The sequence below is a fragment of the Citrus sinensis genome, chromosome 1 (assembly GCF_022201045.2).
Source record: "Citrus sinensis cultivar Valencia sweet orange chromosome 1, DVS_A1.0, whole genome shotgun sequence".
Classification (NCBI taxonomy): domain Eukaryota; kingdom Viridiplantae; phylum Streptophyta; class Magnoliopsida; order Sapindales; family Rutaceae; genus Citrus; species Citrus sinensis.
Window position 1 is genome coordinate 12,456,792 of NC_068556.1, and position 72,089 is coordinate 12,528,880.

At 36.7% G+C, this 72,089-nt stretch overlaps 3 protein-coding genes, 1 long non-coding RNA gene and 1 other non-coding gene across 6 annotated transcripts; 2 read left to right on the forward strand and 3 right to left on the reverse strand.

The window, feature by feature from the left end:
• The first annotated feature begins 7,117 nt into the window (after positions 1-7,117).
• LOC102611437 (replication protein A 70 kDa DNA-binding subunit A) lies at positions 7,118-9,996 on the forward strand. 2 transcript variants are annotated; one of them, XM_006490755.4, is made up of 2 exons: positions 7,118-7,535; positions 8,076-9,996. In XM_006490755.4, the coding sequence occupies exons 1-2, from the start codon at positions 7,276-7,278 to the stop codon at positions 9,775-9,777; spliced, it is 1,962 nt and encodes a 653-aa protein (XP_006490818.1). In that variant the 5' UTR covers positions 7,118-7,275; the 3' UTR covers positions 9,778-9,996. The 2 variants fall into 2 exon arrangements, with proteins under 2 accessions (XP_006490818.1, XP_006490819.1); XM_006490756.4 differs by having other exon boundaries at positions 7,387-7,535; positions 7,734-9,996.
• A 154-nt stretch (positions 9,997-10,150) lies between these two features.
• On the reverse strand, positions 10,151-10,871 carry LOC102611151 (uncharacterized). Its single transcript, XM_006490754.3, has one exon. It carries the CDS (start codon positions 10,691-10,693, stop codon positions 10,322-10,324), a length of 372 nt encoding a protein of 123 aa, XP_006490817.1. The 5' UTR covers positions 10,694-10,871; the 3' UTR covers positions 10,151-10,321.
• A 2,355-nt stretch (positions 10,872-13,226) lies between these two features.
• LOC127903828 (uncharacterized) lies at positions 13,227-16,594 on the forward strand. Its single transcript, XR_008056703.1, has 2 exons — positions 13,227-13,431; positions 13,675-16,594. It is a non-coding gene; the product is annotated as an uncharacterized LOC127903828 (long non-coding RNA).
• Positions 16,595-29,960: 13,366 nt separating this feature from the next.
• On the reverse strand, positions 29,961-30,064 carry LOC127903833 (small nucleolar RNA R71). Its single transcript, XR_008056709.1, has one exon. It is a non-coding gene; the product is annotated as a small nucleolar RNA R71 (small nucleolar RNA).
• Positions 30,065-61,574: 31,510 nt separating this feature from the next.
• On the reverse strand, positions 61,575-62,882 carry LOC127903123 (uncharacterized). The gene is made up of 2 exons (XM_052443794.1): positions 62,355-62,882; positions 61,575-62,225 (listed from the first exon to the last, which is right to left on the reverse strand). The coding sequence occupies exons 1-2, from the start codon at positions 62,880-62,882 to the stop codon at positions 61,575-61,577; spliced, it is 1,179 nt and encodes a 392-aa protein (XP_052299754.1).
• Positions 62,883-72,089: the final 9,207 nt, after the last annotated feature.

Here is a 72,089-nt window from a genome sequence, read left to right on the forward strand (position 1 = left end):
CTAAATCTAGAACTAGGGCTGAGTCGATAAAAGCTCCTGGATTATATCCATAATTTACTTAAAAAGTACTTAAACTAGTATTATGCTAAGTATAACAATTATAAGTAAACTTGACTTGGTATAACTTTTGATCCCATGTCTTAAAGTTATCGCCAACTAGACTATATATAGATGGTTTCCTAAAGAGCAATTGACATCTTTAGTTTGACTATCTGTCTGTGGGTGATAAGCACTTTTGAAATTCAGGTGAATATTAGTCAACTTCCATAATGTCCTTTAAAAGTGGCTAAGAAATCATGTACCTCGTCGGATATTATAGAACTCGGTTAACTATTTAATCTATATACTTCCTTGAAGAATAGGCGAGCAACAATTAAGATGTTTGTTCTCTTATTGCATGCAAGAAAGTGAGCCATTTTCGAGAACCAATCAACTACTATAAGTATGGGATAGTCCTAAAACAAAGTCCATGCTAATGTTAGCTCAAGGCTGTGTTGGAATTGACAAGGGCATACATATTCTTATGTTAGTTGCAAAGATAACATATTCTTATTCTTATCTCTCTCTTTCCTTTATTTCCTAGAAAAGATAACAGACTCTCATAATAGTTCACTTTAATCTCTTTTAACGAGTATGCTATGCACTCGCCTCTTTGTAGGATCTTGTGCATCAGAAAGTTTTTGGTTTTGAGATCAATCGTACCAACCACAGTTCATCCTGAATTATAGCCAAGGTGTGGCTTCCTCATTGGGTGGTAGTGGTTGTCCGAGTGGTCTCAGAGCAGAAGAGTCAGAAATCCCACATCGCCCGCAGGCGGGTTCCTGGCATCACTTATAAGTGTTGGGCAGTCCTCACCTCTCAAGACGTCTTTTGGGGCTGAGTTAGGCTTCGACCCAAGTTGATATCAGAGCCTTGCCCAGGGGGCCCAAGAAGGGGAGAGTATGAGGAGTTAGAAATCCCACATCGCCCACAGGAGGGTTCCTGACATCACTTATAAGTGCTGGGCAATCCTCACCTCTCAACACGTCTTTTGGGTTGAGTTAGGCTTCGGCCCAAGTTGGTATCAGAGCCAAAGAGTTATTTTAGAAAATTTATTTGGCTTCGATCCTAACAAACTGGTATCAAAGCTAGGTTCTATAGCTCATACTAAGTTGGAAATTGAGAAGTTTGACGGGAAGAATGACTTCAACCTTTGGAAGGTCAAGATGGAAGCAATGTTAGTACATCAAGGGTTGGATGTTATTCTAGAGAAAAATCCAAGTGGGAATGATCTTTTAATGATCAGGAACTTAAATAGAAGATGAGAAAGGCATGAAGTACTATTGTTTTAAGCCTTGGAGATCAAGTATTAGAAAAGTTTCGAGAAAAAAGACTGCTTTAGGTATTTGGGAAAAGCCAGAGAAGATTTACCTGGCAAAGTCTTTAGCAAATAGACTTTATGTAAAGAAAACGTTTTACACACTTTCAATAGAGGAAGGTTCTTCATTTATGTAGCATATTCATAACTTCAACAAGCTGATCATAGATATTAAGGCTATTGATGTGAATATCGAGGATGAGAACAACGCAATCATATTGTTGAATTCTTTATTATACTCTTATAAGCACTTCATGAATACTTTGCTGTACGGAAAATAGAGTTTAATTACAGAAGATTTCAAGTCTACTCTCAACTCGAAAGAAATACAGAAAAAATTCTAAAGGTACCTTATGTTTGGAAGAAGGTTTAGCAATAACAAGGGGTAGATTTGAGAAGAAGGGTTTGGATAAAGAATTGCAGTAGAACTAAGTCTAAGAAAGCTATAAAAGCAAAACTTAAAGAGAATCAAGGTGGTGCTATAGTATTTGCATCAGAGGACCCTAGCTACTTTTACAACTAAGTACAATAGATCTGATGAGGGCAACTATGACTCTAGAGGTATGCTACTCACAGTAGATGTGAAAATGATGTTAGTGGATTCGAGACTCAGGCTATTCTTTTCAAATGGGTCGTAATTAAAACTTATTTTTAGATTACCAAGTAATTGATAATGGCAAGGTGTTGATGGGAAATAATATGACTCGTATGGTTACTAGTATAGAAAACATTAGGATTAAAATGTTTGATAGAGTAATTAAGGAACTTAAATAGGTTAGATTTGTTCAGGACTTGAAGATGAATCTCATCTCCTTAGGTATGCTTGAGAATATAGGGTATAGCTTTAGGAGTAAAAGTGGATCTTTAAAGGTGATTAAAGGTTCATTAGTTGTAATCAAAGGAGAGAGGAAGAATGGTATTTGTGTTGAAGGGTACCTCAATGACAGGCAATGCATTTGTACATGTCGGGTTGACCTCTAATAAGACTAGGCTTTGGCACTTAAGGCTTAGTCACATTAGCAAGAAAGGTTTAAAAGAATTTAGCATGCATGATGTTTCGGGTGATGACAAAATTGAATGGCTAGGTGGCGTTTGATAATGCTGAATATAGAACTAGGTGGCGTTTGATTTTAAGAAATGGGAGGAGAGGAAAAGAGTGGAATGGAGGGGAAAAGAGAAGAAAAAAGTAGAAGAAAATAGTGAAATTAAATTTCATTGTTTGGTTTGACATAAAATTTGATAGGGAAAGGAATTGCAATTTTTTTTTGGACAAATTTATCTTGTCTTAAATACTAAATTATCTATATTAGTAATAAAATATAATTTAATATTAATACCAAACTTTTTTAATTTCAAAAAGTTCTAAAACAATTCATGATTTATATTTAATATAAAATAAAAAATAATTTAATATACTAAACTATTTAATATAGTTTAATATAAATAAAAGCCGGTCAACAGTAGCGGTCAACATAAGTCAACGCTGGTCAACCGTGGCTTGTGACTTTCCAGTGAAATTTTGGCAGCTTTCGGCGATGTCTAAGGGTTTGGCGGAGCTCCGGCGACGCTTTGGCAGAGCTCCGACGATTGTTCGGCAGAGCTCCGATGACTTTTTGGCGAAGTTCCAGCGGAGGTCCAGTGATAGTCAATTTATATTTATATATTTGTATATTAAATAAATAAATAAGTTTATTTATTTTATTAAATTTCTTAAATCATTCATTAAATATAATTAATATTAAATTATTTATAATATTAAATTAATAAAATAATAATTATTAATAGTATTAAACAAGTAAAAATATTGAAGGGTAATTTTGGAAGCTTGGGTTTTCAACATAAGAGGAATTTGAATTCTTCACTATTTGGTGTGGAGTTCAAATTCTACATTATAAAGGATATTCAATTCTAATGGAAATTAAATTGTTATATATTTTGTGCAACCAAACAATGAAAATTAAACAATGGAATATAAATACTTTCTCTTCCTCATTCTCTCTTCCCAACCAAACATCACCTAAGGGTATCCTGGATTACATCCATTTGGACTTGTGAGTGCCTACTCTTGTTAACTTACATGGAGGTGCCGGGAACTTTCTTTCATTGGTCGATGATTACTCAAGGAAACTCTAGATTTGTGTGCTAAAGTCTAAAGAGCAAGTATTCAATAGTTTTAGGACTTGGCAAGCAATGATTGAGAAACAAATCATGAAGAATATTAAAAGGCTAACGATAGACAATAGGCTAGAGTTTTACAACATAGAATTTGATAAGTTTCACCGAAAGCATGAAATAACTAGGCAAAGAATGGTAGCTAGGACACCAGTAGAATGGGCTTGTAGAAAGGATAAAGAGAATGCTGCTGAACAAGGTTAGGTGTATACTAATTCAAGCAAACCAACTGTGTAATGATAATAACATATTTGTTTAATAGGAGTCATTTAGTTGCCATAGGTTATTTGATACCAAAAGAAAAGTGGTGCAGACATTTTATAAACTATGCGAAACTAAGGATCTTCAAGTGTTTAATGTTAAGGAAAGCTAGAACTAGGAGCCTTAAAGAGAGTCTTTATAGGCTATCCTAAAGGTGTAAAATTCTACAACTCTGGTGCTTTAACTTTAGACCTCTATAGTATCTTAAGTAGGGACATCACATTCCATGAAACAATTATGATTAAAGGTGCTACTAATCATGATAAGAAGAATCATGAGGTAACTGATATAGTGAAAATTATAGAGTTTTAGGTAGAGCTTTCTGAAGAAGTTGATCATGGGGTTAGACTACCCTAAAAGCACCTCAGAAGATCAACAACTAAACTCTCATATTAATAGTTAATAAGAGATAGCTAGAAAAGGTCAACAAATTAAACTACCTAAGAGATATAGTTTTGTTGAGATGATCTTGTATTTCTTGTCTATTGCAGAGGAAGTAAATCAGGATCAACCAAATACATTTGCAAAAGCAATGTTGAGTAGTAACAAGAAACAGTGGAGCCGGGCTGTGCAAGAGGAAATGGATTGTGGAATACAAGTGGATCTTTAAATACTTGTTCAAAAAATATTTTTATGGCTGAAGCAATCTTGAAGATAGTGGTTTGATATGTTTATGCTCAAGCATGAGTTCATAAGAGGCAAGTTTGATAGTTGCGTGTACCTAACGAACACTAAGCAAGATAAAGCTATTTATCTATTTCTCTATGTAAATGATATGCTGGTGAGAGGTTCATAGCGAATCTGGGAAAAAAACACTAAAAAGTTATTAAATGGTTGTTGAGGTACTTTTGAGTGAACCTCAAACAAAGATTTAGTATACAAAAAGCAGAGGATTCTACAATCAACATTGAGGGATATATTGATTTAGATTATACTGGTGACTGAGATTGAAAAAGGTCAATGATAGAATACTTATTCGGGGCGAATAGTAATACAATAAGCTGGAAGTCTACTCTATAATCTGTAGTTGCTCTATCATCAATGGAAGCTTAGTATGTGGCTCTAACAGAAGCAATTAAAGAGTTAATTTGGCTGAAAGCATTAATGAAAGAGTTGGTTGGAAATCTGAGCAATGTTTGCATGTTTTGTCATAGTTGAAGTGCAATAGATTTGAGCAAAAATCAGGTGCACCATGAGAGAACAAAACACATAGATGTAAGAATTCATTTCATTTGAGATGAGATTAACAAAGGTACACTGGAGCTAAAGGTGTAGACTTCAAGGAACCTAGCAAATATGATGATTAAACCTTTGTTATTCACTAAGTTTAGGTTACATTAGAACTTGGCTGGGGTTACCTGCCTTTAAGCTATAGTGTATGTGAAGGGACAAATACGGATGCTTTTTTATTGGATTTATGTCCAAGGTGGAGATTTATAATATTATAGTTATAAATTATATCTTCTATAAAGAATATGGTAGGTAGCTGAGATGTACCGGCGGGTTAGTTAGGGTACACCTATTTCATAGGAAGCTGATATAGCATTGGAGCTTTAATCTATGTGGCACATAGTGGCTAAATGATTGGAGAACTACCCTTAGCATATAATGGTTAGATAACTAATGTAACCATGATGATAAGTAACCATAGTGGTAGCTATTTAGGTACTTAAATAATTGAAGTAGTTACTCCACGATGAGGCAAAAAGGCAAGGTGAAGTGAGGTAAGTTAAAGGGGCAGCGAGAAGACAACCAAAAAGTCAAGAGCCAGGGGTAGGTCAAGGTGCAACCATGGATCAAAGTGTTGGGGATTTGGGAAACATTTAAGAGAACTAGGTGAAAAATTGTTGGGTAGAGGGAGAAATTGTAAGCTTAGTAACCTTTGAGAATCTGTGCATCTCCATTGTAAAATCCTAAAAAATTAATAAGAGAAGTGTGTGTTTGTCTAATGGATATAGGCCTAACGAAGCCAAAACATGTAAATCTCCTATGTTATTCTCTTTACTCTCTTTTTTGTTCTTACTGTTTGTTGTTGTATGAGACTTTTGTTGTTCTTTTTTTGTTTCACAATTGAGTTGATCTGGGGCTATTTTAGTCAATTGTTCTATGTTTCTTTTTCTACCTTTAAAGACTTAATGAAGATTCTCATCACTATATATGAAACATGAAAGTGAAACATGTATTTGAGCAAAAAATAAAATCTTTGGGGGGTTTAGAAAAATGAAATATTAAACTTCAACGAGGCAACTTGTGTCATTAATATGAAGCAATTGATTTATACATGAAACATAGAATACAATCATGCAACAATTAAAGTCAAGAATGCAGCAACGGACATTGAACATGAGTATGAGTAAACATGAAACATTAAACTCCGTAAATGTAATGATAAATGTTATATATGAAATATTAAAAATAAATCGGGAAATAATATGGGAAAAAATAATTTTTAGGGTGCAGCAAATCATGAAACAATGGAATCTTTACATGTAACAATGAATTTTATTTATATTAACAAAAACAATGAATGTTATTTTTGAAATAAGAAAGCCAAAAATGAAACAAGTGAAGAAAGTAAAAAAATAAAGATTTTATTACAATCAATATAGTAAATAAATAAGAAATAATAAATAATACAAGAATTTCTAGCTTTGAACTTCTTGTAGTGGAGAACATTCAACGTTTAACTACATACCCCTAACAAAAACAATATATATGAGACATCAATATCAAATACGAAACTAGAGAACAAATCACATTTATGAGGGACGGTAGAATATGAGACACTGAACCTCAAAGATGCAACTCAAGACATAATATGAAAAATGAATTTTACACATGAAACAAAGAGTATTAAACATACAACACTTAGTATAAAATATACAATGATAGATATATTTCTAATGAACACGAAACATGTAACGCCTAATACTACAACAATAAATGTTGGATATCAAATATAAACGCCAACATGAAATGGAAAAAAAGAAAATTTTAAGATTTAGAGTACACTACATGAAACATAAAATAAAGTATATAAAATTTCAAACTCAAAATATAAAATATGAAATAAATTTTTGTATTTTTCTTACATAATTTTTATTATTTTCTCTTAGTATTTATAAGAAAATTGTTTTATTTCAATTTATTTGTCTTTTTTTAACTTATCAATAGTAATATTTTAAAAAATTAAATTGATCAGTAAATTATTTATTTTACTAATGAATTTAATTATATACCTGTAGACGGAGTTTCCGAAATTTGTTGGCGCGCGCGTATGTGGAGAGCTGGGGGTGTAATTGTATTTTCAACTGGGTAGAAATGGTAGGATGTGGTCTGAGAAGCATTAGGGGATACATCAAAATTAAAGTCGGTTACACGGTGCCCCTCTTACCCCGGCAATTACAACCTCCAAAATTCATACCATTTTCTAATTTCTAGGGTTTTGGACTCTCTCAATCTATCTCACGGTGACTGCAGCAACGATGCCTGTGAATCTAACGCCAAACTCAATCTCGTTGATAAATGGCGGAGATGTGAACTCGAAGCCGCTGGTTCAGGTCATGGATATAAAGCTGATTGGAAGTACTCAGGAACGTTACCGGTTCTTGATCTCAGATTCGGTGTCGACTCAGCACGCAATGCTCGCCACTCAGCTCAATGACAGAGTCAAGACCGGCCAAGTTAAGAAAGGATCCGTCGTTCAGTTGATCGATTACATTTGCAGCACTGTGCAGAATCGGAAGTGCGTATAATTTTATTTTGTTTTGCTCTAATAATGCTGCTTTTTTTGTAAAAAAAAATTTTACAGCTATGTTTTGTGTAGAGATTACTTTTGAAATTAATAGGCACTTAATCAAATTATCTAATTATCAAGCTTAGTTTGTAAACTGAGAAGTTTATATTGCATACTTTTAAATTATTTATTGTCAATTTGATGTAGGAAGGAGGAAAATCATCTCATTCATGCTATGAGGAGTTTTTGTGCATAAGTACCACCTGTGATGACAAAAAAAAGGGCAGAAATATCAATTATGCTGAACAAATTAACAATAATCTTATATAATGACTCTGTTGCTTTCCAATCCATGATGGTTGAGTATGTTGCTTGACTTATTAAGCAATGGTAGGGTTATTTTGTGTGTTTATAAGAGGGAGGAAGTAAGTAGAGATAAAGTGAACTTTTTATGTGTTTGGAACTGATTGATTCATATATTGCTTTGTGAATTATGATATTTTAGCAAAAGTTGTCCTGTTTCTTTATTATCTTTTGCCCTTTGTGCAGAATTATTGTTGTGTTGAACATGGAGACTATAATATTGGATTGCGAACCAATTGGGAATCCAAAAATATTTTCCGAATCTGAGTTAACTGCTCAAAAAACTATTCCTAGTAACAATTTGCCGCAGCCAGTTAGAGTTAATAATTACAGTGCTCCAAATTCCGGCACATTTAATCTGCAGAATTCTGGTACATTTAATTCTCAAAATCCAGGTTCATTCAGTACTCCAAATTCTGGGACATTTAGAGCTCCAAATGCTGGTAGTATTGTGCGGAGTTTCCAACCCACTGTTCAGCCACCTTATCAACCGCCCCCAAATTTCAGAAATCACGGTCCAATATTGAAGAATGAAGCTCCAGCACGCATCATTCCTATTGCTGCTTTGAATCCTTATCAGGGGAGGTGGGCTATCAAGGCCAGAGTGACTGCAAAGGGAGATCTTCGCCGCTACAACAATGCTCGAGGAGATGGGAAGGTCTTCTCTTTTGACCTCCTTGACTCTGATGGAGGGGAGATAAGAGTTACCTGCTTTAATGCTGTTGTTGACCGCTTCTATGAAATTATTGAGGTTGGTAGAGTCTATTTGATCTCAAAAGGTAGCTTGAAACCTGCACAAAAGAATTTCAACCATCTGAAGAATGAATGGGAGATATTTTTGGAGGCAACTTCAACTGTGGATCTCTGCACTGAGGAGGATGATTCAATACCAAAACAGCAGTTCTCCTTCAGACATATCAGTGAAATTGAGAGTGCTGAAAATAATTCCATAGTTGATGTTATTGGTATTGTGATATCTGTTAACCCTTCAGTTCCTATCTTAAGGAAGAATGGTATGGAAACTCAGAGAAGAATTTTGAATCTCAAGGATACATCTGGCAGGAGTGTTGAGCTAACTCTTTGGGGAGATTTCTGCAATAAGGAAGGTCAAAAGCTGCAGGAGATGGTTGACGTTGGGTTCTTCCCTGTTTTGTCTGTTAAATCTGGAAAGGTTAATGATTTCAGTGGAAAATCAATTGGGACTATCCCTTCTACCCAGCTCTTTATAAATCCAGATTTTGCTGAGGCTCACGAGCTGAGAGAGTGGTTTGATAGTGGAGGGAAGAATGCTGCTACTGTGTCCATTTCAAGAGAAATTGCTGCAGGTGGGGCTAAGAATGAGATACACAAAACTGTGTCCCAGATTAAGAATGAAGGTCTTGGAAGATCAGAAAAGCCTGACTGGGTGACAGTGCGGGCTTTCATAACTTTTATTAAATCAGATAGTTTCTGCTACACAGCTTGCCCTTTGATGATAGGGGATAGACAGTGCAATAAGAAAGTAACACAGTCTGGAAACAGATGGCAATGCGACAGGTGCAATCAAGAAATTGACGAATGTGATTATAGATATCTTCTTCAAGCCCAGATTCAAGACCAGACAGGATTGACTTGGGTAACGGCTTTCCAGGAGTCTGGTGAAGAGATCTTGGGCTGCCCAGCAAAGGAGTTGTACATGTTGAAATATGAATTGCAGGATGATGTTAGATTTGGGGAGATAATTCGGAGTAGAGTCTTTAACCAATATCTTTTCAGGCTTAAGATCAAAGAGGAATTGTATGGTGATGAGCAGAGGGTGAAGATCACAGTTATTAGGGCAGACCAGGTTAACTATTCTTCTGAAAGCAGATACTTGCTTGATTTGATTTCAAAGTCCTTTAGGAAATGAGTGATTTTAAGCCCAGGCAAGTGATAAAGATTTAGTAGCTTTATTTCTGCAGAGTTGAGTTGACTTGACTTGATCGAATTGGTAAATGAAAATTATACTAGTAGTTTCGTGAATTTCGGTCAGGTTATCAATGCTTGTAGGTATCATTTAATCCTCAATCTGGCTCCCCGTTGTATGCATAATGCATTCCCTTATTTGAATTTCAATTTTTTATCTTTATTCTTTTCCAATCTGATTCTGGTTTGTTGATTTCTTTCTTGAGCTTAATTGCTGAAGGAAAGGAACAAGATTTTTCTTGGAGATTTGAGTTAGATTCCTTGATTGGTTTGCTGAGCTTTTGGTACTTGTTAAAAACAATTTTGAAGATGATGAATGAAATGATATTCCCATTGAGTTGCGCCCCAACGGAAATGGAAATGAAAATTTTCAGAGTTCACAATTCTTTGGGCTCAATTACACAAACGACATAAAGTCCATAGCTAAAAACATCAAACAACACATAAAATGGAAGATACATGCCAACGTCATCTGAATTTGATAGCTCTTAGATTCTTTTGATGGGGTCAAAATTGGATACGCCAATGACAGCACCGATGAGAGCAGCAAGCACAACACCACCAGCTGCAATGCTGAGCAAGAAATTCGTGAGTGATGAAGAAACCCCAGGGCCAGCAGCTTCAGCCACCTCAGGAATCACCATGGAAGCCGCAAGGGCACCAGCCATCAACGCGGTGACAGCTTTCTCTTTCAACGAAGAAGCCTCGACTTCAAACCTGCCACTGGATTTTGATGCTGCTGCCAATACTTTTGATGGCTTCACCGGCAATGGCTTGAAGAACGCTTCAGAGTTTACAACCATCTTTTGGCTTGCACGAGTTAACGGAATAGCCATTGAAATAGCTGAAGATGAAGTCATTTATTCCTTCTTCTGAGTTATTCCTTTTGCGTTCTGTGCTGTTTCTTCCACTGCTTTCTCTTCGGCAGATTTTGAGTGTTAAATTTGAAGAATGTGGACTTGGTTGAGCTCAGCCTTAGATAGAGGTAGTGGAGCAAGGGAGTGTAATGAGAGGAGGAGGAGGCGCTGGCCAACTTTATCTCTGTTCCACGTGGCAGCTTCTCCAGCTGGGACGGTGGATAATGTTGTCTCAATGGCTCAATCACATTCACACCATCAAGTTTGAAATTAGGGAAAGAGGTGACTTAAGGAATTTCGCTGCCCTCATAAATTTAACCTTTTTCTAATTATCTCATCAATCTTAATTTTTTAATTTATTTTATTACTTTTCAAAATTATCCTTCCGTGACCATCACCCTCACTACCTCATCGATAATAACTGCATCGTCATTACCACTAATTATTTTCTTCATTATTAATCTGGCATCTCCACTAGCATGTGATGAATTTTAATAAATTTTATTGATAAACAATGTATTTTGTTGTTATTGATGATATTTGTTTGATTTCGTGATAATCTAAGATTTGAGATTTGACACAAATTATGAATCGATTAAAAAATAAAAAAGATTTGAGAGTTGTAAAGTTTATAAAGTTTTTTTTTATCAATGTATACCGCTGTAGGGCTAGTGGTTGCATGCAAAATTCCAAGTACACACTATAAGTTGTAAGGTTTTAACCTTTAAGAGTGTTTTGGAGATATCTGATTTATGATGTAGCCATGCCTTTATATAGGCAATTAAAAATCAGTTACATGTTCGGACACACCTTTTTATCATATCATATGGCAGGCATAATATATCAACTTTGTGATATATTACATAAGTCGTGATTTCTCCACGTTACTATCTGATCACACATACATTAACATCTCGCACTTGATCAAATGATGTAGTTTTTATTCGCTAGATGACTATAATTTTCATGTGCACATTTTTGTTAATCATCATATATCATGATACCAAAACTAAATTACAAAGTATTGATATCTTCATTTTATTAAGGTAAAATGGCACCAATATCCTTGATTAAGAATAAATTATCTGTACCTAGTTGTATTTGGTGACTTTACAGTAAACACTTAGTGTTACATAGATTTATCTTTGACGTCTCTAAACGAACTTTACATACAAAATGACCTATTATAACCTTTATCTTCTTGCTTAGTATTCTTTAACTTTCATCTGACCAATATATGAATTAGATAGAGTTGTATTGATTGTTTTCCCAAGCATCCCTAAGAATTTTTCAATGATACCCTTATACTGTATGTTATGACTACACATCTAGATGATTCTTAAATCCATTGTAGTCTCATGATCCCTGAACTTTTTTAGAGATAATCCCTTGGTCATGAGATCAACTACTATCTTACTCGAGGGAACACAATCAACTTTTATTTCTCCCCTCTCCATTATATCCTGTGTATAGTGATAATTTATATCGATGTGTTTGGCTTTTGAGCTTTCTGCTCCACTTTTTAACTAAAAAGATGGTAGACTTGTTATCGTAAAACAAATCAATAGGTTTTTTCTTTTTTTTGGATAAAACTAGTTTTAGATTAACGATGAACCTTTTAACCCATACATCAGTGCTAATTGCGGAGTTGCAAGATATGTATTTTGTTTCCATTGTTGATTTTGCAACGCAAACTTATTTCTTATTTAGCCAAGAAATAATTGTTCCACCAAACAAGAGTACATTATCACTTGTTGGCTTTCTATCATCCATATCACCTGCAAAATCTACATTAAAATAGCCAACAAGCTCTAGATCATTTAAGCCAAAGCATAATTCATACCTTTAATCCCCTTTAGGTATCTTGTAATTCTTTTAGATGCTTGCCAATGTGTTTTTCCTAGATTTGATTGATACCTACTAAAAACTCCCATAATGAGAATTCCAACGGCCTGTGTATAAGGTGAATTTTCTATTTCTTTTATTTCAATTTTATTTGTCAAGCATAATTTCTTGTGGAGAGTTGTTGCCTTACACACACGTGTACTGACTAGTTTACAATTTGTCATATTGGATCGATTGAGTATTATATCTAAATAATTTTTTTAATCTAGATACAACATCTTTGAACCACTATGTCTTGAAATTTTAATTCCTGGAACATAGGATGCTTCACCCATGTTTCTCATTTCGGACTTTGTGTCTGGATATAATTTTGTCTCTTTAATCATATCTATACAATTACCAACCTATAATATATCATCTACATATAATGATAGTATAGATAAGTTATCTTGGTGTTTCGAGCTGCAAACACAAAGACCAGTGGATTCACTTGATATCGTAAATCCAGGAATGCTTGATGAAATTTTAAATACCGTTAGCTAAATGATTGTTTGAGTCCACATAAAGACTTCTTTAATTTATAGACTTTGTCTTCATGCCCTTTAACCAAAAAATCTTTTGGCTGAGACGTATAAATATCTTCTTTTAATTCACCATTTAAAAATGTTGGTTTTACATCTAATTGATGTAATTCAAAATCCATTCTTGCAATAATTGTCATGAGAATTTGGATTGAGGTGAATTTTTCAACTGGCGAATAAGTATCAACAAAGTTTATTCCAGGCTGTTGTGTATAACCCTTAGTAACTAGCCTTACTTTATATCTATCTAGACTTCATCTGTCTTTAATTTCTTCATAAAGACCCATTTACAACATATGGGCTTGCTTCCTTCAGGTAAATCAACTAATTTCGAAACTTTGTTTGTTTTGTTTGTTTCAATGGATCTTAATCATCTTTCATGGCTTCTTCCACGCTATTTAAATCCATTTGAGTCATAGCATCGTTATAATTTTTGGGATCATCACCTAGTTGATTTATTTCTTCAGATGTAAAAATATAATGATCTTTTTAACCATTGCAGTGGTTCACTTTTTCTTTTGCTCCTACTAATTTGATCATTTTCATTCGATTGTGTAGAACTGACAGGATTAGTTTCATCTTCCATGTTAGTATCCATATCATTGATTTTGATATGTGAAGTGGGAAAGGACTTATTATCTTCAGGTAGCTTTATCTGTTCACAAGGAATAACTATGTCAATATTTTCAAAGAATACAATCGTATCTCTAGTTTCTATGAGTCCCTTTTCTGAATTATAGAAATGATAACCACTTCTATTGTTAGGGTAACTAATGAATTTATATTTCCATGTCTTGGCACTTATCACTTGAAGGTTTAGGAATAAGAACATGAGCCTTACATCCCTATATCTTTAATATGACAAGTCAGGTTTCGTTCCTATCCAAATTTCATAAGATGTTAAAGGTTTAACTTTTGTGTGAACTCTATTTAATATAAATGTTACTATAGATAATGCCTCTCTCTAAAATTGTAGATTTCATAGGATGTCAAAGATTTCTTCCTTTCTGTAATTCTTTTTTTTTTTTTTTGTGGAGTGCAAGGCATTGTTTAAATATGCCTTATCCCACTCTGTTTGTAAAAATCATCAAAAGCTTCATGTTCACCACCATGATCTCTATTCAAGGCTTTAATAGATCGACCCAATTGAGTTTGTACTTTCTTTTTGTATATTTTGAATTTTTCTAAAGCCTCAAATTTGTGTTTTAACAAGTATATATGCCCAAATTGTGAATAGTCATCTATAAATGTGATGAAGTGTTACATATCTTTTTAAGTTTTTGTTTTCATAAGTCTGAATGAATTATCTCAAGTAAATATGATGATTTCCCATGTTTTAAAAAAGTTTTTCTTGACAATTTTCCTTTAACACATGATTTATCTATGTTAAAATCATCAATACTTGAGGTAGCATTCCTTTGTTGCTGATTCAGAGCATTTTATTCTTATTTATGTGACCTAATCGTAAATGCAAGAGAAAAGTATTATCATGAAATCAAACAAATAAACATAATCAAAAGAAGAAATTTTATTAATAGTAGAGCCAATGGAATACATATCATCAATTCTTTTTCCCCTCAACATTACAATACCCTCTTTTCCTATGGTCGCAAACCCAAACTTAAATCTAATCTCAAAATCTTTTTCCTCTAACAAAGACATAGAGATCATATTTTTTCTTATTGTTGGAGCAAACAAAACATATTTCAAGATGATGGTGGAATTGTTAGAGGCAATTTTAAAATCCCCTATGCCTTGCCCATCAACGTAGGTATTATTTCCCATGTATAGGCGATGCTCTCCTAGTGACATGTCTTATAGCACCAGAATCCAGCCACCATCGGCCATTAGATTCAGCAACGAGTGCTTCAGAAACAGTTAAGACAACTTCCTTGTGGTTCTTGTTGTCTTTGTTTTGGCTCTAGACAACAATCATATTGTGTCCAAACTTCTTTTTCTTCTTGTTGTTGTTCTGTTTGTTGTGATTTTCATTTTGTTGTCTTTCAAAAACAATCAAGACAACGATCTTCTTTTTCTTCTTGTTCTGTTTGTCCAAACTTTTATGGGGCTATGTTTTTCTTCATCTTGAACTTGTTGCTTATGGATTTGGTTATGTTGTTGAGTGAGCTTTCTTTCAAGAGAATATTGTTAAAACAATTCTCCTCTTTCCTTCTATTCAATCTAACTTTTCCACAGCCAGCAATGACGGTAAAGTGCTCATGCACAATTCCTTTTGCCTATATGTCAAAGATGTCACCAAATGATTCTAAGTTCTTGGTAAACTATTGAAAAGGACTGGTACTTGCATTTTTTTTTTCTAAAATAGAGTACTCAGCATTGGAAAGATCATTTTTAAGAATTTCCAATTTCATAATATAATCCACCACACTATCATTTTCAGACATACGAAGGCCATTAAATTTTGCCAACTGAAGTTGTATATAAGTTTCAAAATTTGGCCTATATTTATTTTCCAACAAATCCATGATTTCTTTTGCAATATCATGCCCTTCATATAATGGGATCAAATCATCTTGCATATTATTGAGGATTGTAACCTTTCTCAAGGCATTATCCTCTTCCCATTTTGCCACTTCTGTATCATCTGTGGAATTATCTTTAATAATTGGGTATAAAGTTCTTTCATGTGTTATTAAATAAGAATTCTTGTTTTCTAAGTATTAAAATTAACATTATTAATCTCTCTATTTTTCACTGTATCTAAATTTGTTACTCTCAATTTTTAAGAACTAGGCAAATAAATAATAACAATAATATTACTAATTTTATACTGAACTAGTAAAGATATTACAATTGTAATAATGTGTGTTACACTTATTTATAACTTATTTAATAATAGTAGGTAGGGATGGCAGAATAACCCAGACCCGGTCTGGACCTGGACGAACCCACATAATTCGGGCCGGGTTGAACCTGTACCGAAGCATAAAAAAATCCGAATCCGGAATAGATTTTTGTGACCTGGATTTAATTATTATTTATGAGTACAAAAAGCAAAAAATGAGAAAAACAAAACAAACCCTACATCCCACAACCGCCGTATCTAGTCCTATTCATTCCCCAAAATTCAACAAATGAATTCAACATCATCACCGTCGCCCGATTTATCATCACCCATCAATCATTAGCAACACAACATCGCCACCATGGCCACACTTCTCTGCAAGTTTAAAGAATGGACTTGACACCAAGGCAGAGAAGTCAAGGAAGCAATTGAAGGAAAGGAAGAACATGATCAATAAGATATGGTGTAAAGAAGACCAAGGCCTCAGATGTTGCCAAGAAGAAATGAGCAATCCATTCTTTTATGGTCCCGAAGCCTAACTTTCTGTGATGGAGCTCTATGATAGTCTTTTTTGGTATAATTTCTAAAATAAAATATATTGTGTTGTGGATTTGGTGTTTATGTAGTTATATTTCCAGATTTTGAGTATTAAAAAAAATGGATTTATACTTATATTTTGGTTGTTGGAATCATTGGGTTTTATTTTCAATTTACGTGATTCCACATCTTCCTCATCTATTTCAAGAGCTTATCCAACTGCCAAGCAGCTCCAAAAACCGCATGCTTGATTTTTTTTTTTTAATTTCAGGCATTAGCTACATCTATCTGGGTTTGAAACCTGGAATTCGGAAACCCGAATTTATCCGGGTTGAACCCGTATCGGACCCGGAACCTAAAAATCTAGGTTTATATCCAGGTCCGATTTGTTAAATTATCATCCGGGTACGGAACCAGGAAGCATAAACCTGAACCTGGACCCGAATTTTTCCATCCTTAATAGTAGGATAGAATAAACTCACTGATCATTAGGTTTTATCAACGTACAACTATGCTCATTGAAGTGCGAGTGTAGATATGGCCTTGATGCATCTTTTACTAGTACTGGATCTGGCAAATTAATGATTTTCTTATTGTTAGAAAGTTGGAGCAAGTAAATTGATTCAAATTGTTCTAGAACCCTCGTGAGACATTGAGGACTTCGATCTTGAATTTGCTAACCAAAATTGATTTCCCATTGATTCAAAGATGAAATAGCCTTTTCATCTTTGCTCCATTTTGACTTCCATGAGGAAGATGAACCCAAATTGGTTCTAGTGGAACCTTTCTTTTTCAGTTGTCGTTCCACTTTCATGGCCATGTGAACCATGTGTTCCAACTCAACACAGTGCTGCAAGTCAACCACATTAGCAATATCTTGATTTAAACCATGTAAAAATCTTGCCATAATGGCCTCTCGTTCTTCTTCAATGTTGGCTCGAATCATGATTATTTCCATCTCCTTGTGGTAATCTTCCACACTTCTGGAACCTTGTGTAAGGCTTTGAAGCCTTTGGTGCAGCTCCCTATAATAATGACTAGGAACAAATCTCCTCCTCATGATGGCCTTCATCTCCTCCCAAGTGTTTATAGGCCTTTCACGATTTCTTCTCCTACTCAAAACAAGTTGATCCCACCAAATAATAGCATAATAAGTAGTTGTGGCAATCAAATACTAGCTCCACCTTTTTTCCCACTCCAAATAAACTTCCGGATCATTTTTACCTTGAAAAGAAGGAATTTTTAGTTTGATACTCCCCAAATCATGATCTATATGTCTTGCCCTTCTATCATCTCTTTCACGCATGTCAACAGTGGCCTGGTCATCAAAATTATCTAAGTCATCACCATCTTCTTCTCCCATGGCAGCACGCCCTTGATTACCTCTTACATTAGGAGCTATTGGTTGTTGCCCCCTTTGTAGATTGGCTATGACAGTGTCTTGCCTCTCCAATTTGTCATAGATCTCTCCAAACATCAGATTCATGCGCTCAAATTGTTGTTGCATGGCCTTGAGCATAATTGATTGGTCTATAGCTTCTTGATCTTTTGACATATTTGTGATCTGAAAAGAATGTTAGCAAAAAGACCTCACAACACTCCCTCACGTGTTTCACTCAATTTGATGTCACTTAACTCTCGTGTTTAATACACAAATTGGCTTTTTCCCTCTAATGATCTCACAAACTTTTGCCTTTTACCACACTTAATTCTCTCTTTCAGTTCTTTATTGAACTAAATAAACACAGTCAAGAAAAAAAACCCAAGTGGCACACCAAATATGACAATCCAATACACTAACAAAGAAAAGAAATTAAGAGAACACAAAGAATGAAAAGGAAATTGAAGAAAGGAAAGCAAGCAAGCGAAGCAACACAATTGATATTGTGTGTAAACAATGTCAAGGAAAATGAATAACTAAAATTCAATTTGATGAAAGTAGAAATACTTGAATCCTTTTGTAATCTTTTTTTTTGTACGTTTTTTTTCTCTTTTTTTTTTTTGATAATCAAAATAAATAAGACATTCAAACCTGATTAGAAACTAGCTCTGATACCAAATGATACGAATTTCTCACAATGAAACTTTGAAACTCACACTTAAATTGTAGTTTTAACTTTCCAAGAAAGTTCTAATTAGATTTATGACAAACAAAACCCTGACCCAATGCTTAAGAAAAGCATGAACCAAAGGTATAGAGAATGATATTGACGCCACATTCAAGAAATAGATGAGTAGGTGAGTGATAAGTCTAAATTTGGAACACCACAAGAATGCAAATTCTTGATAAGTTCACTAGTTCTCAAAAGAACCAAAGAAAGAATAATCTTTCAAATTCAAATAATATTAATCTCTTAATTATCATACATAGCAAGGTTGCTGAGTTTAAATAGGCTAAAAGAAACCCAAGATCCTAAAAATACAAATGGAAACATTGGAACAACCCTCTAAGTATAGGTTTGTCAAAGGGTACTTTAAAAGCCTTCACCAACCCACTATTATTAATGATAGACTTGCCTAACACATTGATAAACTTGACACAAAACAAATAAATGAAGTTGAATAATCAAAGGAGTCGTTTGAATTCCCAAGCCTGAACAAGCTGTAATAAATTGATCATAACGCCTTCTAGAGAACTCCAAATTTAGCTCTATAAAATGCATTGGAAAGCTAACTTAATTATCTTTCCAATGGTATATAGCTTGTACATTAATTCTGGCTCAATCAATACCAGATTTATTCCGAATTTTCCCTTTTTGCATTTGATCCAAATTGTGTATTTGGCTGCCCAATAGCTTGAATAATGCCCACAATGCCTTGTCTTCTCTCCAAGCCCAATTCATGATGTCTTGCATCTTGAGTTGCATTTTCAATCCATATTTTCTCAATTAATCCATTTAATGCAGCTTGCATCTTTTTGGCTCTAGCTCTTGTAATTGGGCCTCCATGAATGTGCAAAGGATCACTTGAAGCTTTAATGGTATTCCCTTGATGGTTCTCATCAGCACAGAAGAGATGCTGGGTTTATAAGGAGTGATCCACACCTTAATTGGCAAGACGCGTTTTGGGGTGTATGGGCGCCCCAGGAACAAACCCGTGCGGACCTTGTTAAGGCCCAAAGCGGACAATATCTTGCCTGGTCTGGGTTGGGTCATGACACCATAATGTGCAAGCCAACTTTTTATTTCATAGAAGTGATGCTTTGGAAACTTCAAGAGTCTGAATCATGCATTTATCATGCGCGATTCCTTCAACGGACCTCCACAATTTGATTGAGCCCAAGTTGCTTGAATAAACCCATTAAACACTTCTTTGAATTTCTTTACTCGAGCTCTTGTGACTAGTCCGACGGGAACTTGAATAGGATCTGAATGTACCTCATCCCATGTGCTTGTGACAGTTTTGTCCTCAATCCCATCATAGAGAATTGACTTTAGTAGTTAGGAGAGTTTTGAGTGTGCAAGTGAAAGATGATGAAGCAGTGCAACGAGAAAACATTTTATGTACTAGGTGCTATGTTTAAGAAAAATTATGGAGTATGATTATTGATGAGGTAAGTTGTCCTAATGTTGATAGTACTATCATAAAGGAAAAATTGGGGCTCCTGACGCTTAAGCATCCACAACCATACAAACTATAGTGGCTGAATGACAGTGGTGAGGTGAGAGTGAACAAGTAGGTAATAGTGTCTTTTCGAATCGACAAGTATGAAAATGAGGTGCTATGTGATGTAGTACTAATGTAGGCTGGACACTTGTTACTTGGACGACCTTGGAAATTCGATAGATGTGTGAAGTAGGATAGCTTCACCAACAAGTATTCGATTATGTTTAATAAATGCAACATTACTCTTGTTCCATTGACACGAAAAGGGGTTTACGAAGACCAAGTGAGCTTACAGAGAAAGAGTGATCAAAAGCCAAGAGAAAAAGAGGGAAAATAAAAGAATTTCTCTGCAAGAGCGAGTAAGATAAAAAGAGTGTTGTTTTCAAATCAGCCAATGAATGTACTTTTATATGAAGATGCATTTTTAAATACCAACGAACTTAATCCTACTTTACCTTATTCTATTGCTCGTTTATGAGGAAACACCATATGGTTTGCGTCTAATATGCGGGATTAAACATTAGACTGATTTCATGCTTAGTGTAACCATTTCAAACCAACTAGCCTATAGGAGTAACTCGGAGGAGACAATGGAACTTCAAAGACAGGTTAATGAATTGATGGAAAAATGGTAGTGATAGAAAGCATGAGTCCATGTGCAGTTATGATTTTTCTAGTTCCTATGAAGAATAGGACATGGAGGATGTGTGTTGACAGCCATGTCGTTGATAACATAACGGTAAAGTATCGACATCCCATTCCTAGGCCAGATAATATGTTTGATGAATTGCATGGTTCTTGTTTATTTTCTAAAATTTATTTGAAACCTTAAAATAAAATTAGTTTGTATAAATGGTTAGCCATGCCTTTTGGTTTGACTAATGCTCCAAGTACTTTTATGATACTTATTAATCATGTTTTGTGAGATTTTATTGGCAGGTTCTTTGTTGTTTATTTTGATGATACTTATAGCAAAAACTTGGACGATCATGTAGTACATTTGAAATCTATTTAGAAGTGCTTAAGAAAGAAAAATTGAATGCTAATTTGAAGAAGTGTATCTTTTGCACCAATAAACTTGTATTTCTAGGATTTGCTGTGAGTGCACACGTCCCATTAGCTTAGGTAATATGAGAAACTTTCATGGACTACCTAGCTTCTATTGGCAGTTTATGAAAGGCTTTAGCACATTGGCTGCACTGCTTACTTAAGTAATTATGAAAAATGTTGGATTCAAGTGGGGAGAAGAACAAGACAAGACATTTGAAATGATTGAGTAAAAGCTTACCATTGCCCCCTTATTGTCCTCGACAACTTTAATAAAACATTTAAAATTAAATGTGGTGCTTCAGGTATTGGCAAGGTGCTATTCTAATGCAGGATGGATGACCAATTTCTTACTTCAATGAGAAACTAAGTGGGGGTAGCCTTAAATGGCTCGAATTACAATAAGGAATTGTATACATTGGTTTGGGCGTTAGCAACGTAGTAGTAATAGCTATGGCCTAAGGAGTACGTGATTTACACCGATCATGAGTTTTTGTAACACCTTAAAGGCGAACATAAGCTAAGCAAGAGGCGTGCTCATTGGGTGAAATTCACAAATACGTTTTCATATGTTATTCGTTTCAAGAAAGGTAAGGAAAACGTCATTGTAGATGTGCTGTCTCACAGGTATGCCTTAATCTCGACACTTAATGCTACTGCTTTGTTTTGAACATGTTAAGGAATTGTATGCCAATGACCATGACTTTAGTGTTGAATACCAAACTTGTGAAAAGTCTATAATTGGTAAGTACTTTAGGCATGATGGTTACTTGTTTCAGAGAATAGGCTTTGTATGCCTAATTATTCTTTAAGAGATTTGTTGGTGAGAGAATCCTATAGAGCGGGGTTGATGGGGCATTTTGGAGTTGTAAAGGCTTTAACAATTTTACAGGAACACTTCTATTGGTCACATATGAAACGAGATGTTGAGAGACTTTGTTGTAGATGTGTCACCTGTGGGGAAGCCAAACCAAAGTGTAGCCCCATGGTTTATACACCTTGTTGCCAATACCTTGTGTGCATTGGATTGATATTTCGATGGATCTTGTGTTAAGTTTACCTAGGTCTAAACGATGGAAAGACTTAGTTTTTGTGATTGTGGTTTCTAAGATGGCACATTTTATTTCATGCCACAAGACAGTTGATGCTTCCAATGTCACTGATTTGTTCTTTAGGGAGATTTTGAGGTTGCATGGTATGCCCAGGGACAATTGTTTTTTTATGGGGATGCTAAATTCTTGAGTTACTTCTGGAAGACTTTATGGGCTAAGTTAAAGAATAAGTCGTTGTTTTCAATTACTTGTCACCCTCAAACTGATGGTCAAATAGAAGTTATGAATAGAGCTTTATCTACTTTGTTGCAGGATATCATTAAAAAGAACATCAAAACTTGGGCGGATTGTTTACCAAAAGTTAAGTTTGCTTATTATCATTTTGTTCATTCTGCTATTAAGTTTTCACTATTTGAAATTATTTATAGTTTTAATCTTTTAACTCTATAAGATTTAACTTGATTTCCTGTTTTAAAGCGTGTTAACTTAGATGGAAAGTAAGAGGTAGAAATCCTTAAGTAGATATATGAGATGGCCAAGTTCAATATCAAGCCAACAAAGGGTGACACAAGATAGTCTTTGAGTTGGGCGAGTGGATGTTGTTGCAGATGCTAAAAAAGGTTTTCGGAAAAAAGGAAATCCAAGTTGTTACCTCAAAGGGATGGTTCTTTCCAAGTCTTGGAACAGATCAACGACAATGCATTCAAGTTAGATTTGCCCAGTGGTTACAACGTAAATGCTACTTTTAATGATTTTGATTTCAGTCCTTTTAATAGAGGTGATGATTTGAGGACAAATTCTCTTTAAAAGGGGGCAATGATGAGATTAAGAACAAGGCTGGCATAAGCACACGAAATGAGGCATATTCAGATCCTATTCAAGTTCCCCTTGGACCTTCAAAATAGGTTGTGCAAAGTTATTCAAAGAAGCACTTAATGGGCTGATTCAAGTAACTTAGGCTTAATCGAATTCATGGAGGCATGATATTCAGACCACTAAATGCATGATTCAAGCTCTTAAAGTTTCTGAGTAATCACTTACATCAAATCAGCAAGTTGACATCCACATTATGGCCCAAAAAACTAAGCTACTTTCCTTTTTTGGATACTTTCCCATTTTTGAGGAGGCAATTGGCGAGAAAAATCAACTATTTATCTTTTGATTGCCTAGTTTATCTGATGTAAAGGATTTATAAGCCATTTAGGAGAAATTTGTGTAAAACATCCTTATGTAATGTACACGAATCTAATAAAAAAAAAATCAATTTTTTCATGCAATTTGCTTCAGAGTTTAATTTTCTTTGGTTCTTAAATGAACTCTTTGAACTTATCAGATTTTCATGGCATTCAAACCCTTGACTTATCAATCAGATAATTCATAGCTGATTGTGGCATCCTTACATACCAAGGTTCGTATTCCATTGTGCATCGAGTCACAGTTCTATTCAATTCTAGGCTTAGAATTCGATCTTGGAAACTAATTTATTAGGGTCCCATAAGTTCTTTGGTGGGGTTCTTATCAACCACAAAGTTATTGTAAAGTATAATGGAAATAAAGACCCCTAGTATTTTCTTTAGGGGTGGGCGCAGTTTGGTTCAGTTTTTACTAAATTTTTCATAATTGTTTGATTACGATTATTTTAAAATCATAATCGCGATTAATCAAATTACTAGAATAATCAAATACTCGATTAATCAAAATAATTCGATTCGATTCGGTTCGATTATTTTGATTATGGGCCTATTAGACCTATTTTGGGCTTTTTTAAATTTAAAACCTTAAATTAATAAATCTACCACAAACATAAAAAGTTAACAAACAAAAAATCAAAATATGTCTCAAAGTATGTTCAAGAACACATAACATGTTCAAATAACAAGTTCAAATCAAAATAAATAAGCAAAAAGTCTTTTAATGATGGCATTTTGAGTTGTGTGGGAATGAAGTGGGAGCAATGATGATGATGGAGAGAATAATGGTAACATGACATGATTGTTGATGATGGGTTTAATTCTACTGGCATTGAAAGTTGAAATAAACGACAGAGAGAAAGAGATGATGAAAAAAATAGAAAATTCATTCTAAGAGAGAGAGAGAAGAAAGTGTTTAGAATTTAGACTTTAGGGTTTGTTTATTTGACATTTGGTTTATTTGATATCCGGTTCGGTTTTTTGGTTTTTTTTAAAAAACCAAAAACCGAACTGATTGGTTTTACTACTTTTACTATATTACTCATTCAGTTTTTTGGAGGCAAAAAAACCGCACAAAAACCTAACCGAACCGTTTGGTTCGGTTCGGTTTTTGATTAATCAATTTTTTTTACCCACCCCTGATTTTCTTGCTAGGAAATATCACCATAATGAGGACTAAGCAAGTGTACCAAAATGACCTCGCTTGAGGGGGCCTACCAATGAATAATTGCTAGGTGTCAAAGCCTTACTTGAGGCTCAAAATTTGGACGCTAGCCACTGCCGACTCCACCTTTAACCTTGGTTTGCACCATCTTTGTAGGCTTCGAGGAGTTTCAAGGCTTGAGGATTTCATCTTTGTTTTGTACTCACTTAGACCTTTTTTCTCCACTAAAACTCACCCAATTACTCATTCCTTTTGGGAGGTGCATCTCAGATTCACCTTGGGAGCTACACTCTTTATATAATTTTATTTATCTTAATCGAATCCTTCCAAAATTTAGTTAAAAAAATTGGCTCCTTCTATAGGGAGCATAATAAAAAGCTCTATAACAGTGGTCAAGATGATTTTTATTTGAGTTTGAAGCAAGATGGAAGAAGACCATTTTTCTGATGACAAGAATGGACAAGGGAAAGTTCATAAAAGCATTAATCAGTATTCACCAAGGGAAAGAATTTATCACCAAGAAGCTTTTGGATGAGCTCGTTAATATGATCTGCCCAGCCATTAGTTTGCAATCACAATGCCACAACAACCATGTCAAAAGCACATCCCACTTATTCTAAAGATGAAAGATCAACTACTATTAGTGATCTGTGGGAAGTAGGGGAAGAAAGTGTTAGAAGAAAATTTGAGAGATAAGCGCAACACTAAAAGACCTCCTTTAAAAGGGGAGATTCCTCCAAGAACCAAAGGATCCCTTCGAAGATCCTTGAGGATGTTTTTTTCAGAGAATAAACTCAATGATAAGGGACTAAGCACAAATCATTAACCAATCGACATTAATCATGGAGACTTGCTATGCAGCACTCTTAACTAACTTCGACATGCCTCAAATCCTATAATATAGGGGTACTTTTGATTGCACTAGGCATGCTGAGTTGTACCGGGATGAAATGCTTATAAAAATAATATGAGAAAAAGCTATATGAGCCACATGTTTGCTTAAGGGTCCAATCAAGTCTTGGTTTATGTCTTTAAAGCCTAAAAGTATAGCTACCATAAATCAGTTCCTCACTGAATTCATTCAGGAGTTTCATTATGCCCCTTATTAAGATAAATGTTCCTCCATAATGGCCTTTATCAAGAAAGGAGAAATAAAATCACTATCCTCTTTTGTCAATTTTTTTCATCTAGAGATGTAACCTTCGAAAAAAAGAAATTATAAAAACATATGAGGAGGTTAGAATTAAAACTTTGCAGCAAATTGAGTATAATGAAAAGTGCCACATGAAGTTCCAAGAGGATAGAGTTGATATAGGAAAAAGCAAAGAAAACCTTAAGATCCCAGAGAACACTCCAGTTGGCACCTCATTGTGCCTGCTCTAATAATAAGAATCGAGGATTCCATTACCAGTGTGTACCATGAATTTCCCAAGCCTTTGAATTGAGCACCATAAAAGTGAAAAGCTTCAAGAGAGTTTATAATACTATTTCTACCACCCCTTGAACAAGTCATCTGATCATATTTTCTATCATATTCATGATAGTGATTTATTGAGGCCCCAAGAGCTTAGGGAGAAGTACCCTAACATGAAACGACACTTGAAATGCTATGTGTTCTATGAGGACTTTGAAGAGATTGAGGACTTGATTATCAATGGGTAACTAAAGTAGTTTGTTACTGGATGAAAGATGCAAGGAAGTCTATAGAGAAAATGAAAAGGAAAGAACCTTAGCAGGTAGCCTTAAGGAGGAGTCACGCAAATCTAAAAATGGTATTTATATGGGTATGATATCTGGAGGTCCTACTTGCATGAGAAATTCTAGAAGATTGGTCAAAATTTATAGGAGGGATGTTGTCAGTAGCAAAATGGTTCAATTGGTTGATTGGACTCACCTTGTAATGTACTACACCTAGTTTCAATCATATTTTATAAACAAGATGTGGAGAATGTGGTATACCCACATGACAATATTTCAATGGTCACTCTTAAATTAATGAAGCATTGGTTTTGTTGAAGGTAACACCCAATGAAACTCTTCTCATTGGTTTTGTTGGTGAAGTTGTTATCCCAAAATGGATTGTATCTCAATTCAAAAATCCCCTCACAACATGGTTCATATAGTAATTTTTCTAATGGATTGTATCTCAATTCAAAAATCCCCTCACAACTTGAGAGCTTGCAGCATTATTTTGAGGTAGACCATTAATACTAACCACTAAGGCAACTATATTCATGCATTACCTTGCTATGAAAATAACAACAATAAGGTTTGTAATCACCATTAAAGGGGATCAACAAGTTGTATGGCGGTGTTATACAACAGCATTGAAGGTTAGTTACCAGATAGCTTTTAGTGATAGATTACTTTTCCAATAAGCACTTAATGTCAATAGGTTTTGCTCTCTAAATGACCAGGAAAACTATTTTAAATGAACGAAAGGACAAAAAGAATGCTAAAAAATTGGTAGAGGACAAAGACAAAGGAGAGAAAACCTCCATAGAGGTTGACTCTATCATATCATGGCTCAAAAAGCTCAGAAAGGAAACAGGCAACATGAATCGCCTAAAGAAATCAAAGTGCCATTAGATTCTCAAATCATCTAAGAAGAAGAAAGGAGAGCATCAATAAAGGACTTAGTTGCCATTCTTATAAAGGAAGATGACACAACAAAGGTTGTCAAATTTATTTCTAATCTCTCAAAGGAAACCAAAGAGTAGCTCATCACTGTTTTTCAGGAATTTAGCAGCGTATTTGCTTGCTTACATGAGAATATACCATGCATCAACACAGAGGTTTCCTGTTACAAATACAATATGAATTTGATCGTCCTCTTCCCAATCATCCCAACAGGGACAATTTGGGTCGCACCTTTCAGATCTTGGAGCATCCCATAAAAAATGTTCGTTTAACTTCGCTGCAGGATCTGGAAGGTGCGACCCAAATTGTCCTTGTTGGGATGATTGGGAAGAGGACGATCAAGATTCCAAAAGGAAAAGAAAATTCAATCTCCTTGTAACCACACAGAAGCAAAACCGCCATATGAACCTCCACCTCTACCAGCTCCATTACAAAAAAGAACTCAAATCTCAAATGGATTGTAAAACATTGCAAACCTGAAACCTTTTCACCAAATCTAAGCCAGATGTTGAGTGTTAGAAAATGCATATTTATAAAGGAGAAAACCGTCATTTTACATTTCAAGTCTTACTAACACCTTTACTTTTATGAATTTAACATTCTTTTGATTTAATTCTATTTGTTTTATTTTAATTAAGTATTTTATGTATTTTAGGGGCATCATAGTCATTTCACAATAAACGAGAAATCAGATGGCAAAACGGACATCACTTTTGAACTCAGGATGGTCGAAAACCTTAGGAGGAGCATAAAAGGAAAAATGGCACTGTTCACATGTACAGTACTATTCACGTGTACGGTACTATATACGTTACTGTTCACGACACTGTTCACATAGACGGACGATGACGTGGCATTGACCGATGATGTGGCATTGACTGATGAGGTGTCACGATCCTGTTGGGCTAAAATTCTTATGTACTGTTGATGGTGACGTGGCAGCATATCAGTAGATGAAAAATCTCGCGTACGGTACATGCATCACACAGGATTATTTTCAACCAAACCGCGTTACTGTTCATCCGAGTCAAATCGTGTTACTGTTCATCCGAGTCAAATCGTGTTACTGTTCATCCGAGTCAAACTGTGTTACTGTTCATCCACGTGGTCAAACCGCGTACTGTTGACTGATGACGTGGCGCAATCCTGAGCGTCCAAACTGTTTTTAATCCGATGGCCATGATTTACTCCATGTATCTATAAAAAGGGGGCCTCTCCCCCCTAATTTGATATCTCTGAATCCATTTTTGGGATCCATTTTCTGTAATTCCTTCTCTATCTTGTATGTTCTTCGTATTTTAATAAATTTCCATTTTGCCCCTAATTCAATTATGAGTAGCTAATTTCTTTTCAAGCTTGGGTTGAAGGTGAAGTCTCAGCATGTGTCATGGCCTTTATTTGGTAAATTTCGTTTCTCTTCCCCTCTAGTTTTTGTGGATGTTTTGACTTCTCGTCGACAAATAATACTAATCTTGTCTAGTACCGCCTTGGTTTCACCGGCCCTCTAGTACAAGGTTATTATTATTTGGCACGATAAGCCCTTAGCACCATTTTGATTAGAGCGTGGTTCATGAGGTGTGGATTCCCCCCTCATGATTTAATTGGCATTAATACGGATTATTTAGCCCATGATGCATGTTGATACGTATCCAGATACCCAAGTACGTCATTTCAATAGATTTCTCTTCAATTTATTCTCGCCATTTCAATTCCAATTTTAGAATTTATTATCACCAATTCAATTTAAGATTTAGCATATTTTAAATCATTTCCACCACAAATCCAATCACCCATTTACAAAATTAATTCTACACAATTAAAATCCACCTCCTCGTGGGATCGACATTCGTCACCATTAGTCTATACTACAATAGATTCGTGCGCTTGCGAGTACATTAAAATTTGCACAACAAGTTTTTGGCGCCGTTGCCGGGGAGGTAAGTAATTTTAATTCATAGAATTAATTTTTGTGAATAATTTCTTTTATTTGTTTTCTTATATTTTTTATTTTTATTAAAAAAAGAAAAAGAAAAAAAGTGAATCTACATTTAAAGGTTAGTTTTTCTTCTTTTTTCTCTCTCTTTTTAAAATTCTGTAATTTAATTTTCAATTTATTTTTCTTTGTAATTTTTTTTTGTTTATCTTACTAATTTATTTTTAGTTAATTTATATCATGTATTTGTTTTTGTGTATTTTTATAGTAAGGTTGTAATAGCGCAATAAGGTTAGTATCGTAATTTCTCCCTCTTCTTTATTTTTATTTGTTTTGTTCTCATCTTTATTTTTATTTGTTTTGATCCCATCATTATTTTTATTTGTTTTGCATGTATGGTCGAAGGTCATTATTACATAATCTTGAACCTATAGACCTTGAATTAGAAAAAACACTTCGCACACACAAACACGTTAAAAATAAAATGGATTTACAAGTACCACAAGAGAGGCCATTTAAGGATTATTTCAGTCCTTTAGCAAATTTGAGCACATCATGCATAAGATACCCAAATGTAGCTGCTAGGAGTTTTGAACTAAAACCTAGTGTGCTAAATTGTCTCCCCCCATTTTATGGCCTAGAAAATGAGGACCCATATAATCATTTGAATGATTTTCATGCTATTTGTCAAACATTTAAATATGAGAATTTTTTAGATGATGATGTTAAACTTAGATTATTCTCATTTTCTTTAAAGGATAGAGCTCGTTCATGGCTTAATACATTGCCTGCCAATAGCATTGCATCATGGGAACAAATGGTAACGAAATTTTTGAATAAATATTTCCCAGTACATAAAACCAATGCTATTCGCAGGGAAATTTCAGAGTTTACACAGAGAGAAGACGAGCAATTTTTCGAAACATGGGAGCGATTCAATGGGCTACTCTTGAAGTGTCCACATCATGGGTACGAGAAATGGCACCAATGCCAATACTTTTTGGAGGGATTATTGCCGAATGTGCAAGAATGGCTAATGGCAACAAGTGGAGGAGAGCTAATGTCAAAAAGTGCATCAGAAATTTGGGAATTCTTCCAGCGACAAGCGGATAATTCCCAATAACGGAGTCGATCACTCAGGAATACTAGAAGAATTAAAGGAGTGAATGAGGTTCAAATTGGCGAATCAACTTCGGGAATCAAAGAAGTCAAGGAGATGGTTGAAGGTCTTGCTCGACAAATAGCATTGTTATCAACTGCTAAATCAACAGAACCACATGACCATGACTCATACTCAGATCAAGCCAATGCTATAGGTGTAATGAGAAAGCCATCAAATTACAACCCATACTCCAACACATATAACCCTGGATGGAGAGACCACCCCAATTTTTCATGGTCTCAAGGATTCCAACAGAATGGACCAGCAGCTCCAGCTCCACCAATTCCTCAAAATCCTCAAGCCTCTTAGCCCCCATTTAGACCATACAATCAGAACCAGAACTACTCTCAACCCAGACCATGGGAGGATGCATTCCAAAATTTCAAGAATGTTACTCACTCCACGATTGAGCAACAGAATCGCACCATTGATGGACTACGAAATGAGTTGAGAGCAGGCTTCAATTCACAAGCTCAATCAGTTTCAAGCCTCGAGAAGATGGTGGGACAACTTGCTTCTTCAGTTCAGACCTTGGCAATGACTGTTGAGAAATGCAAGTTTCCAAGTCAACCAGTGCCTAATCCTAAAGGAGTACATGAAGCAAGTACTAGTTCACCACAGCAGCATGGAGAGGTCAAAGCAGTCATGACCTTGAGAAAAGGAAAAGAAGTCGACAACAAAGTGGAGATGCCGGTGACAAAAGAAAATCAAATTGTACCTGTGAATGTTGAGGACTCACCACCGGAGGAAAAAAAAGAAACCAACCCATGAGAATATGTTCCTAAAGCTCCATTTCCTCAGAGGTTAGCAAAAGGCAAAAAGGGAAAATCCACAGGTGAGATTCTCGAAATCTTCAAACAAGTAAGTGTTAACATCCCTTTACTTGATGCTATTAAACAAGTTTCATCTTATGCCAAGTTTCTTAAAGACCTTTGTACTAAAAAGAGAAATATGCATGTGCAAAAGAAGGCATTTTTAACAGAAAACGTTAGTTCTATACTCCAACATAAAATTCCTTTAAAATGCAAAGACCCAGGCTCCCCCACTATCTCATGTAGCATAGGGAACCACACAATTGAGAATGCTTCGTTGGATTTAGGAGCTAGTGTAAATTTGTTGCCTTATTCTGTATTTGTGAAACTTGGACTGGGAGAATTACACCCAACTCCAGTGGTGTTACAGCTTGCAGATCGGTCCACGAAAATACCTCGTGGTATTGTGGAGGACGTGCTTATCCAGGTAGACAAGTTTTATTTTCCTGTTGATTTCATTGTAATTGACACTCAACCAATACAGGATTCAAGGAAGCACATCCCCATTATTCTAGGCCGACCTTTCTTGGCAACTGTAAATGCTCACATTCAATGCAGGACTGGAAATATGCAGTTGTCCTTCGGCAACATGACTATGGAGCTGAACATCTTCAACATTGCCAAACAACCTCACAATGCAGATGATGGAATTGTTGATGTGGATTTAATAGAAGCATTAGTTGATAATACTTTTGTTTTAAACCTTAGTGATGATCCTTAACAAACATGTTTAACTCACTTTGGTTTGGATTTTGATATTGACAGATCGGTCGATGAGGTCAACGCCCTACTTGACTCAGAACCATCTATGGACACTAATAAATGGAAGTCAAGAGTTGAGCAACTAGCACCATCAGAGAAGCAACTCATTCCATCATCAGAATCACCACCGAAACTCGAGCTCAAACCATTGCCCAACACTTTGGAATATGCGTTTTTGGGAGAAGAAAGTACTCTGCCGGTAATCATCTCATCATCCCTAAATGACGAACAAAAAGGTAAGTTGTTGGATGTTTTAAAAGAGCACAAAGGAGCATTAGGATGGACCATAGCAGACATAAAAGGTATAAATCCAGTAGACTGCATGCATTACATTCACCTTGATGAAAATGCTAAATCTACTAGGGAAATGCAACGTCGGTTAAATCCTAATATGAAAGAAGTTGTTAGAACTGAAGTCCTTAAGCTATTAGACGCAGGTATCATTTACCCAATTTCTGATAGTTCATGGGTTAGTCCTGTACAAGTTGTCCCCAAAAAGTCAGGAGTCACAGTAGTTACCAATGCTGATAATGAATTGATACCCACTAGAGTAACTACAGGATGGTGTGTATGCATTGATTATAGAAAGATGAATTCTGTCACACGTAAAGACCATTTTCCTTTACCATTTATTGATCAAATGCTTGATAGATTAGCAGGTCATGAATTTTATTGCTTTCTAGATGGCTACTCAGGATACAATCAGATCGCCATAGCACCAAAGATCAAGAGAAGACCACTTTCACTTGTCCTTTTGGCACATTTGCATATAGGAGAATGCCATTTGGATTATGTAATGCACATGCTACATTTCAACGATGCATGTTAAGTATTTTTTCTGATATGGTTGAACGATTCCTTGAAGTCTTTATGGATGACTTTTCTGTCTTTGGTGATTCGTTTGATCAATGTTTACATCATCTAACACTAGTTCTGCAGAGATGTATCGAGAAGAACTTGGTCTTAAATTGGGAGAAATGTCATTTTATGGTAAAATAAGGTATTGTTCTCGGTCACATCATTTCGAGCAAAGGTATTGAGGTTGACAAAGCCAAGGTGGATCTCATTTCTAATCTTCCTCCACCCAAAACAGTCAGAGAAGTAAGATCTTTCCTTGGGCATGCTGGTTTCTATAGACGTTTCATTAAAGATTTTAGCAAAGTTTCTAGACCCTTATGCAATTTACTTGCTAAGGATGTACCTTTTATCTTTGATGATTCATGTCTTGTGGCATTTGAAAAACTAAAGCAGTTGTTGACATCATCACCCATCATTCAGGCCCCAAACTGGAGCTTACCATTTGAGCTAATGTGTGATGCATCTGATTATGCAGTAGGAGCAGTATTAGGACAAAGAGTTGATCGAATTCCCCACGTTATTTACTATGCTAGTATGACATTGAATGATGCACAGTTGAACTATTCAACTACTGAAAAAGAAATGCTAGCAGTAATGTTTGCATTAGAGAAATTTCGATCTTATCTCATTGGTTGTAAAATAATTATATTCACAGATCATGCTGCTCTTAAATATCTTCTCACAAAGAAAGATGCAAAAGCTAGACTAATTCGTTGGGTGTTACTTTTGCAGGAATTTGACTTAGAATTCAAAGATAAAAAAGGGACAAAAAATGTTGTGGCGGACCACCTCTCTCGTCTCCAATTTGACACAATTACAGAGCCATTAATATTAAATGAGTCATTTCCAGATGAACAATTAATGAGTGTGGAAGTATTACCTTGGTATGCTGATATAGTTAATTATCTTGTTACAGGTAAACTTCCAGAGCATTGGACCAAGCAAGACAAGGCTAAATTCTTTGCAGAGATAAAGAATTTCTTTTGGGATGACCCGTATTTGTTCAAGTATTGTGCTGATCAAATTGTTAGACGATGTTTCCCAGAAAATGAAATTCAAAATATTCTTTCATTCTGCCATGAACAAGCTTGTGGAGGCCATTTCAGTGGTTTTTATTGGCCAACTATATTTCGAGATGCTTACACTTTTTGTTCTTCATGTGATAGGTGTCAACGAATGGGGAGCATTACACGAAGAAACATGATGCCACTAAATTCAATTTTAGTGGTTGAGATTTTTTACGTATGGGGTATCAACTTCATGGGACCCTTTCCCTCTTCTTTTGGCCATCAATACATATTGGTTGCTATTGACTACGTATCGAAATGGGTAGAAACAATTCCATGTAGTACCAATGATCACAAGGTGGTGATAGGATTTTTAAAAAGCAACAATGTTTCACGCTTTGGATTTCCTTGAGCGATAATCAGTAATGGTGGTGCCCACTTTTGTAACAAAGTATTAAAAGCTCTTTTGACAAAGTATTCAATCACTCACAAAGTGGCGACCCCATATCATCCGCAAACCAGTGGCCAAGTTGAGATCTCCAATCGAGAAATAAAGCACATATTAGAAAAGACGGTGAGGCCGGACAGAAAAGATTGGTCATTAAGACTTGATGATGCATTATGGGCATATAGAACGGCTTTCAAGACCCCGATTGGGATGTCACCCTACAGGTTAGTGTATGGAAAAGCTTGCCACCTACCTGTGGAACTCGAGCATCGTGCGTATTGAGCCATCAAGAAATTCAACTTTGACATGCAGCAAGCCAGCTCAGAAAGAAGATTACAACTGGCAGAACTTGAAGAAATTCGCAATGACGCATACGAAAATGCCAAGATTTACAAGCAACGAATGAAAGTCTTCCATGACAAGCAAATTATGAGAAAATCGTTCACTCCAGGTCAGAAAGTGCTTTTATTCAATTCTCACTTGCACCTATTCCCAGGTAAGTTACGCTCTCGTTAGTCTGGCCCATTTATTGTTCATACTGTTTTTCCACATGGGGCAATTGAAATTAAGGACCCAAAGAACGGTGTCACGTTTAAAGTTAATGGTCAAAGATTAAAGCCATATCTAGAGTACCAACCACATGGAGAAGACACCGAAATAAATTTGAGTGACCCACTAGATTTGAATTGATTTTTTTTCTTTCTTTATATTATTCTTTTGCTAATTGAAATTATTTTTGCATAAGTGTGTTTGTTTAACTATTAAGTTTTCTCTTATCATTTTTAATCATGAGTACCTTACTTAGACCGTTCCTGAACATTCTTAAACCACTTCAACGTGTCAAAACTCATCTCAAAAGGCAGATTCAATTTTGTAAAACACATAGCATTTGGGCTCTACAACCACCAGAGTTAGTAGCCTATGTTGAGGGTCTAGAAAGCCAACTCAGAGATATTGAGAGAAGTGTTTACGACATCCAGTTGGAGCTTGAGGTAAATTCAATAAGAGGACGATTTTAATTTTCTTTGTGTGTTTTAATTTGTTTTTCTATTTGTGTGCTTTAGTTTGTTACCCCGGTGAAGTGGCGGATAACGGTACTCCGTGACAATCAAGTCGGTTACTCCAGTTTCCCATAATAACTGATATTCTGAGGCGAAAGTATGGGCAGAAATGAGATTCTAGTGAAGCTTCACAAGTGATTCCCTTCCCTTCCTCAGAATGCCCTCCTTACGATCTATAAAGCTCGGTCCGAACGCATGCGATTGCTCATGAGGAATAACATACCTGCTGATATTCGTTGGTTAATTAAGGCGAAAGTACGATCGGCAGGTGAGTTACCTCCAAAATTTATTGTTTACATGCCTGGTTGTGGTAAAGGAAATTATGCTAGAAAAAGATGAGCTTGAAGAATTTCTGTTGCTTGTCATAAGTGTGCCAGAATGAGTTGCAATAAAAACCCATGTTCTTTAGGAATGGTGTCTGATAACAGGGAAGATAAGATTCAATTCATTAGGGATGGCTTGAATAAGGAGTCATTGGATGATATCCTTTTGTCTCTTGAAACGCATCCCAGTGGATATGTGCAAGGAGCGATTCTCCAGTTATGGCCATTATTCCAGAAAGAGCATGCACGATATAGTCTCGGGAATCTGACTATAAACGACCCTGTTTGCCAGTTTATAAGAAAACTGGATAGGAAGCCTATCCTCGACCCATAGAGGACGTTCAAGCCGTTTCTGGACGTAAAACCAGAGGAAGATGTGAGCCACAGTCGCAACTACCTGTAAATATCCTTTCACTTTACTGTTATTTTATTTCACTATTGTTTTATTGTGTGCATTATTGTCTTTAATAATTTTATTACTGTTTGCTTTTGCCTTATTACTGTTTTCTTTTTCCCTTTTACTGTTTCCTTTTTGACTAGCGAGCCACGTGCTTTATGCGTTATTTGACACTGACATGTTACCTCATACACAACTGTGATCCACTGTCACCAAGATTCTTAAATGTGATTTCCTTTTTGTCAAGCACTCACAAATTGTTTTTGAGAAGTATCACAATGGCAGCTACTCCCAATAGACAATTCAAGAACATTTGTGTGCTTTCTGGATTTACCTATGGCAAACATAAAGAGTTCGTTGAGGCAGCTATAGATCTTGGTCGAAGCATAGCAGCGAGAAAATTACACTTGGTGTATGGAGGAGGTAACCGAGGGTTATCAAAAATGGTCTCAGAAGCAGCTTTTATCAGAGGAAGTCAAGTGTTAGGCATCATCCCAAGAGTCCTAAAACCATTGGGCAGTTCGTCTGACTCATCAACTGGAGAAGAGTTAGTCGTCTCAGGTATGCAAGAAAGAATAACTGAAATACTTAATCATGCTGATGCTTTTATTTTCCTTCCAGGAGATCTTGCAACACTAGAGGCACTTATCACACTAGCATCTTGAGCCCATCTGCACATCCACCAGAAACTCATCGGTTTGTTAAATGTCAATAACTTTTATGATGGCTTTATCGCATTTCTTAACCATGCAATAAAAAACTATTTCATTCCTTCTAATGTGAAAAAACTTTTTATTTGTGCTCACACTGCTAATGAGCTACTTGATCTGTTACAAGCTTATAAAGCGGAGCCAGACCCCTGGACCTTTGTGTTGGAGCGCCCAAATAATGATGGTAATAGCAGCCGCAGTAAGAAGTACAAATTAGATTTAACTCTCCGCTTGTAAATATTTTCTTCTGTGTTGCACCACCCAGGTGATGTCTTCTCAACTCTACTTCTTTCCTTTCAAACATTGAGGACAATATTTCGTTCTGGTTGGGGGGAGGGAATAGTCGACAATTGTGGAATTTTGGTTGAGTTTTTACTAATTTTTTGTTGTAGAAACTAATTGTTGCTAACTTTTTGTGTTGAAGATGGTTGAATATGGAGTGTAGTGACTCTAGAAACGCATCTTCATCGTTTAAAAAAAAATTTAAAAACTAAAAAAAAATTCAGACATTTTCTTTTTCTTTATTATGTTTTTATGTTTATTTTTCTTCTTTTTAATTTCTCCTCTATAAATATACATTTTCCAACTTGTGAGTCGAAGATGGCTGAATATGGAGTGTAGTGCCTCTAGAAACGCATCTTCTTAAAAAAAAAAACCATTTTTGTTTTCTATCATTTTACGTGTAACTTTTCTAATTAGTTTTTATGCATCATCTTCACATTTTTGCATGCATATTTTCCTTTCATGTTTAGAATAAGTTGGGGGGTAGAATGTTGTTTAAAAATAAAATAAAAAATAAAAAATTGTGTGATTTGTTTTAATATTGGATGACATGATTAATTTCAAATTTTAGTATTTGTATTATCTTTGGTCTTAAGTGATGTTACACTATGTTTGCTACTTTATATGTTGATGTCGGAGACAAATATGAGTTGCTTGAAGGAATGAACATGTCATAAATAAGTGCCAAGTGAGTTGTTGAGCCTATCATTTTCTTGGAGAGTAACCCTTTTGCCCATTCTCTATACAGCTTAGCAGTTTATTATTTTATACACGATCTCTAGATTTCTTTTGAGTTAACGCTTAAAAAAAATGGTAAAATAAAAAAGAAAAAGAAAAAAAAATGCATGTTGCTACATTGGGAGGCCCATCTAACTAGTAGATATGGATGATTATTTAGAGCCCTAAAAGACGATGGAAAGGCCATCTTTGATCCGTTTGAGCCTTTCTAGCCATCCCTTTTATTAAATATCCATAGTTAACCCTTTTGAGCCTTTAAAAAAAAAGAAAAAGAAAATCCTTTTCTTTGTCAACTTATCATCTTGACCCACTCCAATTTGGAGTATTACCCGATGTCTTATAAGTTCCATCACCTATTTATGTTTGAGAAAATGTAAATAATTATGTTGTTCAGTGAAGTTATGCCAAATAAAAGCAAAAAAAAAAAAAAACAAAAGTTGTTGTTTCAAAAGAATAAAAATAACAACAATAGGTGAAATCCACCTTGCAATTTCCAAAAAAAAAAATCCCTACATTTTTTTTCTCAAACATACACTTTGTTTTCCTTATTTCCCTTCTTTGTTAACCATGTCCCTAGCCTACGTTACGTCGTAATAAAAGTCCTTCTTGATTTTAGGGAACTATAGTTTGAAGTAGAAGCTAGTTATATGGGCTAAAAAGATGTAGTGGTGCATAATAAAAATAAATAAAAAAATAAAAAAAGATAAATAAATTGGGTTGACTAGCATTTTTGTTTGACTTGAGATCGTATTATTTCTAAGCTGAGGGCATATTTATTTCATCTTGGTGAGAGCATGTGATATCACTTCTTTATTATTTTCTCTCAATTACCATTCATTGGAGTGACTATTTTTATTGGGTTTAATTTCTTTGTGAGAGTGTCACTACTTCCAGTGAGATTTTAGGGTTTGACATGTCATTCTTGAAAGTAGCTATAACAAAGTCTATTGGGCTGATTCATGTGGATGGTTGATGTGGGTGTGATGTTGCTTTACACTGGAGATAATGCTTATACTTTTATTTGATTGCTATCATTAATCTGATTGAATAAACACGAGTGTTTCTAAATAAAATAAAATAAAATCATTTTGAATTTGAATTTTGTTTTCGCTTCATTTGTTAGGGACTAGCAATAAGCTGGTTGGGGGGTGTGTTGAGTGTTAGAAAATGCATATTTATAAAGGAGAAAACCGTCATTTTACATTTCAAGTCTTACTAACACCTTTACTTTTATGAATTTAACATTCTTTTGATTTAATTCTGTTTGTTTTATTTTAATTAAGTATTTTATGTATTTTAGGGGCATCATAGTCATTTCACAATAAACGAGAAATCAGATGGCAAAACGGACATCACTTTTGAACTCAGGACGGTCGAAAACCTTAGGAGGAGCATAAAAGGAAAAATGGCACTGTTCACATGTACAGTACTATTCACGTGTACGGTACTGTATACGTTACTATTCACGACACTGTTCACATAGAAGGACGATGACGTGGCATTGACCGATGATGTGGCATTGACTGATGAGGTGTCACGATCCTGTTGGGCTAAAATTCTTATGTACTGTTGATGGTGACGTGGCAGCATATCAGTGGATGAAAAATCTCGCGTACGGTATATGCATCACACAGGATTATTTTCAACCAAACCACGTTGCTGTTCATCCCAGTCAAACCGTGTTACTGTTCATCCGCGTGGTCAACCGCGTACTGTTGACTGATGACGTGGCGCAATCCTGAGCGTCCAAACTGTTTTTAATCCGATGGCCATGATTTGCTCCATGTATCTATAAAAAGGGGGCCTCTCCCCCCTAATTTGATATCTCTGAATCCATTTTTGGGATCCATTTTCTGTAATTCCTTCTCCATCTTGTATGTTCTTCGTATTTTAATAAATTCCCATTTTGCCCCTAATTCAATTATGAGTAGCTAATTTCCTTTCAAGCTTGGGTTGAAGGTGAAGTCTCAACATGTGTCATGGGCTTTATTTGGTAAATTTCGTTTCTCTTCCCCTCTAGTTTTTGTGGATGTTTTGACTTCTCGTCGACAAATAATACTAATCTTGTCTAGTACCGCCTTGGTTTCACCGGCCCTCTAGTACAAGGTTATTATTATTTGGCACGATAAGCCCTTAGCACCATTTTGATTAGAGCGTGGTTCATGAGGTGTGGATTCCCCCCTCATGATTTAATTGGCATTAATACGGATTATTTAGCCCATGATGCATGTTGATACGGATCCAGATACCCAAGTACGTCATTTCAATAGATTTCTCTTCAATTTATTCTCGCCATTTCAATTCCAATTTTAGAATTTATTCTCACCAATTCAATTTAAGATTTAGCATATTTCAAATCATTTCCACCACAAATCCAATCACCCATTTACAAAATTAATTCTACACAATTAAAATCCACCTCCTCGTGGGATCGACACTCGTCACCATTAGTCTATACTATAATAGATTCGTGCGCTTGCGAGTACATTAAAATTTGCACAACACCAGACTTCTACTCCTCAACTCGTTGCCTATATGATGTTTTCTTCATCATCTAAAGACTATTCTTTCATTTTTCCATCCTTAAAAGCCCAATCTGATTCACAAAAAAAAGGTCGTGATAAAGCCTTTCATTCCTTCAGCCATAACCTTTGCTGGTCACCTAGAAGAACCTAAACCATTTGAATCAGTCCTCAACTGGCAAACACAGAATGCCAGAGCACAAAATGATACATTGGTAGACATCCACAAAAGGGTTGACAAAATCAGTTTACAAACTGACCAGATCAAAACCAAGGTTGACTCAATAACCTTGCAAATGCAACAGATCTATTAAAATTTACAATCCCGAATATCCCAACTAGATGCAGACTTAAGAGTCATGCTTAGTCAAAGATACTATTGTTAGTAATATGCCCTAAAGGCCAATCGAATGGTGTTTACTTTTAAGGAATTATTGTATTTGAATAGCATTTTGATATTTATAAAATGGCAAAGTTATCAACATTCATAAATTAATTTAATGAATATAGTCCAAGAAGTAAAATAGTTAAGGAACACATTCTCGAGTTTGTCAAGAATATGAAACGTGCATCCTTTGTACTATACTTCTAAAATAGTTCCTAGTGGTGGATATATGATTGGACATTATAAATTCCTATAAACACTAGTATGTGTTATGCTCCTTATGGTATATGATACTAAAATGGATGGTGAGTTTCATATCATTGACATGAGTTGTCAAGTCAAACACATAGGTACTTGTTGAGAGAACGAGTTTACTGAACTTGACCAAATATAGTAAGCCATATGGTTTTGAGTGTTAATGGCTTATTGTTGTGCAAATTTTAATGTACTCGCAAGCGCACGAATCTGTTGTAGTGTAGATCAATGGTGACGAGTGTCGATCCCACGAGGAGGTGGATTTTAATTATATATAGAATTAATTTTGTAAATGGGTGGTTGGAATTATGGTGGAAATGATTTGAAATATGCTACAACTTAAATTAAAATGACGAGAATAAATTCTAAAATTGGTATTGAAATGGCGAGAAGAAATTGAAGAGAATTCTATTGAAATGACGTACTTGGGTATCTAGATCCGCATCAACATGCATCATGGGCTAAATAATCCGTATTAATGCCAATTAAATCATGAGGGGGGAATCCACACCTCATGAACCACGCTCTAATCAATATGGTGCTAAGGGCTTATCGTGCCAAATAATAATAACCTTATACTAGAGAGCCGGTGTAACCAAGGCGGTATCTAGACAAGACTATTATTATTTGTCGACGAGAAGTCAAAACATCCACAAAAATTAGAGGGGAAGAGAAAATAAATTTACCAAATAAAGCCCATGACACATGTTGAGACTTCACCTTCAACCCAAGCTTGAAAGAAAATTAGCCACTCATAATTGAACTAGGGGCAAAATGGGAATTTATTAAAATACGAAGAAAATACAAGGTGGAGAAGGAATTACAGAGAATGGATCCCAAAAATGGATTTAGAGATATCCAATTAGGGGGGGGAGGCCCCCTTTTTATAGATACATGGAGTAAATCATGGCCATCGGATTAAAAACAGTTTGGACGCTCAGGATTGCGCCACGTCATCAGTCAACAGTCCACGGTTTGACCACGCGAATGAACAGTAACACGGTTTGACCCGACTTTGAACAGTAACGCGGTTTGACCCGGATGAACAGTAACGCGGTTTGGTTGAAAATAATCCTGTGTGATGCATGCACCGTACGCGAGATTTTTCGTCCACTGATATGCTGCCACGTCACCATCAACAGTACATAAGAATTTTAGTCCAACAGGATCGTGACACCTCATCAGTCAATGCCACATCATCGGTCAATGCCACGTCATCATCCGTCTATGTGAACAGTGTCGTGAACAGTAACGTATACAGTACCGTACACGTGAATAGTACCGTACATGTGAATAGTGCCATTTTTCCTTTTATGCTCCTCCTAATGTTTTCGACCGTCCTGAGTTCAAAAGTGATGTCCGTTTTGCCGTCTGATCTCTCCTTTATTGTGAAATGACTATAATGCCCCTAAAATACATAAAATACTTAATTAAAATAAAACACATGTAATTAAATCACAAGAAGGTTAAATATATAAAAGTAAGGGTTGTTAGTAAGACTTAAAATGTAAAATGACGGTTTTCTCCTTTATAAATATGCATTTTCTAACACTCAACACTTATTATACCTGAGGAATAACAAATGTCTTGTACATAGACATCTCTAATATGTAAAAGCATAATGATTGATTCCTAATCAAGGAAGAGATCTAGCAATAGTTGTCATGGTTGGCTATGTATGGAGACAAGTGTATGGCCAAATATGGAATTCATCACTTTGTAATATACAAAAAGGATGTCCCTGTGAGATAATATGAATTGGCATGAGAAATCCTTGGCCAAAGGTGAAATATGTTTGAAGGAGTTCAAATTATATTTTCATGCCAAGTTCATTTAGATTTATTTTGAGATAAAGCATAACTGCTTAACATAATAAACCATAAGCCGTGCTTTTCTCTGGACCTGGATGATGAAGAGACCAAGACATAGAGATACAATGGAATAGGTTCTATAGATCCAACAATTCTTGTTATTTGGATTGTTGTGAAATACTGCTAGGTGTCACTCATGACTTGTAGAAACCTTAAGATTATTATTGGTAAAGCGTATTAGCAATGCATCTTAAGGTTATTAGAAAAGTTCTATTTGACGACTAAAGAGTTTAGCATCATTTAATGAATAAAGAGTTATGATTAAAATAGTTCTACTACCTAACAAAAAACCTAAAAGGTCACACACCAAATAGAAATGAAAAATGAGTTACTTGAAAATGAGAAGTTAAATTTCCTAATTTTAGGAAAATCGATATTTATATTATAATTCATTAAGAATGAATATATATATAGATATATATGATTTAAGATAGAAATTTAGATGTTCCATAAATAGTTTAAGGAACAAAATAAATTTCATAAATCCTCAATTAAACATTACGTATAATATCGAGCACGTAAAATGACCATTTTGGACATGTTCCGGTTCATAAATGATTATTGGACCTAATATGGATTAGGAGAAAACATTAGAACATGTCACAAAAGAAGGCCACAATTAACCATTTGATTTGATCAAAATGGGATTAATTAATTAAAGACAAAATTAATTAATTTAGCTATTTATTTATTCAAAATAATTTGATTGAATAAATTATTGAAGTGATAAGATCACATTCAATAAATAATGGCTTAGTGGGTAGGTCTAGCACATGATAATGTTTGGTGCCATTATTGAAAAGATAATGGTGGCTTTATTTGGTGGAATGAATCATCATGAACTAGCATTCATGTTTCTCCATGATCTCTCTCATTTTCTAAAAGAAATTGGGTGATTCCAAATCCTATGAACTCCTAGAACATTTCAAGTGTGGACTAATTAGAGGCATCACAATTGGGGTGCTTTAGGGATCTCAAATCGTGGTAAAATAGAAGTTGTTCGTGTAGAGGTCTATTTTCTGGACAGTGTTCGTAGCTTACTGTTTTCAGTCATTTTCTCCTACTTCATGAAGTCGTTATTGAAACTACAAGTGTAATTAAACTTCAATCTTTCCTCTTGATTTTCGTTTTAGAATGAAGCTGATCCGAGGTTTCTAGAGCTTCCGCCATCCGTTTTAATTTTGCTGCGCAAAATTGCGTTTTTAGAAACCTCATGGACAAATGTTGTCCATCAAGTGGTATCAGAGCCATCTTCATTCAATTTTGAATTTTTGAAGCATGATTTATGTTATTTCCATTTATAATAGCATGAAGGATGATCATGGAAAGACCTAGATATTTTATGATATATTTATATCATGTGATGATTGAATATATGCGTGATTGAATCCCATTACCCCTAAATTTGTACCCCAATTTCTTCTAAATATGTAATTTCTACAAGATGATTGTAAAAGGAGGGACGACGTATTTACGATGCCTTGGAGCAAGAAGACTTTATGGATCGTTGCAGCACTTCCAATGATATTTTGGCCTCTCAAATAGAAACTAATAATTGTAATAATTTGAGGCATAAGATGTCTCATAATCATTATTGCTTGCTTGATACCTAGGTGGACCTTAAAACCAATTTTGGCTCAAATTGGTTTTACTAGAAAATTCCATGATCATCCTTGATTAGTTTGTCTATAATATGCATGAGATGTATATTAGGGTGCTTAGACATATTTGATTATTGAAAATGGAATAACATGCTAAAAAGAGAGACCATTAATAATGATGGTTAAGTTGTAATGATGGATATTAAGCTAATACCAATGGAATATTTAAAATATTTTATGCTTGGGCTAGTTGTCATGGATACATGGGCTACTCATTCATTAAAATGTTGAAAACAAACCATATATCATATGATGATGCATAATTCATACATTAAGCTACCAAGAACTGTTAGGTGAGGTTAGTAAGATGTTTTGAAATATGCAAGGGTATTAGGGTAAACTTAACTAAATCATTTATACTAAGAATTGTTAGGTGAGGTATTAATGATTTAGAGGCCGAAGGATAATCGGTACATGCATGAGATGCATTTGGTAAGAGTTACCTACTCATTATAATAAGTAAGCCAAGAACTGTTAGGTGAGGTAAACTTAAGCTAATGAGAATCCGATTCCTACTAGAAACTTTTACCAATGAAGAGTGTCTGTTTCTTCCATTCTCGTGTTATGAAATGATAAAATAGTGGAAGGTGCTATTTGGTTTAAAGACCAAAATCAAATAGATTATAATAAAATAAAATGCTAATAATTTAATTTATATTTTCTGCAGAAATATTTAATAATGAATAATCCGTTGGCACGAATTCTGGATAACTACCGTTTGACGGGACCCAATTACGTTGATTAGTTCAGAAATTTAAGAATTGTTCTTAATTATGAGAAAATTAGCTATGTTCTTAATACACCTGAGCCAAATATACTTCCTGAGGGAGCAAGTGAGGCAGAATGTGTCACTTATCAGAAGTGGCAAGATGATGACCTAAGTGCTAGAAGCTATATAGTGGCATCGATGTCCAATGAACTACAAAGGCAACATGAAAATATGCCTAATCCAAGTTCCATGATACTTCATCTACAAGAGTTGTATGGTGAACAAAGCAGAACAGTTAGATATGATATATCTAAGAAATTGTTCAGAATGAGAACGACTGAAAGGTTGGTCAATGAGCATGTACTCAAAATGATTGACTACATAGAGCAACTGGAAGCTTTTAATTTCTCAATCGATGGGGAATTAGCTATTGACCTTATCCTACAGTCATTGCCAGACTCATTATCATGAATTTTAACATGAATAAAATGGAGTGCAGTCTTGCTGAACTGCTAAAGATGCTTAATACTGTTGAAACTTGTATAAAGAAACCAAAAGATGTTATGGCTATAGAAGGGCCCTCAGCTAAAAAGGGTAAAAAGAAAAAATTTCAACCCAAGGTTAAAGGTGGGATCAAGAAGGCGAAAGCTAATAAGCCCAATGACAAGGGAAAATGTTTCCATTGAGGTAAGGATGGGTATTGGAAAAGGAATTGCAAAGCTTACCTCAGCAGCTTGAAAGTCAAGCCTAAAGAGAATCCTTCTGAAGGTATACTCATTATTGAAACTAATATTTCAATTATTCATTCTACTTCTTAGATTTTAGATTCTACTACAACCATACATATTTGTATGTCAATGTAGGATCCGAAAAGAAGTAGAAGACTTAAACAAGGAGAGATGTCACTTATGCTGCGTTTACTTTTTGGATTGGAGTGAGAATCCTGAGGAGTGGGAATCCTTGGATTAGGAGTGTGGAGTGGGAGTGGGAGTAGGGTGTTTACTTAGACTAAATAAAAGTATGGATTGTCAATCAGAATCCCAATTATTTGTTTACTTTGTCTTGGATTTGGAGTAAATTTTTTTAAATTACAATTTTATCCTTATGTACAGAATTATAATTTGTAATTAAAAAATTAATAAAAAAATATATTTAAAAAATAAAATAAATATTTTATTATATTTATAAATTAATAATAATTACTAATATTCTTAATTATGTAAATCATAATTTTTTATTAATTTTAATTTAAATTATGTGAATAAAAATTATTAATAATAGCAACACAAATGAAATGTTATTATTGATAATATAGTACAAAATTAATATTTTTTTAGAATAAAATATTTATTATTATTAATTAAATAAATAAATAATATTTATTAAAATTAATGTTTAATATTATTAATTTAAATATAATATTTATTTATTTTTATTTTATTAAATTTAATAAAATAAATATGATATAATTATTATTTTTAATAAATATGATATTATTTATTTTATTAAATATTATTTATTTATTTTAATTATAAGGATAAAATAGGAAGAGGGGGGAGTGGATTCCCACTCCCACCCCCACTCCAAAATTAGGTGGGACCCACGGATTCCCACTCCCACTCCCCCCTTTTTTAAGGTAAGTAAACACTGGAGTGGGAGGAATCCACACTCCACACTCCCACTCCAGAAAGTAAACACTACCTTAGAGTAGTAAGGTTTTAATTTTGATGTACCCTAACGACAATGCCACTTTTACTCATGTTGCTATCCCTTTCTTTATCCATCTATCCTGTAAGAAGCTAGATGTTTTTATTGAAAGTCCCATCCATCGACCAGTGCCTTTGAAATTGTGTTCTTAATGCCATTATCAGTTATCAAATTGCACACTTGATCATTGAAGGTATTACATGTACTTCTCCCTAATACAATTCAGCGTCTCTTCTTCAAATTGTTCCAACTCAAATGCTTCTTCATCATCCCCATCCTAAAAAACTTTGCCTTTGTCTCATGGACTTCAACATCTATTAAATTCAAATTTTTAGGATGATAATCACTTGATCAATGCCCTCGTTCCCCACATATCAAATACTTGTTTAGTATAGGCTTGGCATATAGATTATTCTACAATTGTTGTTGGTATGTTGCTGCTTAGGTGGCTGCTACTGCCTAGGTGGTTGCTGTCCTATTTATTGTTGTAGTGATTATTACGTCTGACTATTTCAAACCCCATGTTTTGCTTGTTTTCAACTCCAATACTGCTCAGTCTTTTCTACAGGCCAGTGAGCTATCACTGTTGAGTTTTAGAAACAGCATGTCGCTTTCATTCTTCTATCTTCTTCACCTTAGCGACCATCATACCTATATACTACATTGCATCTACAAATCTCATTTTGTAGCTTTTATTTCAATCTACAAGTATACTTCGTTACTATTTAAAACTCTAGCTCATCCATATTATTTGTTGTGTGTCGATTATAAAATTCTTTGTATATTCATCAATACTGTGATTTACTTGCCGGTATTTCTGATATTTCATCTACTGGCAGGAAATACTCTTTCATCATCTTCTACATTCTAGTCATAAATTGATCAATGGCTTTCTCATAACTCTTTTTCAGTTTTGTACATGTTGCCATCATGCAGAAGTCATGCCCTTCAACTTAAATGCCATTAGCTTAACCCATTTCTCTTGGGAAATCTCCTTATATTTGAAGAAGCTATCTATTTGTGTTATCCAGTCTAAAATTCTGGAATATCAATATTAATCTTGTAATATGAACTCCTTTTGGCTTCTTCCTAATCACTTTTTAATTCCTCATGCACGTGCGCTGGCATTTATATCACGGGTCCTAAATTCTAGGGCATTATTTTATGATTGATGTTTTTCATGATTAACCCCCTAAGGCTTTATTTACCACTAAGGTATCTCTACATGGTTATAATCATCAGGCTATTCACCACGATTAACTCCTTGAAGTTCTTCTGTGCGAATAGCTCCTTACCGTTAGCCTAAAACTCTGGATTGCTTGCTCTATTGCGACCAATCTTAGGTTATAAGCTTCCTTAATTGCTTGAAAGACTACTTCTCTCACCATCTGCTTAACAGCCTCGACAATCCATTCTTATATCCCTTGGTTATCGTCATTAAGAAGATTGACAAGCGAACTTGCTCTGATACCAACTGACGATGTGGAAATGTAAGAGTTTGGTAGATAATAGAAATAAAGTTTCTAAATAATGAAGTTTATATTGAAAATTCTAATTTAACAAAACTACGGTTTTAGGCCACTTTGTATAATAATCCTAAATATCTTGAATTTATCAAAATAGGCAAATCTAAAATATTATTCTATAATAAAATTCTCCTATCCTAAATAAGAAAGATAAAACAAATGTCACCCAAATTCAATATCTAAAAAAGATAAAAATCCTAAAAAGAATAAATGGAATTTTTGGCTCGGTCATAGGGTAAAATAGTGCAAGCAATTCTAAATTTGGTTCCTTTTATTGCAAGTTTCGAAATGGTAAATTACCAAAATGGACACTTGTAACCCAAGTCATGACCTCTAGAATTTACCTTGCTCGTCTTACGCAACCATCTTACAATATTTTCTTTATGGCTCTGATACCAGAATAGGCGCAGTAGTAAAACCTACAACGTTTCTTTTAAACCTACAACGTTTCTTTTAAGGTCATATAACCCAAAACCGACTTTCCTTAGTCTTTAAAACAGGGTACCAAACCGTTTAAGAAATCATTATAAGTTTTCTGATGCATAAGATCCTTACTGGAAGGCAAGTGTAGAGCATACTTCCTTAAAGTTTCAAAATGAACAAATTTAATTCTTTATTCCTTTTCTTTCTCTAGATCTTCATTTGTAGAGAGAGAAGAGAGTTTAGAAATTCATAGTTTTATGGAAACATACAAGAGTTTATTTCTTCGAAAACTTCTATATCTTACAAACAAAGGGAGAATTCTTTATACAGGAGAATTCTTGGAGAAGATAAGATAGGACCCCTATCTTTTACAAAAGCAAAAGTAGAAAAGACACATCATGACAGCTTTAATGATTACAAAGGACAAAGTGTGCTTTAATAATTAAAGCATGACCTTGACAAAAGCAAAAGCTTAAAGTAAAAGCAAGACTTAATAATTATACAGGACAAAACCATAAAGTAGAACATAATTATTACAACAAGACAAACTACTTTATGGAGAGCGGAGATTCATGTAGTCGTCTTCGGATGAGCTTTCTGTTTCATCTGGGTTAGTGTCACGGTTGTATTTTGGGAAAAAGATTTTGGAGAGCTTTGGATGCTTACAGTGGGGACCACGGCTAGGTGGATAAGGGCAATCTCTTCGGTATCCCGGCTTGGAGGGTGATGACTGGGACTTGAGGCTTGGCATCTGAGTGGCCTTGTCAACTTTGGAGGGTTGGGATGATAATCCTGGTTCATACATGGTTGGTTGTGGAAACTTTTGGAGATGTTGGCTTAGAGGAAGGAATTCAAATCCAACAAACCCATTGGTATTCAAATCTTCCCAAATTGTGTCATTTGGACCAAGGTTATCGGTTCAACCCTTCCTAATAAGGATATCTTGTTAGGATTTGACATACTTCACCAAATCACACACCTCCAAATCATTCCCACTGGAATCCGAGTCAAGTCCATGTTCAAACCATTCACAAACATTCTGAAACTCTAAAATTTGTCTGATACTCCCCAGTTCTACCAGGATATTTCATCCCATCTTTTGCGTTTCTGTCCAGAGTCCCATTCTGAGTTCACCCATCCAACTCCATTGTGGACAAACCCGTCTTTCTTTAACCCGACCAAACTCAATGAAGACATTAACTCGACCAAAGCTACTCATTCAGGAATGAGTCCTTCTGACTTACTCCTAGCCCAAAAAGAATGTTCACAACCGTTAGCCCAAGGTCTAATCGAGCCCACAAGTTCTCAATGGGCTTGCTAAGCGTTTTATGTTGAAAAGCATTCTGAAATTGTCCGAGGAAAGAAACGCTTAGTCATTGACTATCAGCCACTAAATATGTTTTTGCAAGATGACAAATTTCCTTTGCCCCGACGACAAAGCATGTTTACTTTTCTCAAAAATGCCCAGATCTTTTCCAAATTTGATTTAAAATCAGGTTTTTGGCAAGTAGGCATTGAACCCTCGGACCGTTACAAAACTGCCTTTTGTATCCCAAATGCCCATTATCAATGGACAGTCCTTCCCTTCGGCCTCAAAACTGCCCCATCCATTTTTCAAAAATCCATGGTCAAAATCTTTCACCCTATCCTACATCATGCATTAATTTACATCGATGATATCTTACTTTTTTCAGGATCACATGATGCACATCACCAGCTGTTAACTCAATTCTATGATATTGTCAAAAGTCATGGAATCATGCTGTTTGCCAAGAAAAGCACCATTGCCACGAATAACATTGAATTCCTTGGTATGATCATAAAGGACGGCCATTATCAGCCAGGAAAGCACATTGCCCAAGCGTTGCTTCACTTTCCAGATCAGCAACTTTCCAAAAAGCAAGTTCAACAGTTTCTCGGCATTATCAATTACATCAGAGACTTCATCCTGCATGTGGACCGCTATACTCACCACCTCTCGGCTTTATTGAAAAAGAAGTCCCCAGAGTGGAATGTTGACCACACAACTGCTGTCAATACCCTCAAGCAAATTGCGCAAAATCCGCCTCCCTTAAAGTTAATTACTGATGGAAAGCGCATACTGTAGGCAGACGCAAGTGATGAATCATGGGATGCCATCCTCCTCGAAGAACTCAACAGCAAAGAATACTTTATCGCTTACGCTAGCGGATAAATTTCTGACACACAAAAGCATTACCATAGCATATTCAAAGAAATCTTAGCGGTAAAGAATGGCATCAAAAAATTTGAGTATCATCTTATTGGACATCATTTTCTCATCCAATTGGACAGTTCAACCTTCCCCAATATTCTCAATTTCAAAGGTAAAGTTGTCCCAAAAAAGATGTTACTCCGATTAAAAGATTGGTTTTCCAAATACGATTTTTCGGTTAAGCATATAAAGGGGTCCCAGAACCTCATCCCTGATATGCTATCCAGACTCTCAAAACCAGAAAACCCTCTAACCTTGATTTCCACAACATACCAATTTCCGATCATCTCCATGGCCACATCACTTCCACCAGAAGCTCTCACCAAGAAAACTTTTCCCCTTAACAAAACTTTCTTTTCTGTCTTTGCTATCCAAGAGTTTGCAAGGAAAGCTGTTTTCTGCTTCTTCATGAAAGCCTACCTTTTGGCAGACTCATTTCCATTTTCCACCTTCCACCCAGAAAATTTGTTCCTTACAGGTTTAACCCTCGCTCCGTCCAGTGAAATCACTGAAGATGAGTTATGGTACGTCTGGTGCCTAACTGTTCTTTATGCAACCAAGCTAGTCCTACCAATCACTCCCACTTTGAACAATCTCCTTAATCCAGACAAAGCCACCTCTCTTACGTGGACATTACTTGAATGGTTCTCCCCAATACCATGGTGGAGAAAGAAGCTACAACAACTGTCAGAGATTTACAATCTTGAATGTATGCTTGCCTCTGAAGCACAATTGTTTACATAAGTATTTATCATTCATAGGCCATACTTCCAACATCCAGACGCAAATCTCTTTTGGACTCAAGACCAGGTATATGAATGGTTTACCGCACCTCACCCAGCTATCATTGACAATGAAATCGAATCCAACCTGCACAACTACCTTTGTCCATCACACCGGGATATCTTTCACACCTCCTTAGGGCCACAACATGACCTCATCATGATCCCCACTCCATCCACCATATCCAAACCAAAGTCCACAGGAATCATCATCAAAGAAGAAAAACCAGACTACACTAACTTCCTTTACCAAGACTCCTAAGACCCATGGGAAGAATTCCTTCCTCTAAGCCAACATCTCCAACAGTTTCCACAATGGAGTTGGATGGGTGAACTCAGAATGGGACTCTAGACAGAAATGCAAAAGATGGGATAAAATATCCTAGTAGGACTGGGGAGTATCAGACAAATTGTAGAGTTTCAGAATGTCTGTGAATGGTTTGAACATGGACTTGACTCGGATTCCAGTGGGAATGATTTGGAGGTGTGTGATTTGGTGAAGTATGTCAAATCCTAACAAGATATCCTTATTAGGAAGGGTTGAACCGATAACCTTGGTCTAAATGACACAATTTGGGAAGATTTGAATACCAATGGGTTTGTTGCTAATCAAAGAGGTAGTGAAAAATTTACCATTAACGGCCTTGAAATTTTCTTCGTACTTTGTCCAGTATTTAGGTGGAAGGATATTGGGGTTTAACATGCTGCGTTGGGCGCCAGTATCTATAAGGCCAATTGCTGGAATGGGCCTTTGGAATTTTGAGGGCAAGATATGGAGTTTGATGGAGGGTATAAGAACAGTGGTGTCAAGGGACAGTAATTCTTGGTGGAAGATAACTTGAGACACATCACTGTCTGAATCATCAGAGGAATTTTGTAATGCGAACACGGTTTCATCATTGGGTTCATCTTGCTCAGAGAAATAGAATTCCAGTTCATCCGTCGCGGGAGAGTAGTCTGTAGTAGCTTGAAGGTGTTCGACTAGCCGAATGGATTTCTCTCATTTGTTGGGACAATCTTTAGCATAATGACCTTTCCTCTTGCAGATGAAACATCTGCTTGATGATTTTCGTTTGAATTCTCTGGAGGAAGATGATTTTTTTCTGAAGAATCTGTAGGGCTTTCTGGACCTGCGGGGTTTGGATGAAAATTCTAGATTTTTGAATTTCTGAAAATGCATTTTCTTCTTAGAACTGCAATTACAATCCTTTTTCTTTTTACATTTGATCTGCAAATAGGGCTTTTTGCAGGCACTCCTGAATGGTTCGTTATCTCTCAACAGTTCTTTGAAAAACTATTTCTGCTCACAAAGTTTATCAAGGCATGTTTTGGCAATCTGGAAGATTTTGTCAAGAGAGAGGTTGTCAAGGATGAGATTGGAGGCGGTGAGTTGCCGTTGTATATCGGGTTGGAGCTCGTCTGGAAGGGAAGTCAGAAAGACATGCTTTAATGTTGGCTCATTGAAGCCATTAAGCTTATAGAACAGTAAGGACATTCGTTTGTAATGAAAGTCAAGATCCTTAGCATTGAGTGAGCAGCATTTCATATTGAGATAGTCTCATCATGCAGCTTCAAAAACTATAGAGGGGTCTCCAAGGAATTGGTCATGAATAACCGCAAGGGCACTTGAGACTTCTGGCAATTGAACAAACTGTAATTGTCTGTATTGGCCTAAAGAATCAAACCAATCTCTTAGAGCACCCGTAAAACGAGTAGTAAATTCTCTAAGGACTGATTGAGTCGTTGCTCTGGGCTTTAGCATTTGGAGGTCAATCCAAGCAGACATTTCAGTAAGTCTCTCTCTCCATTTATGAGATGGAAGATCGTCAAATGTAAACCATGGACCATTTGACAATTTTTGACTTGTTGGACCGATCTGGGCTTGGGCTGGAGGGGGTTGGTGTGTGGCAAAGAATTCAGGCATGTCGTCGTCAACTTCTAAAGGAATATCAACATATGCTTTTGTGTGAGAGGTTTGGCCATGATCAGGTGGATCAGGTTGGGCCATCAAGATTCTAGTGATATCAGTATAGGACTTTTCAGAGTCACTAGTGGTTACTGAAGATGCTGTGTCAGACTCAGTATGGCTGTTGGAAATGTCTAGATTTGAATCAGAAGTTGGAGAAGAAGTTTGATCATCAGGAGTAGATGATGGATCTATGGTGTGGACACTATACTGGTGCATGGGTTCTGTCTTTGGACTGAGGCTGAGGCTGGATTAAGGTGGTAGTGGAGGTGCGGGCGGTGGGGACTATTGTCCAGGAATGGACATGGATGGCTGATGAATTTTGACGGGGCGTGGTTGAGGTTTAGGCTTTGGTTTAGGTTTAGGTGGTGGTGGTAAGGGATTGTCTCTGAAAAGAGTATGAGTCATGCCAAATAACTTGGAAGGGTCATACTGTTTGATGGGGGAAAGCATAGAGGCAAATGGATGATAAGTTGGACCTATGGAAGGGATAGGAGGCGATATGGTAAAAAGGGTAGGTCTTTGTTTTTCAGATTCAATCTGATCAAGCTCAGCTTTTAAGCGTCTGATTTTCCTTTCTTTTTGGTCAAATTATGGGCTATAGTATCTTTGAGCAAGCATGGTTCGTAACTCTGAATCTAGTTAAGTAATTCTGGATTGAAGATTGTGGTGGATCTGCTGCATCTGTGCAGTAATGGAGTCAACTTTCGTCTCAATCTGTTCAGTTCGTAAACTGATGTTCTCAACTTTTGAATTGATATGCAACAAAGTATCATTTTGTGCTTTGGCATTTTGGGTTTGCCAGTTAAGGACGGATTCAAAAGGTTTGGGAGATTCTAGGTGGCCAGTTGAGGTAATAGCTGAAGGGATAAAAGGTTTGGATACCATATTTCATTGGGAATCTGTGTGAGTTTCTAATGGAGGAAAGGAGGAAGAGTAGTCTGAAGAGGGAGAAGAAAACATCATACAAGCTAGGGGTTGTACGATAGGTGTGGAGTTTGGGATGGGGGACGGAATCTCAGGTTTGCAATGCTTTGCAATCCATTTGAGTTTTGTGTTGTAGATAGGTAACGAAGCTGGTGGTTTAAAAGTCATTCGGACTGTTCCATCTTGTCGTCTTTCAAACATGCTTTCAGATGTCTGAATTGGAGCTGTATTGGTATGGAACTGCTCATAATTGGAGATCCATTCAAGAGGCATAAGCTTGATAAGCTCATGACGGGGAAGTTGTCGTGGGATCTGGATGATTGTGGGAATTTGGTCAGATTCTGCTAACACCATGAGGGTGTCAGAGTGGTGTTCTGGAGTGGGTAGATCTAAGGCATGATTTTGAAGCCTATAGACCAGTTGGCGGTGTAAAGTGGCTATTTTGGCGGAAGAAATTTGTTCTGCACCTTGAATTTGAACTTGAACTTTCAAGGTTGTGGGCAAATTGGTGTCTTGGAGAGAAAGGTTGAAATTTGGATAAAAGGTGAGTAAAACACTTCCTGCATGAAGAGTTGTGAGGACAGTGCCTATAATAGCATCTTGGTACTGTTTAAACCAGGTATCAAGCATAGCAATTCGAGCTGTGACCGGTAAACTTTTTCTCCTATGAAGGGTAAGGATTAATCTGATGCCTCCAAGATGGAGATGAGTGTAACCTTCTCTTTTCCAATTGGAAATTAACTCTGAAGGGATTTCCAGAGTGACATATTGCTCAGCAGAGGTTGCTTGAAGAGCACATTGATCCAGGCGAGAAGACTGGATATATTCTTTAGGTTGAGGTCATCTAGTAGATATGAGAGTACGGATACTTTGGGTAAAGGAACTGGGGCGTTTGTACAACTGATAAGGGCTGATGAGAGGGTATGATGACTCACTGATTTGGGCTAATTCAGGGATGTAGGAATATTCTACAAGGTTTTCAATCTTATTGGCGGTATGAGAAATGCAGGATTTGGGCAAAGAAAGAGTAGAAGAAAGAGTAACAGGATTGGAAGGAGTGGAAGATGAAGTTGAAGCCATGAATGAGAAAGTCTCTCTACTCCTGAAGTTCTAGAGATCAAAACAGAAGAAAGACGTAAATCATACCATTTTGGTCATGAAAAACTGAAGTTTAGAAAGCGTAAAAGTTTCAAGGACGTAAATCATACCATTTTGACCTTTAATATGACAAAAATGAGAAATAAGAACAAATCTTTCACACTTAACATGTGAGCTTGATATAAACCCTTTCACTTCATTAGGAAGCTTTATGTTGGTGGTAGTAGTATTGCCATGTGTGCATTATGATATCCAAGACTATTATAAATCTGAAGTAGCTTTCCCATGGTCAAAATTAGATCAGGTTGTTTTTTTTTTTTCTATAATTCATCATTCTCACAAATTTTTGAGTACTTTCTAGCTTAACTGAAACTTCTCTCAATTTTTCTTTCTCAAGAGTCGAAGATTAATTGCAACACTTTCAAACCTCAACTTTTCAATTAAAGGTTCTGATAGTTGAATTTGTATTTACTTGAATACATGTGATCATATGCATAGTTTATTGATCTAGTAACAACATCATAGTCACAGCTACTTTCAACTAGGGATAGCAATTTTGAGTTGGTCCGATTGACCTGACTAGAATTTTTCAGGCTTTAGCTCAAATTTTTTAGTTTTGGGTCGGGTTCAGGCCCTAGCCGACCCGATCCTCAATTAAAAAAAAAACACACATCACACACACCTCACATGTGACACGCTCACACATTCACATTTACTTACATGAGACACTCACACACAACACATTTAGTCATTCACACATCTCACTCTCTCATTCACATATCCAAGCAACCAACAACCCAACACATTCACACATCTTCGCTAATCGTTGTTCACCTTGTTCAAGCAACCAACGTTGTCACCACCTACCCCAATATCACATACTCCAAGTTGAAAGTGAAATCATATTTAGCAAACCAGTTTTTGAGACTGAGCAGTTGCTTGTCAAGTAGCCAACGTTGTCACCACCTACCCCAATGTCACGCCAATGCTAGCCAACCACCATAAAATTGACAGCAGCACACGAGGAGGGACAAAGAGGGGGGGTTGAGCCATTATCTGGTGAATCTGCTGTTGCCACCGCCGCTGCCATGTGATACATATACGAATAATTTTGAGTTATATTTCAACCCTAGATTTGTTTTTTCTAGATTTAAAAACTTATCTAGATTGTTTTTGGGTTTGTGTGTGTGTGTGTGTGTGTGTGTGTGTGTATAAAAGTTTAATTTCGGGTGCAATGCATATGGGAAAATTTATGGACATTTTTTTTTATGTTGGGTTGTGGAAATGAATTGTGGAATTATGTGTTTTTATTCATATATACATGAGTTTTTTAATTAAAATTAGGTACATATAATTGTTCTAGAACGAAGCAATTTTGTTTACATTATTGGCAAACAAAAAAAATCCGAGCCCAACCTAATCCTTTGCCATCCTTACTTTTAGCTTTTGAAATAGATTCTTCATCTCCTGGCTTCATACTTAATTATCAACATCATCAGCATCACTCTATGAATTCGGCATCTAAGCTTGAAAACCAATACTCTTTTCTTTCATTTTCTTCAAATGAATCATAATTCTGAAGTTTAATAATCATTTAATTTCTAGTCATGCTGTTGATATCACAATATTCTTCAATAGCTGCAACTTTAATCAGAAACTATCTGGCAAATATCTCAAAGTTTTTCTATCTAATTTTTCTTTAGAATTTCTTTTACCAAGTGAATATATAGTATTAACAATGTTCAAAAGTTATAGTATTAAAATCAACAATTTCTTCATGTTCATACATCTTAAGATTTGCAAACTTAACTGCAAGTTTTTGAAGCTAGAACATTTTACCAAATTATCTCCTTCATGAGTGTCTCAATGAATGTCCCAAGCATCCTCGATAGTCATACATTTAGAGATTAATTCATGTTGATTGATGTCAACTCCATTGACAATAGCATTGAGCGCTTTTGAATTAAAGCTAGATGTATGAGTATTTCAACAAGATTAAGAATTATGTTTATGTTCCCATCTTAATCAGATTTTGTGGGTTGAGAATAACCTTCTCTAACACAATCCATCACTCTTATGTAATGGTCTCAACATAAACAATCATCCTTTGCTTCAAATAAGAGTAATTAGTGTGATCAAGCAATAGCGAACGAGTAGCAGATCCTCATTGTCTCTACAAATCAATGCCTACAAAAACATGTCAAGATCCGAAAATCTCACTAAAAGAAAAAATTGTTAATGACACTAGTCGAATACCACTTATTAAGAATTTAGATATATTTTGACAAGTGTAGGCAAATTAAAAATCCTAGAAAAATTATTATCCTATTTAATTAATTCTAAAATACTGTTCACAATTTCTGTTCATATGATACTATATACCAATCACTGTTCATCGTCATTATTTATAACATTGCTTATGTTACTGTTCATTTTCCCTAAATCTATCAAATATGATAGAAACAATAAATTGTAGAAAATAAAGCACATAGAGGATTTTTACGTGATTTGGATCACAATCCTACATCCACGAGGCTATGCTTAGATATTAAATAATCATTGAGTATTGAAAAGACTACAGCTTATTGAAATCTTAAATAATTTCAGACTCCCTCTTACTCTGGCCGCCACTTTATTGAATTTAACTCAATCGATCTTTCTTAATGAGCACCGCTTGTTTTCAATTATATTTGCTTCTTCCTTGAGAACCTTACAACAAAACAAATGGCCCCTTCATCCCAGAGAAACCAAATAATTATTAAAGAATTTCTAATGAAAGACCAGTTAATAAAAATCATAGAGATAATAAAAAACATATACAACCAATGGTGACTTCTACATGCTTTTATGTTGGCTGCAATATGTCTTCTTCAGTCTTCAATATGTGAAATACTTCCCTTCATAAATCCCTAATAAAGGAATACTAGGATATACATCCTTAAGAGTCTAGTATTTCATAAATACTTGATATATGAATGTAGTAATCACCTTTATTTGGAACTCTTTGATATCTAATTCTCATGGGCCCGCTAATTTGCTCATTAATGCCTCCAAAAATTTAATCCAATATTCCACATAATCTAATATAATTAATACCCTAAATTAGAAAAATCCTTAATTTTCTGTGTGTCAGAAAATTATTTGCTAGCGTAGGCGATAAAGTAGTCTTTTCCACCCATGAGTCATCACTTGCGTCTGTCTGCAATATGCGCTTTCCATCAGTAATCAACTTTAAAGGAGACGGATTTTGCGCAATCTGCTTGAGAGTAGTGACAGCATTTGTGTGGTCAGCATTCCATTCTGGGGGCTTCTTTTTTAATAAAGCTGAGAGGTGGCGAGTGTAGCGGTCCACATGTGGGATGAAGTCTCTGATATAATTGATGATGCCGAGAAACTGTTGAACTTGCCTTTTGGAGAGTTGCTAATCTAGAAAGTGAAGCAACTCTTGGGCAATGTGTTTTCTTGGCTGATAATGGCCATCTTTTATGATTATACCAAGGAATTCAATATCGTCGGTAGCAATGGTGCTTTTCTTGGCCGATAACATAATTCCATGACTTTGGACAATATCATAGAATTGGGTTAAAAGCTGACGATGTTCATCATGGGATCCTGAAAAAAGTAAAATATCATCAATGTAAATTAATGCATGATGCAGAATAGGCTGAAAGATGTTGACCATGGATTTTTGGAAAATGGATGGGGCAGTTTTGAGGCCAAAGGGTAGGACGGTCCATTGGAAATGGGCATTTGGGATACAAAAAGCAGTTTTGTAACGCTCAGAGGGTTCAATGCCTAATTGCCAGAAACTTGATTTTAAATCAAATTTTGAAAAGATCTGGGCATTTTTGAGAAAAGTAAACATGCTTTGTCGACGGGGCAAGGGAAACTTGTCATCTTGTAAAAACATGTTTAATGGCTGGTAATCAATAACTAGGCGTTTCTTGCCTCTGACAATTTCAGAATGCTTTTCAACATAAAAGGCTTGGCAAGCCCATTGAGAATGTCTGGGCTCGATTAAACCTTGGGCTAACAATTGGGAACATTCCTGTTGGGCTAGGAGTAAATCAGAAGGACTCATTCCTGGGTGAGTAGCTTTGGTTGGATTAATGTCTTCATTGAGTTTGAAAGATAACTTAATGAAGAAAGACTTATTTTTCCACAATGGGTTTGGATGGGTGAACTCAGAATGGGACTCTGGACAGAAACTCAAAAGTTTGGTGGAAATATCCTGGTAGGACTGGGGGGTTTCAGACAGATTGTAGAGTTTCAGAATGTCTATGAAAGGTTTGAACGTGGACTTGACTCGAATTCCAGTGGGTAGGATTTGAAGGTGTTTGATCTGGTGAAGGATGTCAAAGCCTAATAAGATATCCTTATAAGGAAGGGTTGAACCAATAACCTTGGTCCAAATGACACACTTGGGGAAAATTTGAATACCAATGGGGTTTTTGGTAATTAGAGAAGTGGTGAATAATTTATCATTGACAGCTTTGAAATGTTCTTCATATTCTGTCCAGTATTCTGGTGGAAGAATATGTGGGTTTAACATGCTTCGTTGGGCACCAGTGTCTATGAGACCAATTGCTGGAACGGGCCTTTGGAACTTTGAGGGCAAGATTTGGAGCTTGATGGATGGTATAGGAATAGAAGTGTCAAGGGACAGTAATTGTTGGTGGAAAATAACTTGGGACTGATCACTGTCTGAATCATCAGAGGAGTTCTACAGTGCGAACACTGTTTCATCATTGGGTTCATCTTGTTCAAAGAAATAGAATTCTAGTTCATCTTTTTCTGGAGAGTAATCTGTAGTGGCTTGGAGATGCTTAACTAACCAAATAGATTTTTCTCGCTTGTTGGGACAATCTTTGGCATAATGGCCTTTCTTTTTGCAGATGAAACATCTGCTTGATTTTCTCCGTTTAAAGTCTCTGGAAGAAGATGACTTCTTTCGGAAGAATCTGTAAGGCTTTCTGGATCTGCGAGGTCTGGATGAAAATTCTGGATTTCTGAATTTCTTAAAATGCCTTTTCTTTTTAGGACTGCAATCACAATCCTTCTTCTGCTTGCATTTGATCTGCAAGTAAGGCTTTTAGCAAGCACTCCAGAATGGTTCTTTATCTTTCAATAGTTCTTTGAAAAACTGTTTCTCCTTGCAAAGTTTGTCAAGACAGGTTTTGGCAAGCTGAAAGATTTTACCGAGAGAGATGTTGTCAAGAACAAGATTGGATGCGGTGAGTTGTCTTTGTATGTCTGGTTGAAGTTCGTCTGGTAGGGAGGCCAGAAAGACATGCTTTAATGTTGGCTCATTGAATCCATTAAGCTTATAAAATAGCAAAGACATTCGCTTGTAATGGAAATCAAGATCCTTAGCATTAAGGGAACAGGGTTTCATGTTGAGATAGTCTCGTCGTGCAGCTTTAAAGACTGCAGAGGGGTCTCCAAGGAATTGATCATGGAGAACAGCAAGAGCACTTGAGACTTCTGGTAGATCAAAAAACTGTAATTGGCGGTAACGACCTAAGGAATCAAACCAATCTCTTAGAGCACCCATAAAACGAGTAGCAAACTCTCTAAGAACTGATTGAGTTGTGGGGCCTGGCCTTAACATTTGAAGGTCAATCCAGGCAGACATTTTATTAAGACGATCACGCCATTTGTGAGATAGAAGATCATCAAATGTGAACCATGGACCATTCGACGATTTTTGATTGGGTGGACTGGTTTGGGCTTGAGCTGGAGGAGGTTGATTGGTTGTAGAAGATTCAGGCATCTCTTCTTCAACTTCTGAGGGAATATCGACGTACGGTTCTGTATGGGAGGTTTGGCCTGGGGTAGGTTGATCATGTTGAGCCATCTAGATTCTAGTGATATCAACATAGGACTTTTCAGAATCACTAGTGGATACTGAAGATTCTGTGTCAGTCTCAGTATGGCTATCAGAAACAGCTAGATTTGAATCAGAAGTTTGGTCATCTGTAGTAGGAGAGTGGTCGACTGCATGGGCACTAAACTGGTGCATTGGTTGTTTATCTTTGGATTGAGAAGGTGGTTGGGATTCAGTTGGTAGAGGAGGTACTGGTGGCGATGCCTGAGTATGACCAGGAGAGTGTTGGCCAGGGATGGTAATAGATGACTGATGAAATGTAATGGGTCGTGGTTGTGGTTTAGGTTTTGGTTTAGGTTTAGGTGGTGGTGGTAAGGGATTGTCTCTAAAAAGAGTGTGGGTCATGCAAAATAACTTGGAAGGATCATACTGTCTGATGGGTGAAAGCATAGAGGCAAAGGGATGATAAGTTGGACTTATGGAAGGGATAGGAGGTGAGGTGGTAAAAAGGGTAGGTCTTTGTTTTTTAGATTCAATCTGAGCAAGCTCAGCTCGTAAGCGACTGATTTCCCTTTCCTTTTGGTCAAATTCTGGGCCATAATAGCGCTGGGCAAGCATAGCTCGTAGCTCAGAATCGAGTTGGGTAATTCGAGACTGGAGATTGTGGTGGATCTGCTGCATCTGTGCAGAGATGGAGTCAACTTTTGTCTCAAGTTGTTCAGTTCGTAAACTGATGTGCTCAACTTTGGAGTTGATATTTAACAAAGTATCATTCTGTGCTCTGGCATTTTGGGTTTGCCAGTTGAGAACTGATTCAAAAGGTTTAGGAGGTTCTAGGTGGCCAGATGAGGTAATTGGTGAGGGGACAAAGGGTTTGGACACGACATTTCGTTGGGAGTCTGTGTGAGTGTCTAAAGGAGGAAAAGAGGAAGAATAGTCTGAAGAAGTGGATGAAAACATCATACAAGTGAGTGGTGGTGTTGGAAGTGGGATTGGTGATGGAGTCTCAGATTTGCAATGCTTTGCAATCCATTTGAGTTCCCTTTTGTAAAAGGGTAATAGAGCTGGTGGAGGTGGAGGATCTTGTGGCGGTTTAGGATCATAGTGGTGGCAGGAAACTGGAGGTTTTTTCTTTTTGGATTTCTTTTTCCTTGTGGTGGCATAATCGTCGTCCTCGTCCCAATCATCCCAGCAGGGACAATTTGGGTCACACATACCTAAGCCATGGGCATCCCATAGGAAATGGCCATTTTGCTTGGCTGGATAAACAGGGTAGCCTTTAGAATTGAACCCTGTAATGGGCAGATCTTCTTGGGCTGTATGAACAGTTGTGATCATTGAAGAATAGGTAAAGGAGAGCCGAGGAGGCTCTTGTGGAGCACTGGGAGATGGTTTAAAAGTCATTCGGACTGTTCCATCTTGGCGTCTTTCAAACATGCTTTCAGAGGTCTGAATTGGAGCTGTATTGTTATCGAACTGTTCATAGTTGGAGATCCATTCAAGAGGCATAAGCTTGATGAGCTCATGACGGGGAATTTGTCTTGGGATTTGGATTATGGTTGGAATCTGGTCAGATTCGGCTAATACCATGAGGGTATCCGAATGATGTTCTGGAGTGGGGAGATCTAAGGCATGATTTTGAAGCCTATAGACCAATTGGTGATGTAAGGTGGCAATTTTGGCAGAAGAAATTTGTTCAGCACCTTGGATCTGAACTTGGACTTTCAGGGTTATGGGCAAATTGGGGTCTTGAAGAGAAAGGTTAAAGTTTGGATAAAAGGTGAGCAAAACACTGCCTGTATGGAGGGTGGTGAGAACAGTGCCAATAACAGCATCTTGGTACTGTTTAAACCGGGTATCAAGCATAGCAAGGCGAGCTGTAACCGGTAAACCTTTTCTTCCATGAAGAGTAAGGATTAATCTGATGCCTCCAAGATGAAGATGAGTATAACCTTCTTGTTTCCAGTTGGAGAGCAACTCGGAGGGAATCTCCAGAGTGACATATTGCTCAGCAGAGGTGGCTTGAAGAGCACACTGATCCAGGCGGGAAGACTGGATATATTCTTTAGGGTGAGGGTGTCTAGTAGAGATGAGGGTGCGGATACTGCGGGTAAAGGAGCTAGGGCGTTTGTACAACTGATAAGGGCTAATAAGAGGGTAGGAGGACTCACTGATTTGGGCTAATTCAGGGATATAGGAATATTCTACAAGGTTTTCAATCTTATTGGTGGTATGAGAAGTGGAAGATCTAGGCAAAGAAAGAGTAGAAGAAAGAGTAACAGGAGGTGAAGATGAAGTGGAAGCCATAAAGGAGAAGTTCTCTCTGCGCCTGAAGTTCTAGAGAGTAAAATAGAAAAAGCCTTAAATTATACCATTTTGGTCAGGAAAACGTGGATAAAACATGAAAGTTACCGAAAAGAACTCAAATGGATTGCAAAGCATTGCAAATCTGAGACTCCATCACCAATCCCACTTCCAACACCACCACTCACTTGTATGATGTTTTCATCCACTTCTTCAGACTATTCTTTCTCTTTTCCTCCTTTAGACACTCACACAGATTCCCAACGAAATGTTGTGTCCAAACCCTTTGTCCCTTCACCAATTACCTCATCTGGCCACCTAGAACCTCCCAAACCTTTTGAATCAGTCCTCAACTGGCAAACTAAAAATGCCAAAGCACAGAATGATACTGAATATCAACTCCAAAGTTGAGAACATCAGTTTACGAACTGAACAACTTGAGACAAAAGTTGACTCCATCTCTGCACAGATGCAGTAGATCCACCAAAATCTCTAGTCCCGAGTTACCCAACTCGATTCTGAACTACGAGCTATGCTTGCCCAGCGCTATTATGGCCTCGAATTTGACCAAAAGGAAAGAGAAATCAGATGCTTAAAAGCTGAGCTTGCTCAGATTGAATCTGAAAAACAAAGACCTACCCTTTTTACCACATCCCCTCTTATTCTTTCCATAGGTCCAACTTATCATCCATTTGCCTCTATGCTTTCCCCCATCAGACAGTATGATCCTTCCAAGTTATTTGGTATGACTCATACTCTTTTTCAGATAATCCATTGCCACCACCACCGAAACCTAAACCAAAGCCTAAACCCCAACCACGACCCGTCATATTACATCTGTTCTCCATTTTCATCCTTGGCCAACACTCTCCTGGTCATACTCCGGCATCGCCACCAGTACCTCCACTACCAACTGAATCCCAACCATCTTCTCAATCCAAAGATAAACAACCAATGCACCAGTTTAGTGCCCATGCAGTCGATCACTCTCCTACTACAGATGACCAAACTTCTGATTCAAATCTAGCTATTTCTGATAGCCATACTGAGACTGACACAGAATCGACTAGTGATTCTGAAAAGTCATATGCTGATATCACCAGAATCTTGATGGTCCAACCTGATCAACCTCCTCAAGGCCAAACTTCTCATACAGAACCATATGTTGATATTCCCTCAGACATTGACCAAGAGATGCCTGAATCTTCTGCCACAAACCAACCTCCTCAGCTCAGGCCCAAACCAGTCCACCCAATAAAAAATCGTCGAATGGTCCATGGTTCACATTTGATGATCTTCCATCTCACAAATGGCGTGATCGCCTCAATGAAATGTCTGCCTGGATTGACCTTCAAATGCTATGTCCAGGCGCCACAACTCAATCAATCCTTAGAGAGTTTGCTACTCGTTTTATGGGTGCTCTAAGAGATTGGTTTGATTCCTTAGGTCGCTACCGCCAATTACAGTTTGTTGATCTACCAGAAGTCTCAAGTGCTCTTGCTGTTCTCCATGATCAATTCCTTGGAGACCCTTCTGCAGTCTTTGAAGCTGCACGACGAGACTATCTCAACATGAAATGCTGTTCCCTTAATGCTAAGGATCTTGATTTCCATTACAAGCGAATGTCTTTGCTATTTTATAAGCTTAATGGATTCAATGAACCAACATTAAAGCATGTCTTTCTGGCCTCTCTTCCAGATGAACTCCAACCCGACATCCAACGACAACTCACAGCATCCAATCTTTCCCTTGATAATATCTCTCTTGGCAAAATCTTCTAGCTTGCCAAAACTTGTCTCGATAAACTTTGCGAGGAGAAACAGTTTTTCAAAGAACTGTTGAAAGATAAAGAACCATTCCAGAGTGCTTGCAAAAAGCCTTACTTGTAGATCAAATGCAAAAAGAAAAAGGATTGTGATTGCAGTCCTAAAAAGAAAAGGCATTTTAAGACATTCAGAAATCCAAAATTTTCATCCAGACCTCGTCGATCTAGAAAGCCTTACAGATTCTTCCGAAAGAAGTCATCTTCTTCCAGAGACTTTAAACGGCGAAAATCAAGCAGATGTTTCATCTGCAAGAAGAAAGGCCATTATGCCAAAGACTGTCCCAACAAGCGAGAAAAATCTATTCGGTTAGTTGAGCATCTTCAAGCAACTACAGATTACTCTCCAGAAAAGGATGAACTGGAATTCTATTTTTCTGAACAAGATGAACCCAATTATGAAACAGTGTTTGCACTGCAGAACTTCTCTGATGATTCAGACAGTGATCAATCCCAAGTCATTTTCCACCAACAGTTACTGTCCCTTGACACTATTATTCCTATAACATCCGTCAAACTCCAAATCTTGCCCTCAAAGTTCCAAAGGCCCATTCCGGCAATTGGTCTCATCGGTACTGGTGCCCAACGCAGCATGTTAAACCCACATCTTCTTCCACCAGAATACTGGACAGACTATGAAGAACATTTCAAAGCTGTCAATGGCAAACTCTTCACCACCTCTTTGATTACCAAAAAACCCATTGGTATCCAATTCTTCCCAAATTGTGTCATTTGGACCAAAGTTATCGGTTCAACCCTTCCTAATAAGGATCTCTTGTTAGGTTTTGACATCCTTCACCAGATCAAACACCTCCAAATCCTTCCCAATGGAATTCGAGTCAAGTCCATGTTCAAACCTTTCACAGACATTCTGAAACTCTACAATCTGTCTGAAACCCCCCAACCCTACCAGGATATTTCCACCAAACTTTTGAGTTTCTGTCAGAGTCCCATTCTGAGTTCACCCATCCAAACCTATTATGGAAAAATAAATCTTTCTTCATTAAGTTACCTTTCAAACTCAATGAAGATATTAACCCAACCAAAGCTACCCACCCAGGAATGAGTCCTTCTGACTTACTCCTAGCCCAACAAGAATGTTCCCAACTGTTAGCCCAAGGTCTTATTGAGCCCACAAATTCTCAATGGGCTTGCCAAGCTTTTTATGTTGAAAAGCATTCTGAAATTGTCAGAGGCAAGAAACGCCTAGTTATTGACTACCAGCCATTAAACATGTTTTTACAAGATGACAAGTTTCCCTTGCCCCGTCGACAAAGCATGTTTACTTTTCTAAAAAATGCCCAGATCTTTTCAAAATTCGATTTAAAATCAGGTTTCTGGCAATTAGGCATTGAACCCTCTGAGCGTTACAAAACTGTTTTTTGTATCCCAAATGCCCATTTCCAATGGACCGTCCTACCCTTTGGCCTCAAAACTGCCCCATCCATTTTCCAAAAATCCATGGTCAACATCTTTCAGCCTATTCTGCATCATGCATTAATTTACATTGATGATATTTTACTTTTTTCAGGATCCCATGATGAACATCGTCAGTTGTTAACCCAATTCTATGATATTGTCCAAAGTCATGGAATTATGTTATCAGCCAAGAAAAGCACCATTGCTACCGACAATATTGAATTCCTTGGTATGATCATAAAAGATTGCCATTATCAGCTAGGAAAACACATTGCCCAAGAGTTGCTTCACTTTTCAGATCAGCAACTTTCCGAAAAGTAAGTTCAACAGTTTCTCGGCATCATAAATTATATCAGAGACTTTATCTCACATGTGGACCACTACACTCGCCACCTCTCAGCTTTATTAAAAAAGAAGCCACCAGAATGGAATGCTGACCACACAAATGCTGTCACTACTCTCAAGCAGATTGCGCAAAATCCGCCTCCTTTAAAGTTGATTACTGATGGAAAGCGCATATTGCAGACAGACGCAAGTGATGACTCATGGGGTGCCATCCTCCTTGAAGAAATCAATGGAAAAGAACATTTTATCGCTTACGCCAGTGGACAATTTTCTGACACACAGAAGCATTACCATAGCGTGTTCAAAGAAATCTTAGCTGTAAAGAATGGCATCAAAAAGTTTGAGTATCATCTGATTGGACACCATTTTCTCATCCGTATGGACTGTTCAGCCTTCCCCAATATTCTCAATTTCAAAGGTAAAACGGTTCTAAAAAAAATGTTACTCAGACTAAAAGATTGGTTTTCCAAATATGACTTTTCGGTCAAGCATATAAAGGGATCCCAGAACCTCATCCCTGATATGCTATCCAGACTCTCAAAACCAGAAAAACCTCTCACCCTGTTTTCCACTACATACCACTTTCCGATCATCTCCATGGCTACATCATTACCCCCAGAAGCTCTCACCAAGAAAACTTTTCCCTTTAACAAAAACTTCTCTTCTGTCTTTGCCATCCAAGAATTTACAAAGAAAGCTCTCTTTCGCTTCTTCATGAAAGCCTACCTTGTAACAGAACCTTTTCCTTTTTCCTCCTTCCACCCAGAAAATATGTTCCTTACAGGTTTAACCCTTGATCCATCCAGAGAAACCACTGAAGATGTGTTATGGTACATCTGGTGCCTAACAGTCCTTTATGCCACTAAGTTAGTCCTACCAATTACTCCCACATTGGAACATCTCCTTGACCCAGACAAAGCCACCTCTCTTACCTGGACATTACTTGAATGGTTCTCCCCAATACCATGGTGGAGAAAGAAGCTACAGCAATTGTCCGAGATCTACAATCTTGAGCGTATGCCTGCCCCTGAAGCACAACTGTTCACATCAGTATTTATTATCCACAGGCCATACTTCCAACATCCCGATACAAATCTCTTTTGGACTCAAGACCAGGTATATGAATGGTTTACTGCACCTCACCCAGCTGTCATTGACAATGAAATTCAAGATGTCCTTCACAACTACCTTTGCCAATTAAACCACCAACCTCCGCCACTTAAAGACATCTTCCACACCTCCTTAGGCCCAAAACATGACCTCCTCATGATCCCCACTCCATCCGCCATATCTAACCCTAAGTCCACAGGTATCATCATTAAAGAAGAATGACCCGACTACACCGACTTTCTATACCAAGACTCCCAAGACCCATGGGAAGATTTCCTTCCCCTCAGCCAACATCTCCAACAGTTTCCGCAACCATCCATGAATGAACCAGGATCCTCATACCAACCTCCCAAAGCAGACACGGCCACTAAACCCTCCAAAGTTGACAAAGCCACTCAAACATCACCAAGGCCAGGATACCGACGAGATTGTCCTTATCCCCCTTGCCGTGGTCCCCACTGTAAGCATCCAAAGCTTTCCAACACCTTTTTCCCAAAATCCAACCGTGACAGTGACCCCGATGAAACCGAAAGCTCATCCGAAGACGATTACATGAATCTCCGCTCTCGATAAAGTTGTTTGTCTTGTTGCTTTCAATAAAGTAGTTTGTCTTGTTGTAATAATTATGTTTTACTTTATGGTTTTGTCTTGGCTTGCGTTACGCTTTGGCTTTTGCCGGTTGTAAAAATCTTTGTAAGCATGCTTTATCTTTTGTCCATTTGTCTAAAGTCTTGATCGGTGGGCTTGGCTTTCTAAAAAGGTGTGCTATAGGTCATGATCACTTGAGAAGTCATGATCTATGTTGTTGTATCTTTATCTTTTGCTTTTGAAAAAAGGTAGAGGTCCTGTCCTATCTCCTCTGAGAATTCTCCTATATAAAGGATTCTCCCCTTACTTGTAAGATATAGAATATAGAAGTTTGAAGTAATAAACTCTCGTGTGTTTTGTATCACCATGAATCTCTAAACCTCTCTCCTCTCTCTACAAATGAAGCTCTCTAGCTAAAGAAAAGGAATAAAGAATTATATTTGTTCATTTTGAAACCTAAGGAAGTATGCTCTGCACTTGCCTTCCAGTAAGGATCCTGTGCATCAGAAAAGTTTTGGAACAAATTCTTATCTGGTTTGGTACCCTATTTTAGAGTAAAGGAAAGTCTATTTTGGGTTAAATAACCCGAGAAAGAAGGTGTTTTAATAAAAGTTTTGATTCCCCATTTGAGTATATCGACGGGAAATCGACGACGTAAATTCCAGAGGTGATCCTGAATAGGCACTAGTCTGGTCTGCACTGTCGGATAACAAGTCACGTACCTTAAATGGTATCAGAGTCATACCCATCCTTGAAACTTTCATGTTTTCTAAATCAACGTTTTCTTGACCAAAATGGTATAATTTAAGGCTTTTTCTATTTTGCTCTCTAGAACTTCAGGCGCAGAAAGAACATCTCCTTCATGGCTTCCACTTTATCTTCCCCTCCTGTTACTCTTTCTTCTACTCTTTCTTTGCCTAGATCTTGCACTTCTCATACCACCAATAAGATTGAAAACCTTGTAGAATATTCCTGTTGGGCTAGGAGTAAATCAGAAGGACTCATTCCTGGGTGAGTAGCTTTGGTTGGATTAATGTCTTCATTGAGTTTGAAAGGTAACTTAATGAAGAAAGATTTATTTTTCCACAATGGGTTTGGATGGGTGAACTCAGAATGGGAATAGGCACTAGTCTGGTCTGCACTGTCGAATAACAAGTCACGTACCTTAAATGGTATCGAGCCATACCCATCCTTGAAACTTTCATGTTTTCTAAATCCACATTTTCCTGACCAAAATGGTATAATTTAAGGCTTTTTCTATTTTGCTCTCTAGAACTTCAGGCGCAGAGAGAACTTCTCATTCATGGCTTCCACTTCGTCTTCCTCTCCTGTTACTCTTTCTTTGCCCAGATCTTGCACTTCTCATACCACTAATAAGATTGAAAACCTTGTAGAATATTCCTATATCACTGAATCAGCCCAAATCAATGAGTCCTCCTACCCTCTTATTAGCCCTTATCAGTTGTACAAACGACCTAGCTCCTTTACCAGCTGTATCCGCACCCTCATCTCTACCAGACGCCCTCACCCTAAAGAATATATCCAGTCTTCCCGCCTGGATCAGTGTGCTCTTCAAGCCACCTCTGCTGAGCAATATGTCACTCTGGAGATTCCCTCCGAGTTGCTCACCAACTGGAAACGAGAAGGTTATACTCATCTTCATCTTGGAGGCATCAGATTAATCTTTTCCCTTCATGGAAGAAAAGGGTTACCGGTTACAGTTCGCCTTGCTATGCTTGACACCCAGTTTAAACAGTACCAAGATGATGTTATTAGCACTGTTCTTACAACTCTCCATACAGGAAGTGTTTTACTCACCTTCTATCCAAACTTTAACCTTTCTCTTCAAGACCCCAACTTGCCCACAACCTTGAAGGTTCAAGTCCAAATTCAAGGTGTTGAACAAATTTCTTCTGCCAAAATTGCCACCTTACACCACCAACTGGTCTATAGGCTTCAAAATCATGCCTTAGATCTCCCCACTCCAGAACATCATTCGGATACCCTCATGGTATTAGCCGAATCTGACCAGATTCCAACCATAATCCAAATCCCAAGATAAATTCCCCGTCATGAGCTCATCAAGCTTATGCCTCTTGAATGGATCTCCAACTATGAACAGTTCCATAACAATACAGCTCCAATCCAGACCTCTGAAAGCATGTTTGAAAGACACCAAGATGGAACAGTCCGAGTGACCTTTAAATCACCTCCCAGTGCTCCACAAGAGCCTCCTTGGCTCTCCTTTACCTATTCTTCAATGATCACAGCTGTTCAAATAGCCCAAGAAGATCTGCCCATTACAGGGTTCAATTCTGAAGGCTACCCTGTTTATCCAGCCAAGCAAAATGGCCATTTCCTATGGGATGCCCCTGGCTCAGGCATGTGTGACCCAACTTGTCCCTGCTGGGATGATTGGGACGAAGACGACGATTATGCCACCACAAGGAAAAAGAAACCCAAAAAGGAAAAATCTCCTGTCTCATGTCACCACTGCGACCCCAAACCACCACAAGATCCTCCACCTCCACCAGCTTCATTACCCTTTTAACGAAAAGAACTCAAATGGATTGCAAAGCATTGCAAATCTGAGACTCCATCACCAATCCCACTTCCAACACCACCACTCACTTGTATGATGTTTTCATCCACTTCTTCAGACTATTCTTCCTCTTTTCCTCCTTTAGACACTCACACAGATTCCCAACGAAATGTCGTGTCCAAACCCTTTGTCCCCTCACCAATTACCTCATCTGGCCACCTAGAACCTTCTAAACCTTTTGAATCAGTCCTCAACTGGCAAACCCAAAATGCCAAAGCACAGAATGATACTTTGTTGAATATCAACTCCAAAGTTGAGCACATCAGTTTACGAACTGAACAACTTGAGACAAAAGTTGACTCCATCTCTACACAGATGCAGCAGATCCACCAAAATCTCCAGTCCCGAATTACCC

What these genes read in the sequence shown, in the direction of transcription:
- LOC102611437 (XM_006490755.4), top strand. Translation starts at nt 7,276, where the DNA reads ATGCCTGTGAATCTAACGCCAAACTCAATCTCGTTGATAAATGGCGGA. An exon ending in AGCACTGTGCAGAATCGGAA is followed by an intron (nt 7,536 to 8,075) that starts GTGCGTATAATT and finishes CCCTTTGTGCAG; the next exon opens with AATTATTGTTGTGTTGAACA.
- LOC102611151 (XM_006490754.3), bottom strand. Translation starts at nt 10,693, where the DNA reads ATGACTTCATCTTCAGCTATTTCAATGGCTATTCCGTTAACTCGTGCA.
- LOC127903123 (XM_052443794.1), bottom strand. Translation starts at nt 62,882, where the DNA reads ATGATCACAACTGTTCATACAGCCCAAGAAGATCTGCCCATTACAGGG. An exon ending in CTCCTAAACCTTTTGAATCA is followed by an intron (nt 62,226 to 62,354) that starts GTTCTCAACTGG and finishes ATCTCTGCACAG; the next exon opens with ATGCAGCAGATCCACCACAA.